The sequence below is a fragment of the Magnolia sinica genome, chromosome 15, assembly GCF_029962835.1.
Source record: "Magnolia sinica isolate HGM2019 chromosome 15, MsV1, whole genome shotgun sequence".
Taxonomy (NCBI): domain Eukaryota; kingdom Viridiplantae; phylum Streptophyta; class Magnoliopsida; order Magnoliales; family Magnoliaceae; genus Magnolia; species Magnolia sinica.
Genome location: NC_080587.1, coordinates 65,670,820 through 65,742,908, shown reverse-complemented (window position 1 = coordinate 65,742,908; position 72,089 = coordinate 65,670,820). Strand labels below are relative to the sequence as shown.

The following is a 72,089-nucleotide window of genomic DNA, read 5'->3' as shown; positions in this document are numbered from 1 at the left end:
AAGTGACATTTGGTACCAATGTCCCGCGGTTTATGTACCAGGTGAAACATCTAAATTCATGCAACACTTGTGTTTATGTACCATGTGAAACATCCAATTTTCCAACCTACCATATTTTGAAGGCAAAGGCCCATTTGTTTGATCAAGTTTCTTGGTAATATAAATATTTTACCATGGTTAAATAAAATATGAGAATGGTCTGTCAAATGCAAATGTATTCATCAAATAAGATAAGAGAAAACAAATAATCGATAAGTGATATGTAACTATTATACTTTTTTATTTAATAAAATTAATTTATTTTGATGATGATTTAACAGTGAGAGAATGTAAAATTACCATAGTTAGGGTTTTACTAGAGATAATGTTAGTGTACTTATTTGTGCACTTTTCTTTTCTTCTTTTTTTTTCCAGAGCGTAAGAATAGACCTTTTAAGGACATTGTTAATGCAGAAATATGGACGTCTTCCTTAGACCACTTGAAACCTGCAAGAGAAGACAAAGATGGAGACCCTAACTGCAACAGGGGACCCTCCGATGATAAAGTCAAACAAGCAAGTTAGGTTTAGTGGAACGTAGGGTTCTTAGGTGTAACTTGTGCATAGTTTTCATCATTGGGATGCTCTTATTGATAGCTGAAAGGGGTGGTGGTGTAAGTGAAAATCTCCATATTTAGTAGGTGCGTATTGTAGAGGGATTTGTATCCCAAACGTGTTACGGTGATCTTCTGAGATCTTCAGCAAGGATCTCTTCGATAAGATCTCTGAGAAATCGGAATCAAAATAAACATGTAGTAGGAGGCCAAAGTCGAACATCCGAGGTGACCTACATAGCTGTCCCAAGGAGCAATTTGCCGACCTGGATCCTCCAAAGAGTCGTGGTTGAGTTTTCACTCAACATTAAGCAGATCATCAACCTGTCGACCTGCCCTGGACGTCGTATTTGAGCATTGAGACCGATCTCCCTTCCTTAGTAGAATATAGATGAACTCACGGATGACCATCCTCTTCATCTTATCGCATGGTGCAGGGCTTCTCTGAGTGTAGCAGCTCAGCATCTTACCTCATACTGAATCATACCTCGGAGGCTCTTACTAAGGGGTGATCCGAGCAATAGCTCGAATATGGATAAGACTGTGGAAGAGCTCGGTGTTTAATGAAAAGGAGACATTTCATCTCTTAATGGTCGAGCTCAAGGAATAGACGGGTTTTCCAGCAGTGGATTACTACTTTCTGGCCGTTGAGGAGCTCCTTGGTCATGACTAATGCTGGCCGATCACGTGACGAGCATAGATATTTGAGCCGACCTCACACTTCTGACTAGCTCATTTTTACCCATATTAGAGATAATGAATGATATATTAAATAGTTTAGGCTTACTCTCAAATATATAAGGAAAAACAATTATGTCAACTTGTTATATTCTAAATAATATTTTTTTTAAGTCTTCTGAGCGAACACCATACGAACTTTGGAAGAACTATGTTCTTAGTTATAAATATCTTAAAGTATGGGGGTGTCTTACTAAAATAGAACTACCTAAAACTAATAAAAGAAAATTAAATCCTAAAATGATTAACTGTGTATTTATAAGATCATAAAAAACAATGTAACTAGGTTTCTCGTTTTAAAGACTAAGGATAATATTCTACATACTAATATAATTATAGAAGTCAGGGATGCAGAGTTCAGTGAGAACATATTTCCTACGAAAATCCAAGTCTATAATAATAGAGGAAAGTATCTCAAATGTCGCATCTACTAGTAAAGGTGTTGATGAGAAAGTAGTAGAATAACTAGAAATAAGAAGAAGCACTGGAGTTAGAAAAGAAACTAACGTATAAGGTAATTTTTTCATATTCTTAGTAGAAAATGATACTACAATTTATACAAGTGTAATTAACTCTTCAAATGCAACCTTTGAAAATGAAGCAATAAATGACTAATTAGAATCTATTATATCCAATAATATTTGAAAACTTGTATATTTACTACCCGAAAACAAGCCAATAAGTTATAAATCGATCTTTAGGAGAAAAGTAAAACTAAATGGAACTATTGATAAGTTCAAGGTTAGTGTAACACCCTGAATATTCGCTATTTTGAATTATCAAAAATCCTTAATTTTTTTATTTTATTTTATAACTAGCCACATCATCACTTACTGACCCCTGACACTCGAGATGGACTTATACATGGCTGGTACCAATAAAAACCGTATAAACAAAATTGATCGACCATAGAAGACCAATGAATCCAACCGATCACCTAAACATCGAGTTCAGCCCATGATTTGTTCACATAGGGCTTAAATCTAACCGACCTACCACCGACTAATCAAACTACCGTAACTTAATTAGAGATCTACCCAAACCTGAGCCAGCTATGGGTCGAATCTTAATTAATGGACCAAATCAACCCAGTTACTCTTTTAGCCTAAAACCGATGATTTAGAGTGATCATGACCGAATCACCATTTTCTCTAATTTCGAGTATGCCATACCATGAACTTAATTTATCCATGCCTCAACCACTGCTCCCAAGAAGTCTCCCTAACCAATTTATTCCAGAAGTGCCCCGATTACCCGAACAGGCTCTAGACCGCTCGTTAGTGGATCACTAGTACAAAAATTATAGAGTAATGCTCGTTTCACTGGGTTTGTGGTCCGTCGCAGACGATGGACTCAACGACGCCTGGAAACAGACAATTTGTGTCATCCTGTCGGCACTTGTAAAATGCAACTCTCCCAATTATTGGCCAAAAATCTGAATTTTAAAGCAAATGACACCACCACTTAGGACAATAAATTAAGACATTTCAACCGTCGAATTTCATCCAAATTTGCACCATAGGCTAGAAATATTTTCCTGCACTCGCTTGCAAAACCTGACCATTGATCGAGGATCGATGAATGTTGATCGCAAATCGGGCTATTTCAGCAAAACCCCGCATCCATTTGCGTTTAAACTTTGCCCAACCCGTCATCGGGCCATGGGGCATGTGTTCCATGAATCAGATGAGTTAGGGCGCCATCAGGGCAGCCCCAATAACCAGAATGGGCCCCACAGGGCCATTGGAGGCAATTACCAAACTGTAGGGCCAACTGATATAATTCTGGACATATAAAAGTCCAGCCCTCTCTCCCTCATTTATTGAAATTTCAGTAGCTGAAATTCTGAGAGAGAGATAGAGAGAGAGAGAGAGTGTGTGTGTGTGTGTGTGAGGAGTGGGGGTGAAAGATTGCACTTGGTGCTTAGAGATCGTAACTCCCCACACCCATCGCCCTTGCGACTCCGGAAATTTCGATCATATCACCGTAGAATCAAGCTACGTCCGATCTACGGTGAGATTCGAACTCCAATCTACCTTTCCTTAGTAACCAGCCATATGCATGCACCTTACCACAATTTCATACAATGCAGGGCCCCGGCGCGGCGAGCTTGCGGACCCGGCGCCGTTAGGACGACCTCAACGACTTCCGGTCAACAATAGGTGCGGACCATTACCTTTAGGTGGTCGATTATCGTCCCTAGCATAGGTTTAGTAAATGTGTGTGGCGCATTGTTAGCGCATTTGCTGAATTTTCATTTGGACTGCATAATTAGGATAATGGACTAGAAATTGCTGAAATTATGGAAGGGGAATAGACCCTAATACCCCAAATCCGTGACGTGTGCATCTGCATGCTCATGTAGGGTGCAAATATCTAACTTTCCCCAAATTTCTGCTAGTTGATTGTTGATTTCCTGATTTGGTGCTAACTACACTTAAACAATGAAATGAATTGCTGTAAATTGTTGATTGTTGGTTGAATTGTTGCTACATGTCAATTATGCTAGGAGTATAGGCGTGGAATATTGTCACATTGCTGATTTGTTGTAGTACTTGCTTGATTTCCTAGATATATAGCTGAACTATGTGATTTATGTTGACTCATGGAAGGCCAGCTGTTGTATATTGGTACATGGCTGCCCTTATGGTTGTATATGTTGGAACATGATGAACATGACCGGTATGGGTTAGCGAAACTTGATATATTGTTATCCATGTACTTAAATTGCTGATTTATCCCTGCTATGGGTGAACTATCTCTAAATTTGATAATACATGTTGTGTATTATTGCATAAACCCTTATAGATGGGCCGATTACCAGGAATTACTTGGGCGACCCCTTTCATTGAACCTGCCCGCGAGTAATCTGGCCCGAATAGTTGAACTATAGGTTGTTAGCCATTGTTGGACTAAACGAGACAGTGTTTGCAAGCCGATTAGCTACGGTTCAGCCAATCGGGGCATATTGACTCTTAAGTTGACCATCCTTGTACGTTAACCATGTTTGATGACGCCTGTATGAGCCCGAAGTACCCTAAGACCATTGCGCCCACTATTAGCTATAATTTACGGCCCACTAAGACTCACGAGCCGGGGATGGTGGTATGAGGCATTATGCCTGTGCGTCGGCCTACACTAGGGTGACGAGCCTCCCTATAGTATTCAGTGAGCACTTAAACTTGTGAGCCGATAATGGTAGTATGAGACACTGTGCCCGTGCTGGGGTGACGACCACCCTATAGTGACCGCGAGTAGGACATTTAAGTCCCAATTATGTTTCGTCTAAGATTATGGTTTTCAGGATTGACGATCCCATATAGGACTAAGGATCACAAGAGTCGTATGACCACGACCCTTGACCTGCGCGATCGGGTTAGGGCAACAACTTCACTAAGGGTATTCTGGTTTTCCCAATCTGCTGGACGAATGAATCTAATTAATCAACCGGACAAACATATTTCATGACATTTGCATTATTATTGTGGCGATTAGGCAATTAAGGTCGCAATTTGATGGAGTGTTGGTCATTGCGAACGTCAAACGTCGTCGCTTGAGGCAAAGTTGGTTGTGAGGGGCATGCATCATATCATTGAGCCATGCATTTGCATTAACCACAATATTTAGGATTCTATGTTGTTTGCTATTCATTAAATGTATTCTATTTATAATAATTTATGTGACATTACCACTGAGTTAGTTACTCATTCCCACTTTGGGACGGTGTTCCAAAACACTAACCAGAATTCAGTATATATGCAAGTACCTTGGAGCGGGACGTGCTAGACGATGTCGATGGAGACGACAAGGAGGAGGAGCGGACGCACTCCAAGACTTTGGCGGTTTCTTCTAGTTTATGGTTGGATGGTCGCGAGACTTGGCCTAAGGCCCTAGTCATTTTGGGATATTTATCTGGGTGAGGCTAGTTTCCGGTTGGATTTTCTTGGTACTATATTCTGGATATCTTACCTGTTTAGCAGCATGTATTTACATTTTATGATATTCACATGCTTATAATTTGTTAAACCCATTATTTCTTATAAATAAATCCAAATACATTGAAATCTAGAGCCCATTAGGGCATACGTGGCACCCGAAAATTCGGGAGCCGAGTTTCTACTCCGCCCCTGAAAATTCGGAGTGTTACAGCTAGGTTGGTAACCAAAGGCTTTAAACAAAAGGAATTAATAAATTATTTTGATACGTATTCTCTTATAACTAGAATTACAACTATCAGTAGCATAATAATGATAACTTATATATATATATATATACATATATATATAAGCTTGTGGTACACCAGATGGACGTTAAAATGACCTTTCTAAATCGAAACATATAAGAGGAAATATATATCGAGCAACCTGAGTGTTATAAGATAGCAGCAGGTAAATAAAATCAATATGCAAACTAATTAAGCCACTATATGGTCTAAAATAGGCTCATAAACAATGGCACGAAATTTTTATAATGTTTTGAAATTAAATAGTTATCTTATAAATGATACAGATAGATGTATATATAGTAAAATTTTTAAAAATGATGGTGTTATTATCTGCATTTATGTTGACAATATTCTTATCTTTGGAACTAATATTAAATTAGTTAATGCGGCTAAAAAAATTGTTATCTAAGTTTGACATAAAATACTTAAGAATGACTAATGTAATATTAGATATTAAATTAACTAGGAAAGATGACAGTCTTGTATTATCATAATTTAATTACGTTAAGAAACTGTTGAAAATGTTTGACAATTTTAACTGTTTACCTGTTAGTGCAACTTATAATTACAGTGTGACCCTCATAAAAAATACATGTACTAATATATCTCAATAAGAATATTTCAAGATAATTGGTAGCTTCATGTATCTTATGAACTGCAGTAGATCATGTCTAGCTTTTGAAGTAAGAAGGGTAAGTAGATATACACACAACCTTTGAAAAGAGTATTAGAATGCCTTGTATAGGATTTTTAGATACCTAAAAGGAACTATGGTTTATAGTTTACATTATAGTGGTTATCCTACCTATTAGAAGGATACGATGATGTTACGCCTCAAAAACCTACACCTGAGTACGAAGACTTTGATCTCGAGTTCTCGAGTATGAACCTAGTAAAAATACACATGGACGAGTTCCCATGTGCCTACGCAGTTCGGTTAACATTCACCAATTAGAATAGTTTTAAATCAGCGGCACCAAAAATTAAGCTGAGATAACTAAGTACACAAATAAATGCCTAATATTCAAAATGTATAATTTCAAAAATGGTATATACCCAGATATGGATTATACAAGCCACAATATATATACTTAAAATGATTAAGGTGTAAAGTTTTTATTTTTAGCCAAATCATCCAAAACATAACGACAGTGGTGCAATCCAATCTAAGCCTACCCGTTTGAGATCTTAATGGTACCTACATCGATAATATCGTATGATTAGTATTTTAAAACATCATTGTAGGTGAGAGTGAGTAATTAACTTAGTGGTTCTATTAGTTATAAGTTACACATGTTATCGACTCAATTAGTATAAGTAATGATAAAATTACAAAACAAATAATTTATAAGTTAATTATTTAAATGCATAGATGACATGATGATATGCGCAATGGTTGGCCGGTAGCACAACCCAACATTTATTTAGTATGATGAATGCATGGGATTGACGATACCAATATGAAACTACATCAACGTTATTACTAGTAAGGACATCAACATGTGTGCAATGGTTAGCTCATAACACCACCCAACAATGTAGTGATATACATGATTAGATAAGTAGTTATTATTTTCAGTTCATGAAGCTAGGATACCGTTATTCTATTAATAACTATTAAACGGATTTACGTAACTCATGACGGCACGTAGCGGCCCCTCATCAATGTCCCTTGATAAAAAATTGATTTCATTACCAAATAGTCCATACAACTCAATCGGGTTAATATTAGGGCTTGTCGCCCAATGATGATCACAAATAGGGCGAAAGTCATCACTCACACCTTGAATGTGGAGAAGGCATGCTACCTAAACCATTAGCAACATGGTAAGGTCGCAACATTCATCGGTGTTAGGTGGTCACCACGGGGATTCTTGTCACCCATTGTTTTACAAATTAGTGGGCTCATCACTTAATTTTTTGCCTGTGTGGCAGGCATGTCACCCCAATATAAGCCAACAGTTCGAACATATTATCCCGTACCACTATACCAGGCTCATGAGTCTTTGTACGATCATAACGCATTAATGGTTATGAGTTGACTTATCCATTAGAAATATGGTATCTTAGATTCAATTTGGTCGTGTTATATATTATAAACATACATAATCAATCACCTGTTAGAACAATTTGAATGACCTGTGAGAAAATCAGCGCAATCGGCATTGGGTACAAGCATCCCATGTAATCCAGCTACTGTTGGTCATCCGTATTCACCTCGGGTCGATTAAAAAAGCGTAGGGTGGCTAACCTAACTTGGGTCACTCATTGGTTTGGGCAATTTACTAACTGAACCAACATCGTACGCAGTCATAAACATCATTACGGACTAACAATTCATCATACAATTATAACGAGATTTGATATGAAGTATAAATTCAATGACAATACTAAGGCATTTTATTAAATATGTGAGCATCAATAGAAATAAAATCATCACTTGAGCATTTCATCAAATATGTGAGCATCAATAAAACTATACATTCACCTAAACATTCCATAAAAAATGAGAGCATCAATAGAACAACGAATTCAATCACTCGAACATTTTATCAAACATGTAAGCATTCATAAATAAACAATAACACATGTTGTGATCAAATTGAAATGTGAACATGTTAGCATACACTAAATTATATACAAACAATACATTATTAATTGAGACCCTCAAAGGTCGATAAATGGAAACTTAAGAATAATGGTCCATATCTTTAAGTGAGAATTTCTAATTTCAAGCTCATAAAGTTAGAGATTTGGGGAAAATTGATTTATACACCAATTTCGAAGCAATTAGTTGAGATTCGTGCAATTTAACCTATAAAAACCTAGGTTAGGAAGTAGGGTTCGTTTTTTACCTCTCGATTGAGAGTGGGATGGATTCGACGAAGAAGAACAGTCGAGGATAGGGCTCGATTGAAGGGAATCCATCAAAAATGCTCCAAGATTTTCCTTATAAGATCTCTATCCTCTCTTTCTCTCTATCTCTCTTTCTTTATATGGAAAAATTTCAATAGGAGCAGAGGTTGCCGCCAAGTGCTCTATTTATAACACAAAATATGGTGCAAATAGCCTTAAGGGCTAGATTTTCATTATACTAGCCCTACAGGAGGGTGCTTCTAACATCTGGAGGTCTACTATGGGGCATAGGGGTCAATATCCACAGTAAGATAGTTAGCCCTGGTGAGGATATACATATAAATGTGTCGATACATGAGTATTATCAAAAGTCAGGTAATGCTTACTAGATCACTGATTTAGATGAAACAAAATTTACTAGCAAATATGTCTTCACTTTAGGTGGATGAGCAATCTCTTAAAAGTCTATCAAGTTTATGTGTATCTCTCGGCCAACTATGAAATTTGAATTTATTGTCTTAGAGAAGACTAGTAAGCCAAGTGGCTTAGAAATCTATTGATTGATGTAGTGTTGTAACTAAAGCTTGTATCGACTGCATCTATTCATTGTGATTATCAAACAGTTATAACAAAAGCAAATAGTAAAATATATAATACAAATAGTATGCATATTAAACTTAGATGTAACATAATGAAACATGTGTTGCATGATGAAATCATATCTATTGACTTTATGAGGTCAAAAAAAAACATGGAAGATCCTCTTAATAAAAGACTATCTAAATTATTAGTGAATGATACATCCAAGGGAATGGGGCTGGGCCTAATATATGAGTTGTCAATGTCAACAATTCAATCTATACAAGTGTAGATCTCATGAGATAGGTTCAATGAGTAAACAACAAAATACAAGGTAGATGATTGCACTGATATAAGTGAACCCCTTCTATAGTGTAATGGTGTGAACAACAACATAAAAGGATGAATTTTTGAAACTCTTAATGAATCCATAGCCATATATTTAGTAGTGTATATAGTTATTGCGTATACTTAATGGAATTCACCTATATAGTGTATGGAGGTGGATGCCGCTTCCCATGAGAATCTAGGTGAATTTTTTATAGTAGTCATAAAATTCAGGTAATGGTGTATGACCGAAAAGCATCAAATCGTTAAATCACTTGCCCAAAAAGAGTTGTGTGAGTAGCATGTACTTACTATTTACACAAAAAGAATTCAGATTCAAGACTATAGTGTCACATGATTCCTGTAAACTTGTCTTGTTCACTCTAATGTCAGTTCAATTTTATTGTCACATTTTAACTCAGTGTAATTTGGAAGGTTTTTTCTTTTGAAACATGTGAGAATTATTATATTTTATTCTTTAAAAATCAAATCTTGTTTGTTTCCCTACAAAATTTGAAAATTGGTTTGCTTTTTTTGTTGTGTGTTTAGTCCCACATCGGATTTACCCAAGAAAATATTCATGTACATAAGATAGGCTTCTTTTTTTTTTGCCTTAGACTTGAGCCGCATTCAGAGATCATGCAAATTTAGTCCAGTGGGAGGCTATGCCATTAATTATAGTCTATGTAGTAGGCCATGCGCACGCGTGCAGAGTCCGAGTCCGTGTCTGTGTGCTCGTGCGTGTGCGTGTCGTGATGACCCATGGCCATGGGTGTAGGTACAAGCACGGGTGCAAGTGTACTTGTGTGACTGTTTGTGTATGGGTACTTGTGATAATTTATTTTGTGCGAGAGTGTGTGCGCACTTGTGCCTTTTTGTTTTGAAATAAAGAAATGTGTCTGGTCAGTTGGTCGCACCTGTTAGGTTTAAACCCAATGGACCAAACCCTTTCGAAAGGGTGTTTAATGCACAACTTCAGAGTTTATATAAGGACTTCCATTCCATTTTGCAAATGATGAAAAATCATTTTTCATCTCATTTGAAAAAATTCTCTATGTTTTTTTTTTAGGAAGCTTTCGTTGCTAAGTCCATCGCTAAGTTAATTTGACACTTTCGGGTTAAACTGCAAGTGATTTGAACTTGTGTATAGTGAGTGTGCCGCTAGAACTGTGTCATAATCATTGTATTCTGAAGGTCAATTGCTCTGAAAACCTATTACACTTGGAACGTTGTCCAAGGGGAGCAAATTCAATTTCAAGCCGAGTGACTCACATCATATGTCAACTTAATTTTATAAGTCTTTTATCTTAATTCTTTTTTATTTTTCCTTTTGTTTTCGATTTTAATAGTCTATTTAATTCAACCAAATAATCTAACAACTTAGTTTTACATATCTACTGCCTAGCAGCTCCCGCCACAGTATCTTAGGAATATAAGTAAATTTCTGCAACCTTAAGTTGCAGGATCATGATTATTTAAGTTTCGATTTAACTGATCACACCTATCTCGATTGTCTGTTCCATTAGGTGCATTAGTTATTTATCATTTCTCTTTTGTTTATTCACTCGATTGTCTCGCAACTTTTTTATTGTAATGAGCATTATTTTCAAATATTAACGAAATCGACAACAATTTGCCTTATTTAATTTGAATATGTATCCTTATTCATTTGAGAAGTATATTAAACTTAAAGTGTTGGTAAAAGAACAAATTCTTAAGTTTGTAAATTCACATTTACTATGACAAGGCAAAAAGAACTCATTCAAAAGGGCTAACCCCTACCTTTCACAAATCGCCTAAACGGAAGCACAAATATTCATGGTTGAGAGGACTTTGGATCTTTAATCCCAGTCTCCAATCTGTTTAGCTAAATGCGGGAGAACACCAACGATTGGTCTAGTTAAACTTTGAGGTGAGCAGACTTTGACATGCCCACATATTTTACTCACACACGAAAACCCAATTTAGACCCTCAACCACACAATTGGTCCAGTTTGATTGAATCAACAACAACATATGAAAAGACGGGTGAGAGTAGGACACGACTCAGGTGGTGTGGAGCACCCAGCCTTAAATGTGGTGTGTTTACCTAGTGAAATTTGATTGGTTATGCTACATGATGGAATGGGAAGCAGTTTGCGAACATAGATTGAGTACTACCCTCACTCGTCTCGAGCTCGGAATGAGCAAGGGCTATGAGGGGCCACCCTGATGTATGGGTTTTATCCACACCATCCATCCATTCCACCACATCATTTCATGGAATAAGCCTAAAAATCAGGTTGATCCAAGTCTCAAGTGGACTACACTGTAGAAAGCAACAATGATCTATTCATAAGGCCAGGAAAGCCATGAATGGAGGTAAAAAAAATAAAAAAAAATCCAAGACTCATGTGGCCCAAGGAAGTTTACACCATAAGTGTTTAGTTTCATCATGTGGTCCACTTAAGTCCTCGATCTATCTAATTTTTGGGCTTAGATCCTAAAATAATAAATGGATGGACAATATAGTTAAAATGCACACACCACGGCTCGCCAAAACCCTTGCCTATTCCAATCTTGGAAGGGGGGTGGTAGTACCTAATCCACAATCCTCGATTGCATACTAAGTAACCCAACCTTAATGTATCTATTTATTCATGTTGTTCATCCTTTCTCTCGTATCATTTTAAGGTATGTGCACAAAAACGAGGTAAATTCAACGTTCAAGTGGACCACACTAAATAATAAGCTTGGTTGCATTAAATACAAAAAGTATTAAATGTAAGAGTCATTTGCGATGTGAGTGTGGATAAACAGATACATCATGGTGGTCCCACCCACTTAACTGCTATTAGTGGCTGGAAAGGGCATAAGTACCATGGAATCAACATTGTGTCTTGCTCCGGTGGTAGACTCTCAGGAGTTTCAACACTCGGTCAAGGGTTCGAGTATCCATAGGTGGTGAAATCCCACTATGGCGTGAGTGCTGGGGGTGTGTGTACGCATGTAAAAAAAACAAAAAAAAAAACTGGACAACAAATAAACATCATTGTGTGCCTTAGGAATATTTCTATGTTTTAGGAGTTGAGCTCAAAATTAAAGGTTGTCCAAAGCTCAAGTGGACCTCACCGTGGGTAATACTAGGAATAATGATTTCCACAGTTTAAACCTTTTTAGAGCTTACAATAATATTTATGTCATCAAACCTGTTCATAGGATTTTTTTTTTTTTTTAACACATGGATGGAAAACACAAATGTTAGCTTGATCCAAAACTTTTGTGGGCCTGAAGAATTTTCTAACTGTAGACTTTCAATTCACACTGTTTCCTGTGTTGTGGCCCACTTAACTTTGTATTGCTTTATTTTTGGGCTCAAGCCCTAAAATTATCTAGTAAAATAGATGGGTTGAGTTGATAAAATGCATGAATTAAGGTGGACCCCACAGAGTTTATTCCGTATAAAATCGGCTTTATTTTAAGGCAGTCTTGAAAATGAAGCATATATAAATCTCAAATGGGCCATAGATTGAATCCCCACCTAGAGTTGGGCATCGGACTGAGTCGAATCGGATTGGGTCCAACTTGACTCGGTTCGAAATCTACATGGCCTGACCCGAACTTGATCCGATCCGGGACTGAGTCCGGGTCATCTGACTTGAACCGATCCGAACCACCGCTGGCCTGATCTGATCCGAGTCCGACTCGGTTAGGAAAACCGAGTCGGATCGAATTCGGCAAGGTTCAGATTCATTTTCAATGAAAATCATTATCCTCGCTGCTATTTTTGGTGTGGTCCATTTGAGCTTTAGATATGATTCATTTTTCTTTTCAAATGCTCTAAAATGATCACGAAAAATGGATAAGCGGTATAGATATAATAAATACATCATTGTGGGGCCCATGTTATCTTGATCTCATTTGAGCCGTTCGTACAACTCGTAGCTCGAGTCACGTCTCTAATTGTCTTTGCACGACACGTTACTGTGTTGACGTACTGTGCACAAAACTACATGGTGTGTGGGCGCGGATTATATACTAACAAGGTCAGTACCAAATTGCTAACATCACTAAGCTCTGAGGACCCCACCATGATGCGTTTGTTGTATTCATATCGTCTAACCATTTGTAGAGATGGTTTTATAGCATGAGAAAAAAATGGGATAGATCTAAAGTTCAAGTGGACCCACCACAAAAAACTGTGGGATCAGTCACACCCTCCACTGAAACATTTATAGGGCCCACCATGATGTATTTTTTAAATCCAACCTATTCATAAGTTAACATAGAGATAGATGAAGTGAAAACAAAAATATAAGCTTGATCAGAAACTTCGGTGGCACCTAAAAAGTTTTGAACGGTGGATGTCACTGTCCCCGCTGTTTTCTATGGTGGGGTCCACTTGAACTTTAGATCTATATCATTATTTTTCTCATGCCATAAAACGATCTCTCCAAATGGATGGATGGTATGGATACAACACATGCATCATGGTGGGGTCCACAAAACTTGATGACGTCACTACTGACTTTGTCAGTATCTAATCCGCACGACACATACCTACATGTTAAGGTTACAGGCTACAGCGTCAGTAGCGGTGAGGGAAACCATGGAAAGCAGGAAAGAAACTAATGAGATGCCTGTTATTTATAGCTTAGATTAGACCCATGTTAGTTTTACACCATTAAGAAAATGGTGGTGATTATCTACAGCTTAGCCAAGTGAACACGCTTGTGCAACAAAGCTCACCCCATATGTGCTGGCATGGCATGATAACTCTAAGATCCAGTCCATTCATCAGAAAGGTACTGCTATATTAATGCCCTGGCTTAAGAATCAGCCTGATCCAATCATCAGGTGGGCCACGGATTGCAAAACAAAGATTTGACTATGAAAATTAACCCATTGGCCTGTTTCCAATATTGGGCCCTCAAGTTGAGTATCTAGATTTATTTTTTTTGTGAAAACATGTACAAGGTTGTACAGATTGGATCTTGGTGCCATGCTGGCACACATGTGGCATCTAGTACATGCCTGTACACCTAGCAAAACTAGACTATCCAACGGTACACATGGCACCGTTGTGAGGTAATCCAGACAATCTAAATGAAACTGTTGTGGAGGGAGCATAATTGAATATTTGAGACGAAGGTAATGTCAACCATCAATTTGATAGATGTTAATTGGATGGTTAAGATAGCTTAATCGATGTGACTTCATAGATATGATGGGACCCACAATTTGGACGGTGGGGATAGCTGTGCATCAGTGCTACATGATATGAGATGAGTCACCATCACTTTTTAAATAGTGCAAAACTAGCATTGGAGTATTTCAAAACTAGTAGAAGTATGCGAATTGTCTTTCACTGGTGTCCTGATGCTGATGGAATGAGATGGGACTGGGAGGACTCAGTGCTTGTCTTCGCACGACACGTACTTACAAGCTACAACAGCTATATTATATAGCTGGTGTGTGGTACACCAGCCAATTTGTACTGACTAAACTCTGTTGGGGCCCACCGTGAATGCATGTGGTTTATCCACGCCGTTTATTCATTTTTCTAGATCATTTTAGTGGCTGAACACAAAATTGATGCTTATCCAAAGCTCAGGTGGACCATACCACAAGAAAAAGTAGAAGTACTGATAAGAATCACTCCTGATCGGGTCAGTCTGGATTGATCACAACCCGATCTCGATCCAAAAAACTATCAGATCTGAATGACCCTACTCAATCCGCACTGATTCAGGCCATTGGTTCGGTTCGGAACGGGTCGGATCGGGTCTGATCCATCGGATCCAATCAGACATGCCCACTTTATCCCCACCATTAAAAACTTATCAGAGCATTGGATCATGATGATATTTGTGTTTTCTATTTATCCATGTCTGTGTGATCTTATTAACCACTTTGGTTGTGAAATAAACATTGAGGTAAGCATTAGGAAGTTTTTAATGGTGGGTATTAAGTGATCATAGTTTCCCATGTTGTGGTCTCCCAAGGATCTAAATCTACTTCATTTTTTGGACCATGCCTTAAAATGAGCAGTAAAAACTGATGGACGGCGTGGATATGAAACATATACATCAGGGTGGCCCAGGGTAAGGGAAACACCACTGACCTGTTATTGGTAACGTCTCATTCGCTCCCCCTTCAGGATATTCTGCGAGTCCGTACTCGGTCTATCTCTTTTTAACAAATGGCTCCACCGATCAAAAATCACCACGTCATCACTCCGCACAATCAAAGTTTCGAAATATCGCACTCGTGCTACATAACCTTTTATTAACGCTAGAAGGGCCTTTTACATTAGCCATCCATTTGACCATCTCAACCGTCAATTTTCACCATATAAGGATTTCAACCGCATTAAACGGTCACGATCGCATTGGCATACCCCATCAGACGTGGATTTCAATTTTGAGGTAGTTGGTATTATTAGTTCTGTCCACGTCAAAATGCTCTGGACTCTGGCGTTCGATGTCATTATTGAAGAATGCTGGCTCCAGATGACTCGTTTTCAAGCGCAAAATAAGGACGCAACACACGTGTCAACGTAGCACGTGTGTTATGATCTGAGACATTAAATAGATGCTAGCTCAGTGAATCTTTCTTGTTCTAAAAATTCAGAATAGCTTACTCATTAGTTAGGCAACATTTGCAGGTTGAAAGTTGACCTCTGGATAGTATTCCCTGACCGTTCATTTCTTTATATTTGAATGGCCCATGTACTAAACGGACTGGATAAGATTCTGGGACGAGTAACATCCACTCCAGCAACATAGAATGAAATTCAAAAGCCGTGATTTGCTCGTCATGCTCCTCGTTGGTGCGTTTGTTTCTGGCGCTTGAAGATGGCGCGTTTGGAATTAGTACTTCTTTTTCTGTAAGAAGGAATCTTACTTAGAGTACAGCGCGTCATTTTCACATTTGGTGTGTTGCATGTAAATCGGACACGTGGCATAGAAGCCAATGTTTTGGACCATTCATCAGATTGCCGTGTCTCTGTTGATGAGCAAATCCCATCGAAAACATAAACTGCAGTTCTTTTTGGTTATATCAACTCTTGCAGTACCGACCACTATCAGCATTCTCTTCTACCGTCTATTTTTATGGTCACATATTGAATGGCTGAGATAGTGAAATCAGTGAAATTTTCACTTAAACTCTCTTAGATGATGGGACCACGAGACGAAGGGTTTGGATCACATATCATTATGCCTCATGTCAAAAAAAAAAATGAACTGACGGTGAGGATCATACTCGCATGGTACACCGGATAATGAATTAAGATGAGAAACGGGTTGCCTAGTCGCAAGTGATGGAACTTGGCACGTGCCTTGACGATCTGTCTACTTCATCTTGTTGGACACGTGTGTGCTCTATATCTCAAAAATCAGATCAATCCGGACGGCAGCTGGGCCGTAAAACAAAAAATTGACAGGTGCTCCGCAGCTGATGGTTAAATAACCGTCATTTTATACCCATGACACGTAACAATTCGGTCCCATTTAATGAAGGGTCAGTATCTATCACAGTATGACACCTTGGCCCGTCTCCAAGATTCTATCACTGCCTGCTCGGGCAAAGATCAGGTGAGGGCAGGGTAACAACGAAGGTCGAGGCCCGTCGTTGTGGGGCTCACCTGGGATGTATGTGGTGTATATCCACGCCTTCCGTCTCGGGCTCTCGACGCCCTCCTGGGGTTGCTCTTGGCCCGGATTTTGAACTGTTTTTGCCCAGCTGTGGGAATAGGCTATACAAAACTCGTAGACCTGAGCCTGGCCCATTGAAACGCCACTTCAATTTATTTTTTTATAATCATTTTAAGGCATGGGCGCAAGAATAAAGTGTGGTGACCGGCTATTAAACTTTCCGCTGCTCATGCATTTGACACAAGTTTTTTATAAAGCTAATCTTGATGTTTTCCCTTCATTCAAGTCAATGTGACCTCTTTTTTTTTTTTAATCCATGCACACAAACACCCCCACACACTCACGCTAGTGGAATTTCACCACTACCCTTGACCGGGTGTTGAAACTCTCGAGAGTCTGCCACCCGGGCAAGAGTAAGGACCCCAAGTCAATGTGACTTTGTCAACAAGTTCAATGGCAAATAAATATTGTAATTGATGCTAAGAAGCTTTTAATGGTGGGTGTTCAATCACTACTAATTCTCATTCTGTGGTATTAGACCCAGTGGCTAATCCTAAACCAAAAACCTCTAAGAAACTTGCAACCCAACAGTCTAATTAAATCTCGTCTACTCGACACTTGGTTACTTAGAGAGTAAGCATGAGTGTGAGAATGAGAGAGTGAGAATAGCTTGAGTGGGATGAGAGTGAGAAGAAAGAGTGTGGGAAGAGCTCAGAAAGCTCATCCATCCAAGCCACTCGTCCATCCACAACAAAGTCTCTACAAGTGTCCCAGCCATCTAGGTGGTTCAACTTTATCAAAGTAGAATCGGGACATGAGATTTATAATAATCTTCTCTCAAGAGGAGTGTAATAGCTCTCTTCGCCTCTTTCCACATCTCCACATGCACGGTGATAATCCAATTATCAATTTCATTTTATTTTCATAATGTACATATTTCTTCCCGTACATCCTCTTGCTTGAGTCTCAAGTGACTCTTAATTACACGCCCTACACATTGTCGAACCCTTGCACGCTCATGTATCAAAAATTAACCGGTACTTGATTTAACTCTTTAATTTATTTACTTGCTAATTCAATATTTATTTGCACTTTTTGTATATTATTTTTTCAAGGTTAAAACAATATTGTGATATCCAAGGTAGTAGCATTGAGTAGAGTGGTGGCTCTCTAGTCAATTTCTAATGTTGTTTACAGTCAACTTGTTGGATAAGATCATTCAAAACTTCGAAAATATTCAAAAATTTTGAAATAATCAAAAATGAAAATTATATAAGAGTGTAAGTGAAAAAAAATATATAATCTATTCATTTTCTATCACCAAAGTTCTTACTCAGAATTTATCGTAAGGAGTCTTATGAAGAATCTATTAAATGTATCTTTTTAAGCCAATGCCATGTTATTCCAAAAATCAAAGTTACTCATGACCTGAAATGAGCTACAAAAAATGTTGGATGATATACCACGCATGCATCAAGGTGGGCCCCACACAGGGGCCTCACCCACTAAGGGCCTGTTTGGCCAGATGGATCCCATGGGATTAGGAGGGGTGAGATGGATTTTAAGGTAATGATGGTGGTGTTGGTGGATTGGTTTAAGATCCATGGGATTGCTATATCCAGGGACAAGTTCATCAAGCCTGTTTGGCACGCCCAGCATATCCTGAGATTTTACCTTCGAATCCCTTCCAATCCATTTAACCAAACACGCCCTAGGCACGATTGAACAAGATTAGAAGGGATGAGATCAATTTTAGGGGGTGTTTGGCGCATGGTATTAGGAAGGATTAGGTTGGATGTGATTAAAAAAATGTAATTATTACATATGGTAGGAATTGTCGCTTGTTACGATGGTATAAGCTTAATTCCATGATATGTTTGTAATACGTTGGTACATTGTATGGATATACCCATCATCATTTGAAACTATTGAGAATAACACATATGTGTTATATCCAAATCGTTCATCTGTTTTGTAACCTCATTTTATGACGTGGGCCTAAAAATGAGACAGTTCCAAAACATGTGGCCCCAAAGAAGTTTTCAACGGTAAGTATTTAATCCCTGCTACTTTATATGGTGGGGTCCACTTGAGCTTTAGATCTACCTGATTTTTTGGCCCATAGTCTAAAATGATCTTGAAAAATTGGTGGATGGTGTGGATATTGCCCACACATCATGGTGGGACTTACACAACTTGCTAACATTGAGTGGAATTGGCACGTGACCCAATGCAATTCCATGTAATCTAATCCCAAGCTTTTCCATTCTTCTCAAAAGAGAGTAGAATTGACACATACCAAATGCAATTCCATCCCATCTAATCCCATCTAATACCATGCCTCAAACGCCCCTTTAGGTAATGATGGTGATGTCATTGGATTGGTTTAAAATCCATGGGTTTGCTATATCCTACAATAAGTTTATTGGGTCTGTTTAGCTCGTTTGACATATCCCAGAATTTTACCATCCCATCCCATCTCTCTTAATCCCTCTTAATCTGGCTGGCCAAACAGACCCCTGAGCTTTTATCCGCTCACCTACTCCACGACCCGGCTGCTATCCTAGATAACCAACATTCCTTTAAAAATATAATGAAACATCGAGTATCACGTCCACACAAATTTTCAAACGGGGCAATGTTTCCGTTTGGAAAACCGCTGCAAGTATTTCATCCTACCTTTCATTTGTCATATGTGCTGACAAATGAACGCTTTAAAGAGGAAAATTTTAGCGGCAGTCCACGTTCAGCTAAAACAGGTCCAAATATTAAAGGCTAGGATCCTCCGGTTGAAAATAATCTTAGGTCATAGTACATCAACGGTGTTTCAATAGGATAAGGGTCTTATTACTCAAACATGGCCCCCATCTGTCCTGACTTAAAAAGCGCGTCTAAAGAAGGCAAAAAGTCAAAAATGGTAGTTATTCGATACTCTGGCAGATCATGCCAATTAATACACAGGCACGGAATTCTAGACGTGGAAAACATTAACTAATTTAAGCGGATTACATTGTAAAACCCACCGTTGATAAGTCACAATCCAAAAATTGGATTGATCGATAAATTCTAACCTTTGATTTATGGACACTTGTTTATTTAAATAGGACCGTTAGATTTTTTCAGTTTTAGACGTGCCATAGACGTCCATCAGTATAAATATTCAGGCAATAGAATAATCACCATTTTGGGTCATGATACATTCAAAGTGGGACCATTTTGGACAACTTAATTTGAATTACTTGCACTCCACGGATGCATTTCTAAGTGCCTGTGTATCATCTGTCACGCCCTCTTGGAGCATAAAAAGATCTTCTCCTTTTAATAAAAATGGAAAAAGGCAGGTAGTTCACGCATTACTATGAAATCCAAATCCTACAGCTGGGTCATGTGCATCAGTGTCATTAATATCTTAGGACGTAGGTTCCATCTTCCATTGGTCATGGACGGTCCTCTTTTGCCCCTCTGAAAGACGATATATACATTTGAAAATGGATTTAATGTAAACCATTGAATGACCAAGATTTCATCCGGAAACATATTGAAAAATTTGGAACTTTTTCTATCAAAATATTAATTTTTTAGACATATTCACCGTAGATCCTACATCTTGAACGGTTCAGATCATCCCAATGCGTGGATCAACTGACGCTGTGGCAATTTCCTTTAGTGGTCCGTAGACTACAAACTGCGCCTCTTACAAAATATCCCAGACTTCTGCGACGACTACCCAAACTTAACGGAGTTCGTACAGAGTAACGCCTTCCGTTAATATCTCCGTTACGTCGGATACCATACAAATCGATGTATGGAGGCCAATGTAGCTTTTTAACAAAATCCATACCGTCCATCACGTGTTTTATCTCGTATTATACTTTTATACCAAAAATAAAATCTATAAAAATCTCGTATGGCGAACAACATATTAAACCATCCCCAACGCCTCTAAAATCACTCGTTATGGCCCACTCCGGTTTTGAAACGGTATGATTTTTCTGAGTAGTTTCATATACATTATATTCATCTTCTTAGTGGATTAGATAGAATACAAAAACAAAATTGGGCCCCACATACAATCTGGTAGGTTATTAATGTTGGGCGTCCCATCAAAACGTTCATATTGTGTCTCTCACAGGTATTGAATAGTTCTAAATTTTGGAATGCAGGGATTAAAATATAGGAAAAAAGTGATGAACGGATGAGATCTAATTAAAAAGTCATGGTGGATCCCATCACATTGATTTGTTTATTAAGATTAAAATAGAAACGTTTGTACCGGATCCAGCCTCCTCCTCCTTTTACGCTCCTTCTCTCTCTCTCTCTCTCTCTCTCTCTGCAACTCCCAAGCTGCCATCAGACCCCAAAGCCACAGCGTCTTTACTGTCGGCCCGCACTCCTACCAAAGCGCTATAACCCGCACTTCCAGTTCGATAAATGCCCCTCACCTTCTCATTAATTTCCTCGCGAGCCGTACCCTCGTTCCCTTCTCCACACGAACCCTAGCTCCTTCGACCGTGCCCAAAAATGTCCAGTGCCGAGACGGAAAGCGAGAGGTCATGGGAATCGGCGCTCCGCAAGATGCTCCCTCCCGGTGCTCCTCTCCCAGACCAGGACCACCTCGACTACTCCATAGCTCTCGAGTACGACGGTCCACCAATCCCTTACGAAGTCCCCAAGGTATCTCTCGCGGGACCACCGAAATCTGAGGAAGATGAGAGGTCATGGGAATCGGTGCTCCGCAGCATGCTCCCTCCCGGCGCTCCGATGCCGGACGACGAGAGCCTCGACTATTCCATCGCCATCGAATACGATGGACCACCGGTCCCCCACGACGTCCCCAAAGTCGACCCATTGATCATGGAGTCCGCCCCGGGACTACCGATTCCCAAGCTCCCGCGGTTCATCCGCGCCTCCAGCAGTGGCGGGGAATTCCGTGGCATGGTGGCGAGCGCGAGGAATTCGTCGTCATCGTCGTCGGTCTCGAAGGCGGTTCCGGAAACGGAATTGCAGCAGGACAGTTCGTCGCTGGAGCCGGTGGGCCCGATCTGGGATCGGAAGGCTGCTGCGGAGGGCCGGCGGGCTGCGGTCGTGACCTTCCACACGGCTGCGTCAGAGGAATGGGAGAAAGAGGAAGAGGAGGTGGAATTCTCCTCGTTCCGGTCGAGCATCCCCAATTCGGCGCCGGTAGTGTCGCCGGGGCTCAGGGCGATACCCCTTGCAGCACGGGCCCCGAGGAAGCGGGGGATCTGCAGCCGGTGTGGGAAGAAGAGCCGGCTGCGGGAGAAGGAGGCGTGCTTGGTGTGTGATGCAAGGTACTGCAGCAATTGCGTATTGAAAGCAATGGGGTCGATGCCCGAGGGGCGGAAGTGTGTGAGCTGCATCCACCATCCGATTGATGAGTCTAAGCGGGCTGGCCTTGGGAAGTGCTCGCGGATGCTGAGCCGGTTGTTGAGTCCGATGGAAGTCCGGCAGATTATGAAGGCAGAGCAGGAGTGCGAGGCGAACCAGCTGAGGCCAGAGCAGTTAGTTGTAAATGGGCGGCCGTTGAGGCAGGAAGAGCTGGCGGAGATTTTGGGTTGTCCGCTACCGCCTCAGAAGCTGCGGCCCGGAAGGTATTGGTATGATAAGGATTCCGGGCTTTGGGGAAAGGTGAATGCTGATTTTATTTCTAAGGAATGCTTACTTGCAGATGCCTCTCTGTAGATGGCATAAAAAAGAGAAGAAGAAGCCACATATGCGATTGTGGCGAGTGAGTTCATCAGGTGGGCCAAATAGCAGTTGGATCCACTCGTCAGGTGGGCCAAAAGGATCAGTTGGGTCCAGTCATCAGGTGGGATTACATGTATGTTGAAGATTTACAGTGGGTGATCATGTTCCGATAGTCCATTAATTGTAACGGTATGGCCTGCCTGACGAGGGGAGCTGCCTGAGTTTTGGGCTGGAGCACATGCAGTGTGGGGCTTGCACGATGAATGGCCTTGATCTCAAATAAGTGTGCCCATTGTAATTGCAGGGCACCTGCCCTTGACAATTGCAGAAGCGCGTTGTAAAGGAGCATTCCTTTTTCTTTGTTGAAGAGTTTTTTTTTTGAAAACTTGTTTTTGTGTTGTTGATTGTATTGTGGAAAACATCTGCAGGAGGGTGAGAAACCCGATAGGATTATAAGTTCGAAATTGAATGTTGGGGGGAAGCTAAAGATGGAAGCTAGCAATGGGAACACACAGGTGTACATTAATGGGCGGGAGATAACGAGGATAGAGCTCAGGATGTTGAAGGTGAGAATTTGGTATCTTTTGAGCTTGTTCTTGGACTGAGTGAATGGTTGTCTTCAATTACTCGTGCTTGTGGAATTGTTGCTATTTTCCTCAATTTGCCTTGGTCAATGATTTATAGTTATGTTGGGAACCGTTACATGTTACGGGTCGATACAGTTTTTTTTTTTTCCCCTTTAAAAAAACTGTTATGGCCACCGTTACTATCATTGAATACCTTGACCAGCTCTCATGAAATGGGTTATGGATAATGTGGTTGCATATGCCCCACTTGCCTGTGTATATGAGAAGATCTCGTGCCTACAATATCATTTGAAGTTCTACAATCTTAGGGCCTGTTTGGCCGGGCGAATCCCATGGGATTAGGAGGGATGGGATGGCTTTTAAGGTAATGATGGTGGTGTTAGTGGATTGGAAAAAGATCCATGGGATTGCTATATCCCGGGACAAGTTCACTGGGTCTATTTGGCACGCCCGGCATATCCCGGGATTTTACCTTCCAATCTGTCCAACCAAGGGATGGGATCAATTTTAAGGTAATGATGGTGATGTTAGTGGATTGTTTTAAGATCTATGGGATTGCTTATATCCCGGGACAAGTTCACCAGGTCTGTTTGGCTATCCCGGGATATCGTGATCCCATCCCTCCTAATACTGTGGGATCGGTCCGGCCAAACAAGCCTGTAGGTTCCTTTGGGATTCTTGATTGAGTTGAATTATGGGAAGGTGTGTGATCAAGGGGAAATGACAAAGATAATTGTTAGAGCACACAAATCTTGATGTGGATGAGAGCACTATAAGGAGGCGTTGAGCATGCTTTAGAGTGGTACATCAGAGTTTCATACTTTATTTGGATTAAGATGTATACTAGAGATTACTATCAATGTTAGATTAGGATTATTCATGAGTTATCTTTGATTTATAAAATGGTTGTAAATAAAGCATTAGAGAAGAGATGAAATTCATCAAGTCCTTGTCCTTCTCTCTCTCTCTCTCTCTCTCTCTCTCTCTCTTTCTCTCTCTCCTGCTTCTCTAGTCTTCTTGAAATATGTTTCCTGTATTCAAAATGAGAAGGATACCCTCAAATTGTAGTTATGTTCTCTTGATTCTAACTACAAAGCTACATGATCATTTTCAGAGCTTCAATTGTCAATGGGAATCTAGATGAAGGGGGGTATGGTTTGGTTATTTCCACTTCATTGGATTACTATTGCAATTGAATTTGTTGGAGCATACAGATGCACCCTTAGATTTATGTGATTATAGAAGCTTTGTCATGGGATTGTTCAAAACCACATCCTAGAATATTTTTAATAGGTAACCTAAGTGACTAGGATGTTGAAACGCAAACAGTCTACCACTGAGCTATAGGCTTGAACTTAACCCTCTCATAGAATAGAATATTCTTGGAAAAAATATTATAGAATGATCAGCATGGGTTATAGGGGTCCTAAATGAAGTTCTATATTTGGTCATATACTCCTATTGTCTTGTTGTGCTTGGGTTGGTGCATGTGGTCCTTTTGTTTGGGAGAATTGTTTATTGAGGGAAGGTTTGGAGAGAGAGAGAGAGAGAGAGAGAGAGAGAGAGAGAGAGAGAGAGGTATTGGTTTCACCAGGACACTCCCTGGTGCAACCCGGTTATCAAGTCAATGAGATCTTGATACCCAAATTGCAAATAATTATGAAAGTATACCTATAAGAACAATGGAGTAGAGAGTGAGGGAGATAACTTTATTAATATCAACATTCTTTTCTTACACCACTACCGTTTTTATTGAACATAAATGAATCTTTAATTAAAATCTCACAAATAAAAGATTGATTTCAAATCAATCACAATTTATTTCAAGCTAATCTTATCTTCCTTAATATGGTAAAAGCATAATAATAAAAAAACAAACATAGAAAACAATTATATCTCGAAATCAACTCTATATCATCAATCATATCAATTAATTCTTCAATCACATATTTAAATCAGCCCCCATATCTCCAAAAGATAGTAAATTGCAATCCTTGATTGAGGCTCCCAAATGTATAAATAAATAGTCCAAAAATCAGCAGATGGTGGGCCTTATGGTGGGCTATGTGGCTACATCATTGTTGGGCCCAACAGTGGGCCTAGGTGGGCTGTGGCCTGCATCAATTCTCCCATGCTTTGAAAGACTTCGTCCTCGAGTTGGAAACCAATCTTAACATTTGGACTTGTACTAGTATGACTAATATTCTTCTTCTTTTGTGGAAGATGGTGGTATAACCCTAAGTGTCAGTCCGGCACAACCTTTGTTGGAGTCCACTGTAGATGATGTCTCTTTCACTTGTGCTTTTATGGTTGCCAACTTGTTTGTTGTAACTTTAAAGTTCTTCATGGATCCTACAATATTTGCTCTTTTTTTTTCATGCCACTGTCATCTTTCGCAAAGGTGCTTTAATTTGAGGGTTGAGACCTATTGGCATGTCTATCAATGTGACCACCGCTATTAGTGGATCCATCAATTGATCCATTGATGAATTCAAGCGTTGGTCCAATGTCAATGCATCATCACTTCATACATAAACTTTTCCTTTGACTCCATGGATGTCTTCGTTGTTTCAATAATTTCTACTTCAATTCCGGGCTCTCTATCACATTGCAACAATAAAAGGATTCGATCATTGGTGTCTTCATAAGCCCGGGCAACCTGTTGTTGGGTTAGGACTTTGGTAGGGGCCTTCCCCTACATGTCTACGTGCTCCAACTTTGGTCTCTAGATTCCCTCCATACTAGAGCTCTCCCACTTGATTAGTGAGATTGCCTACCGCATGTGTGAGTTGATCCACCTGCTTTGTGTGTGCACAAATCAATTGAGTTATGTGCATGAACTCTTCCTATGTCATCCTTTTGGATGCCATTAGGATGATACAGAGTCAAAAAATCCCCAAAGACGATCCACTCTGATACTAAAATGGTGCAACTTGGGTTATCGAGTCAATGAGATCTCGATACCCAAATTGCAAGAAATTATAAAAGTATAACCCACACGAACAATGGAGTGAGAGGGAGAGAACTTTATTGATATTCACCTTCCCTTTTTACAAAAAAAAAAAGGGAGAAAACTTTAAGAAAACTCACACTTGGAGAATATTCGAATGACCAATTCCGACACCACCCACTTTTATAGATCATTAATGAATCTTTAATTAAAACCCCTCAACTAAAAGATTGGCTTTTTTTTTTTTTTCCTTTTCTTTTTAACCAAATCAGATGCATTGTGTTGGGGGCCGTTGCACAAAACCTTAGGATCTAGCCTCCTAAATACACTAGAATTATGGGATAATAAAATAATGAAATAAATCAAAGCACAAATCACACGACACAAGGAATTTTTACGTGGAAAACCCTCAAAGAGGTAAAAACCACGGGACCTAGTCCAGAGCAACAATCCACTATGAAGTAGAATGTTACAACCGATCACAAGCACACATCGCTTGGATCAAACCTTTTTCACTCACGCATGAGTGGATAAACAATAAGAGAACAAAAGAAAAACGGAGAGATCTCACCGATCACGAGGACGTAGTAGCGCTGAGACATGGACTGCGAAGTAGATCACCTCTACGAGCAGAATCTCCCTTCCACAAGCTTCCTCTCTCTATCTTTCTCTCTCTCTCTCACACACACTTTTGATAGCCCTAAACCCTTTTAGAGTACCTTTAGGTAACCTTAGAATACCCTAGGATACACCCCAATCCCGCATACACCCCTTTATATAGATTTAGAAAGAAGTAGAATCGGAATAGGAAACAAAAATCGCAGAATCTGCGTTTCCGCAAACGAATCTGCGTAAACCTTCGATGACAACCTTCGATGTCATCTAAGGTCCTTCGATGATATTGAAAACGGACCAAAATTGTCCAACGACCAGGGGTGAAAATTTTCGAAAATACTCGATGACACTGTCAGGCTTCAATGTCATCGAACTAGCTTCGATGTCATTGAAGCTGGTTTGATATCATCGAACCATGACTGCAATGAGGAGAAAATCCCCATCAAATCTCCCCCTTTTCGAGTTAGGAGGAATTCGCCTTCTTCTAGCCAACCAGGTTTCTACAAACCTCAAACTTGCTCTTGAGCAATGCTTTGGTCATCATGTCTGACCCGTTATCGTCCGTGTAGACCTTCTCAAGTTGTAACACCTTCTGTTCCAAAGTATCCCTTATCCAGTGATACCGAATCTCTATGTGCTTTGACTTGGAGTGTTGACTTGGATTCTTGCTCAAGTGTATAGCACTTTGGCTATCATAATAGACTACATGCTGCTCCTGCTTCAGGCTAAGTTTTTGTAGGAACCTCTTCATCCAAAGCATCTCTTTACATGCCTCTATGACCGCAATGTACTTGGCCTTTGTCGTCGACAATGCTACGACCTTCTGTAGCTTGCTCTGCCAAGAGACCGCTCCCCCTGCAAACATGAACATGAACCCCGATGTAGACTTCTTGGATTCTATGTCACCTGCCATATCTGCATCTGTGTAGCCCTCTAACACAGGTTTTCCGTCACCATAGCATAGGCTCAACTGGATGAGCCTCTTAGATACTGTAGTATTCACTTCACCGCTACCCAATGCTCTTTGCCAGGATTGGCAAGATACCGGATGACAACACCAACCGCATATGCTATGTCTCGGCGCATACACACCATAGATACATCAAACTTTCTACTTAACGCTTAGGGTATCTTTTGCATCTCTTCCACCTTTGCCTTCGTCTTGGGATACTGCCTAATTAGAGTATTGACCGGCTTTGCTGCATTCATATTGAACCGCTCTTGGACTTTCTCAATATATTGCTCTTGTGACAGCCAAAGCTTCCTGCTGCTTCTGTCACGGGTTATCTTCATTCCTAGGATCTGCTTAGCTGGGCCCAAGTCTTTCATCGCGAATGACTTGCCCAACTCCTGTTTTAGCCCATCGATCTTCTTGATGTCTTTTCCCATGATGAGCATGTCATCAACGTATAATAGCAGAACTAAGAAATCACCATCTGAGAACTTGCGCGTGAACACACAGTGGTTCGACTCCATTCTGTCATACCCATGCTTTAACATAAACGAGTCGAACTTCTTGTACCATTGCGTTAGAGCTTGTTTTAGCCCATACAAGCTCTTCCTCAGCCTACACACCACATGCTCTTTGCCTTTAATTTCGAACCCCTCTTGTTGGTGCATGTAGATCTCTTCTTCCAGGTTACCATGGAGAAAGGCAGTTTTAACATCTAACTGCTCTATCTTCAGATCCATGCTAGTCGCCAACCCAAGCAACACCTGTATGGATGTCATCTTCATCACTGGTGAGAATATCTCTTCGAAGTCTATACCTTTTCTCTGATCGAACCCTTTCACCACAAGTCTGGCCTTGAACCTCGTTTGTGAATTATTCTGCTCAATCTTCTTTCTGAACACCCCACTTGTTGCTCAGAGCTTTCTTACCCTTGGGCAGTTTCACCGTGTCATAGGTGTGGTTCTTGTGCAAGGATTCCATCTTCTCTTGCATAGCTTTCAATCACTCCCCTTTATGCTCGTTGGCTAGAGCCTTAGAATAATCTTCTGGCTCTCCCCCATCGGCGAACATAATGTACTCATGTGGCGAGTACCTCTTGGACGACTGTCTGTCCCTAGATGACCTCCTCACCTGTGGCTCAACAAGTGGATCAAGTGGAGGCTGCTCCCTCGGTCCATCTTTTGTAGGAACTCCCTTGTCCTCTACACCTTGCTATATTTCCCTGTTATCAGGCACTACGGGAGGAATAACCAGATTCATGTCCTCTAGCTTACCTGAACTAGGCTGGTTCTTCTCTGGCTTACCAATGTCTTCTATACGCTGATCTTCAAAGAAAACCACATTTCTGCTCTTGACGAGCTTCTTCTCGGTCGGATCCCATAATCTGTAACCGAACTTTTCATCACCATACCCCAAGAACACAGACTGCCTGATCTTCATATCGAGCTTGGACCTCTTGTCCTTTGGTATGTGAACGGATGCCCTGCATTCAAACACCCTGAGATGATTGTATGATGGATCCTGTCCAGTTTACACTTTCTCAGATACTTCTCCATTCAAGGGGGCTGATGGAGACCTGTTTATCAAATACACTGCCGTGTGTGTTACTTCTCCCTAGAACATCTTGGGCAACTTTGCATGGGATAACATGCATCTATTTTTTTCTACAATGGTGTGATTCATTCGCTCAGCCACACATTATGCTGGGGGTTTTGGGAACCATCTGTTCATGCCGTATACCCAGGGATTTACAATACTCATGGAAGTCATCGATGTATTCACCGCCATTATCAGTGCGGATGCACTTTAATGTTCTGCTTATCTCTCTCTCGACCATAGCATGAAACAATTTAAACACACCAAAGACTTCGTCCTTGGATTTCAAAGCATAAACCCAAACCCTCCTAGATGCATCATCTATAAAATTGACAAAATACAATGCCCCACCCAAGGTTTTTGTCCTCATAGGACCACAAACATCAAAATAAACCAAATCTAATGCATGCACTTTATTAATATGAGAAACAGTTTTAACAAATGAAACTCTATGCTGTTTCCCTGATAAACAATCAATACAAGTTTTGAGAGGTATACCCGTCACGTCTGGAAGGAGCCACTTCCTCGCTAGTACTTGAAGCCCTTTTTCACTCGTGTGGCCTAGACGCCTGTGTCACATGTCAATAGCTGAATCTTCTGCTGCGTTCAACCTACCCTTGCACATACTGACATTTGCCTTGTAAGGGGTGTAACACTTCTTTTCTCTGGCCGCGATTAATGAACCCTTGATGAGCTTCCAGCGCCCACCAACAAATCGACTTTCATAGCTATCATCATTCAACCTTCCCCGTCAATATTAAGTTGAGGTGAAGGTCTAGGATATGCCTCACATCCCTGAGAACCAATGTGCAGCTTACATCGGTCTTCGCACAAATATCACCGACCCCTACGATCTTCGATACGCCAGAATTTTCCATCTTCACGGTCCCAAAGTCACCTGACTTGTAGCTTGTGAAGAAGTCCCTGCGTGGAGTTGCGTGAAATGAGGCTTCCAAGTCTATCACCCAGTCGGTGTCTTGACTCGTAGCCGTGAGACAAACATTATGATCTGTAGAAAGAATAACTAGGCGTAACGGACCGTAACGGCGCAATTTTTTTTTTTTTGCCAAAAAAATATGAAAAAATATGGATTAAATCCATAATATTCTAAGCATTCCAAATATGCATTCATTTATAAATTGGAACATGTTTATGGTGGTGTAACGGTCCACTCTTTGGTGAGAAGTTGTATCGGACTGTCTAATGAATTTATGAACCAGATAACCTGAATTTGACTACAAAATTTATATATTTAATTTTCTAAATATTTAATTTATATACTTAACAACTTGATATCATTTCTCCCAATAGTTCTTTAAAAAAATGAAATTAAATTCAGGTAGATGGCGTTGCCAATTTGGGGCTGACTTGGAGGACCAATCTATACACCAAATTAGCCTCAAATTCATGCAATTTATTGTCATTATCCCACTTATGAATTGGTGGACATTTATTGGATAGTGAATCATGAAAAAAATCAAAAGACCCTATTTTAAAAAATAAAAGTCCACAAATTAACAATTAAAACTATTCAAACAATTTGATTTTGGCATTGTGAGTTAGCAATTGCAGTTCATAATTTAATTGCTAAATTTTAAGTTAATATATGTCTCGTGTACAATTTTTTAAGGCTCGAATTAGGCGGGACTCGGATTGTGAAGTGTAGCACACGTGTCAAAGTTTTTTGGGCCCCACCCGTGATGAATGTGTTATATCCACACCGTCCATCCATTTTGCCAAATAATTTTAGGGCATGAGCCCAAAAATGAGGCACATCCAAAGCTCAAGTGAACTGCACCATAAGAAACAAGACTAATTAAACGTTCATCATTAAAAATTTATTGGGGGCTACAAAAGTTTTAGACCAAGCTGACATGTGTGTTTTCTCTTCATCCACGTCGTGACCCAATTAATAGGTTAGATTGAAAATAAACATTACAATGGATCTTAAGAAAATTTTAATGGTGAGCATTCTATAACCACTGCTTTCCTATGGTGTGGTCCACATGAGATTTGGATATTATTAATTTTTAGAATCTGATGTAAAATGACGTGGCAAAATGGATGGACGACATGGATTAAATATACACATCATGGTGGGGCCCACTCGGGTCTTATCAATCGATTGGATGGAAAATAAACGTTACCATGGGCCCTACGAATTGTTTTACGGTGAAAATATTATCTCTGCCTGCTATTTTTGGTGCGGTCCAGATGATCTTTGGATATAATTCATTTTTGGGTAGTGCTCTAAAATGATCTCTGGAAATAGATGAACGGGTAGATGTAATAAATACATCACTATGAATCCCATATAACTTTGATCTCATTTGAACCGTTCAGTATAACTCTGAGCTCGAGGAGTGTCCGGGCCATTGCTTGCGTGACACGTACCCTAGCCGATGCGCGACGCCCGAAAAAAAAAAAACAGAGAGAGGGAAACCGAAAAGAAAAGAGGGAAAGAAGAGAAGAAAAAGAGGGAAAAAGGGAAAGAAGAGAGAGAGAGAGAAGAAGAAGAAGAAGAAGAAGAAGAGGAAGAAGGAGGGGGCCGTAGAAGAAGAAGAAGAAGAAGAAGACGAGCAAGAAGAAGAAGAAGAAAGACAAGAAGAAGAAGAAAAGAAAGGCAAACAGGTATTTTTATTTTTATTTTTTATTTTTTGAAGGCCCGTAACAGCCGTTACGTGTATAGAATATGGACTCGGCCGATACGACCCCGAAAACTTGTAGCTTGTGAAGAAGTCCCTGCGTGGAGTTGCGTGAAATGAGGCTTCCAAGTCTATCACCCAGTCGGTGTCCTGACTCGTAGCCGTGAGACAAACATCATGATCTGCAAAAATAATAACTACAACGTCGCCATCTGAAGCGACCGCAGTATTATCTGATTCATCTTCCTCTCCTTTCATTTTCCTCTCTTGTCGTTCTTATTCTTGCGATATTCATGCTTATAGTGGCATTTCTTGCCACAATTCCAGCATTCAACATCCTTCCTGGTACTTGACTTGCCTCTTGATTTCTCTCGGGCATTCCCGTCCTTTCTGTACGTTCCTTTCCTTTGTTCTTGTGTCACAAGGGCCTCTTGCTGAGTAGACCCCTGAGACTTCCTCCTTGTCTCCTCATTGAAGAGACAACTAGTTACCTGTTCCATGGATACCTTTCCGTCTGGCGCGGAGTTACTTAGAGACACCACCAATGTCTCCCAACTATCAGGCAATGAGCTAAGCAATAGTAAAACCTATAATTCATCATCCAGGACTATCTTCATAGCGGAGAGCTGGTTCAATATGTTGCCGACCTCATTCATGTGCTTAGCCACAGAACCACCATATTTGAACTTGAGATTTACAAGTCGTCTTATCAGAAAAATCTTATTGCTGGCTGTCTTCCTCTCATACAACCCTTGCAATTTTAACTATAGGCTAGCGGCTGAGGCCTCCGTAGACACATGGCGGAATACGGAATCGTCCAACCATTGTCTAATAAACTCCACCGCCTTCCGGTCCAATTTCTTCCAATCATCATCTATCATATCCTTTGACTTTGCTGATATGCCTAAGTCCTTGCAATAAAGAAAATCCTCCATCTTAGCCTTCCATATAGTCCAGTTAGAACCATTGAGACTGATCATCCTTGATGAGCCACATTCCATAATTCAGAACCGATCCCACCCCGTTCAACCAACCTGAACTCTCTGATACTACTTTGTTGGGGGCCGTTGCACAAAACCTTAGGATCTAGCCTTCCAAATACACCAGAATTATGGGATAATAAAGCAATGAAATAAATCAAAGCACAAACCACACGACATAAGGAATTTTTACGTGGAAAACCCTCAAAGAGGTAAAAACCACGGGACATGGTCCAGAACAACAATCCACTATGAAGTAGAATGTTACAACCGATCACAAGCACACACCGCTTGGATCAAACCTTCTTCACTCACGCAGGAGTGGATAAACAATAAGAGAACAAAAGAAAAACGGAGACATCTCACCAATCACGAGGACGTAGAAGCGCTAAGACGTGGACTGCGAAGTAGATTACCTCTACGAGCAGAATCTCCCTTCCACGAGCTTCCTCTCTCTCTCACTCTCATACACACACACACACTTTTGATAGCCTTAAACCCTTTTAGAGTACCTTTAGGTAACCCTAGAATACCCTAGAATACACCCCAATCCCGCATACACCCCTTTATATAGATTTAGAAAGAAGTAGAATCGGAATAGGAAACAAAAATCGCAGAATCTGCGTTTCCGCAAACGAATCTGCGTAAACCTTCGATGTCATCGAAGGCCTTCAATGACAACCTTCGATGTCATCTAAGGTCCTTCGATGATATCGAAAACGGACCGAAACTGTCCAACGACCAGGGGTGAAAAATCCTGAAAATACTCGATGACATTGTCAGGCTTTGATGTCATCTAAGCTGGTTCGATATCGTCGAATCATGACTGCAATGAGGAGAAAATCCCCATCGCATTGTTAGTCCTACAATCAAGCTTAACTTAGACAAATAATGAAGTTGTCAATCCTACAATCAAAATTTAATTTTGAGAAATGGTGAACTTTCTAATCAAAGCTAAAACCAAAATAAGCTACTGGAGGAACTAAGGATTTCTCTCCCTGGCACAAACCAGCCCGTGTTAGACTACCTCTAAATAGAGAAAATAGCAAGGTCCTTGATGTTATATAACTTAGAATTTCACAATCCTGCATTCACACATTCAGAAGCTGTAGGAGACCTGGTGGTATGAAAACTAGAACAACTGCCTACCTTTGATGTTGTTTGCGATGCTTCACAAGCGGGACTAGTGACTGCTCCGCGTCTGCTGTTAGTGGCCTATAATCTGCTTCCGCTTGTATGCACATTGCTGCGATGGCTGCCACCTGAATAACGTCCTTCATCGAATACTGACCTTCCAATGATGGATCCATGATTTGTACAAACCTTTGTCTATCTGTAAGCCAAGGCAATGCCCATGATACAAGAACGCCTTCCCCAGGGGCCCTCTTCATGTCAACCAGAACCCTGCCTGTGAGCATCTCCAAGAGCACAACCCCATCGCTGTGCACATCTGATTTGGTGATCAAATGTCCAGTTAACACATATTCGGGAGTGACGTAGCCTTGGGTGCTCAATACATGGGTGGAGAAATGCCCTCCAGCTTTCTCAGATCCAAGCTTGGCCAAGTCAAACTCTGAAACATTGGCATGTAAGTTCTTGTCCAAGAGGATGGTGTTGCTCTTGAAATCTCTGTGAATCACTGGGGGGCTGATATGTTTGTGTAGGTATTCCAGACCTCTGGTAGCTTCCAGAGCTATTCTCATTCGAGTCAAATGGTCCAACTTCAAAACACCACCATGGGAACAACTCTCAGGATAAAGGTGCTATTGCAGACCTCCATTTGACATATACTTATAAACCAACAATTTATGGTCATTATCTGTACAGTACCCAAGCAACGCCAGCAGATATGGAGAAAGAAGACGGCTAAGCAACTCCACCTCCATTTTGAACTCCTCTTCTTCCTGCTTTCTAGCTCGATCCATTAGCTTAACGGCGATCTTCCTCCCATCAGGAAGGACACCCCTGTAGATCGAGCCAAAACCGCCATGCCCAATAACATTAGCCTTGCTGAATCCACCAGTCGCAGCATGAAGCTGCTTGAAATTGAAGACCTGAACTCCTTTCTCTGTAACAACTTGCATCTTTTAGGTACTATCTCTATTGCTGTTCTTGGAATGGTTAGTCTTCAAGCGCCTGGAGACCTTGTTCCTGATGAAGCAGTATAGCTGAAGGCAACGAACAAAGAAACCAAAGCCAAGGCAGTGGCCACAACGATCACCACGAGAACAATAACCTCCTTCTCATCTCTACCAACTCCTTCCATTCTATATATCAGAAGTTGAACTTCCAAACCCTAGCCCTAGGAAATGAAGGAGATGGCAGAGAGGAAGGAGATGTCATTTCTCTCTACTGAACTTGAACTTAAAGATTGATTTCAATTTAATAACAATTTATTTCAAACCAATCTAATCATCCTTAATATGGTAAAAGCCTAATAATACAAACAAGCATTGAAAGTAATTATATTTCTAAATCAGCCACATATTTTCAATCATATCAATCACATCTTTAAATCAGCCCCCACATTTTCCAAAGATAGTAAATTGCAATTCTTGATTTAGGTTCCCAAATTTGTAAATAAAAAGTCCAAAAATCAGCACATGTTGGGCCCTATGGTGGGCTATAGGCCCACATCGTTGTTGAGCCCAACAGTGGGCCTAGGTGGGCCATGGCATGCATCACTCCCACAACCAAGCATAGAATGAGATTAGATAGCATGCATTGACCTTTTATCTTGTAAGTTGTAACTAGATCGCATAGGTGTTGTTTCGAACTTCCTCTTGACTTGGTGATGGTGTGGACCAATTTCTTAGACTTTACTTTGTCATAAGTTTTGTTTTGTTTTTGTTCTTTAAAACTAATGATTCCATTAAAAACTTGAAAAAATGGTGCCAAATACCAGTAGGTAACCTTCTCATCACCCTGCAAAAGTGTTCCCACCAAAAAAGAGAAGAAAGAGAAAGTAGGAGCACCAGATCTAGAGATCTAGAAACTGGAGCTCCCTCTACAGAATCCAAAATGAGAACAATTTCGAAACAACTGATTCCCAATCTCTGATCAACCCTACATACGATACATGGCGAACTTTGGCAAGACTAGAGCCCATTCCATAGCCAAAGAGAAGATATTCCGCTTGATGGACTCCAATGAAGCCCGTTTACTTCAAATGTTCTAGAATTTCTCTCCAAATACCCCATAAAATGGCAAAAGGCAGCATTTTCCAGATGATTTTTCCTTGATTCAAGAATGGGCCAGCATGCCACCTCACAATAAGCTTAAAAAATTGAACTAGGCTGCAACCAATGTACCAAAGAGCTTCTTGGCAGATTCTTAGACTGAGTGTGCAGTCGCACAGTGCAATAATAGGTGATCGCTTAACTCCTCAACCCTCCTACATATTGAACACATTTGGGATAGCAATGCCCTTTGCTGAGGCTGTCCAAGCAAAAGCCTGCACTCTAGGTGGAATGGAACTTTCCACGCATACGCACATGCATGAATGCCATCACCAGAATCACAAAGCTTATCCATAACTTAGAGTAGAAGACTCCCCCTAATGATGATTTCCACGCATACGCACATGGATTGTGTGTTCAAGATACAGTGGTTGAAGAGATAAATGGGGGTGATTGCTTTGGCCCCAACAAAGGATGTGGTGGGCCCCTCTATGATTTTCTTAATTCCTCCTGTTTCATCTTTTGTGATCATCACCGTCCCATGATAGGATGGTTGGTCAAACTTGGTCCAACATGGTAGCCATTTACTCATGAGGTTATGGAACTCGGCCATCTCTTGAAGTGGGAAGTTGCAAATCACATCGCTGTTCAAGAGGAAGAACGAACTGCCATTTGCAGGATCCTCTTTAACATCGACATACACCAGTCATGGCCTGGTCTAAGAAGAGCTTGCTTAAAAGCAGAAGGGATTACTTAGGGTGAGACGAGCTAGCCCTTTATCTAATCTGCTTCAGCAAAAGGGTACTATGGGCATCCACCTACTCTATTCTCTTCTCTATTATCAACTTTGAAAGAAGAAAGACTAGATTATCAAACAAATTAATAAAAGTGCTTATTTAATATTATTGAATGGCTATTGGTGTGCTCGTGACGGAGAGCTTTAGAAGTCTCTCGATGCATGGTTGGACTCTTCAACCTAGTCCAACTATGCCTCTTCGGTCGCCTAATGTAGGAGGTGATGTATTAGAATTTTCCTTTTCGTTCGTTGGTTGCAAGGGTTTATGAAGAGATTTGGGTAGTTAAATATGGCTTCATATTTTAAATGCTCCGCCATATGTCTACAAAGATATTATTATGGAGTACCAAATCTGAGCCTCCCACTTCTTTTCCCCGTTAGTTTGACTATGTGTGGATTACCACAATGCATTCTTTCGTGTCATAGATCTATGATCGGAAGGAGGGATAATAAAGCTGACACTTTGGTGAGATTTTCTCTTGAAATCTTCTTTGTTGCGAAGTGAATATTATCAAGTAATCAAACTCACTTCCAATATGAGACGGTTGTCTCTTTACTCTTTACCATAAACTCATCCTGTTGAGCTCTTGGTGAGCTTTAAGGATAGTTGCATCTCTTGAAAGGTATATCCCGTATGCCTTTGAGATAGCATTATCTCTAGGTTTGCGTTGGTTGCCTCATGGACTTCGTCATCTGTATCCACGTGAGGGAATCAGCTTATTGGCTGGCCTGACTGAGTGACACCTTTTCATAGAATGATTTGGGATATCTTCTTAGTCCCCTCTATGGGATAAGATGACAATCCTTGGGCCAACATGGGATAAATCTCCTCGTGGCCGCCATATGAATATGCTGCCTTTTTGGAAAGAGAACCTTCACTAGTAGGGTATGTAATGCCCCTTTTTTGTTACTTCTTCTCTAAGAGGGAGGTCTATCCTATGAAAGGACAAGACGACCCTGATAGCAATAATTTCCCATGGTTTATGCTTGTACAGATAACCTGGAATCAATACTGGTGTATGTATATTGTATACTCTATCCAAGCTGTCCATAGCAAAGGTTGTTATCCAATAAATTACACTTAGCAGATGAAAATGGATGCCCGGCTTTGGAGGCCATCAAATGCATAGACGAAATGAAAAGGGAGTGAATCCAATGAACATCTGTTTTATTTTATTTACTTAGTAGGTGCTTAGGATCATGAAAGCAGTTCGAAGTTAGGTGTATGCCCCATTTAAGTGGACCCTACTATTTTGACAGTTTTGGTTTGAGTTTAATATATGCCACCATTACAATGGTAGTGTGTTGTGTATCAGTGTATCTGGACGGTGTTATGATAAATGTCCCGGTCGGATGCTTTGGGCTTGTAAAAATTGTTGGTGGAGCCCACTCACAAATGTTGATAGATCATGTCCCAAACATTTATGAGTTTTGAAGATCCTGGCCTCTAATATTGGGACTATTTTTGGTTGAAGGAAATAAATTTCTGTTTTTTTTTTTCCCTTGACCCTCCATTTGTAGTTCCTGAACGGAACTGTTAGGATCATCCTCTCGAGGAGTTCTTTTGGTCCTGAATCATCTACTCTGCGGCACAAGAAGCCAATGGTCAAGATTAAGAACAATGGGTTCTGCTTGTTGGAATTGAAAACCCAACTATACTTTGCCTCCCTGAATTGAAGATTATATATTGGAAGGTTTGGATCGTTTTACATCATTAGGGGTGTCAACGGGCCGGGTTAGGCTTGGGCTAAGCTCTATCCAAGCTATGAAGAGTGATTATTTTTTAAATTTATTTTTAATGTTGTTAATTGTATTGTGGAAAACATCAGGAGGGTGAGAAACCCAATAAGATTGTAAGTTTGAAATTGTATTTTGGGGGGAATTGCCTGAGTTTTTGGCTGGAGCACATGCACTATGGGGCATGCGTGATGAATAGCCTTGATCTCACATAAGTGTGCCCATTGTAATTGCAGGGCACTTGCCCTGGACAATTACAGATGTGCGTTGTAAAGGAGCATTCCCTTCTCTATGTTGAAGATATATATATATATATATATATATATATTTGAAAATATATTTTTATGCTGTTGGTTGTATTGCGGAAAACATCGGCAGGAGGGTGAGAAACCCAATTGGATTATAAGTTCGAAATTGAATGTTTGGGGGAAGCTAAAGATGGAAGCTGGTAATGGGAACACGTAGGTGTACATTAATGGGCGGGAGATCGTGGGGATCAAGCTCAGGATGTTGAGGTTGAGGTTTTGGTCTCTTTTGAACTTGTTCTTGGACTAATTGAAGGGTCATCTTCAATTACTTGTGCTTGTGGAATTGCTGCTATTTTTCCCAATTTGCATCAATCAATGATTTATCTGCGCTAAGGTATTTAAAAGCAGTTACTTAACTAACATTAATGGTGGGAACCGTTATGCATTATAGGGTCGCTACAAATTTATTTGTTTTTCCCTTAAAAAAACAATTATAGCCACTGTTACCATTGTTGAATACTTTGATCAGCTCTGATGAAATGGGTTATGGACAATATGGTTACATATGCCCACTTGCATGTATATCTGAGACGATACCATGCCTGCAATATCATTTGAAGTTTCACAATCTTAGGTTCCTTTTGGATTCTTAATTGGGGTGAATTATGGAAATTGTATGCGATCAAGGGGAAATCACAAAAGATAATTGTTAAGAATACACAAATCTTGGTGCACATGAGAGCACTATAAGGAGGCATTGAGCGCACTAAAAGAGGCATTAAGCATACTTCAGAGTGTTATCTCAGAGCACCATACTTTATTTGGATTAAGATGTATCCTAGAGATTATAGTCAAATCTCGGGTTAGGATTATTCGAGTTATCTTTGTATTGTAAAGTGGTTGTAAATAAAGCATCAGAGAGGAGAGGAAATTCATTAGATCCTCGTCCTTCACTTTCTCTACTATACAATCTCCTTCTTCCGCTTCTCTGTTCTTCTTCAAATATGTTTCCTATATTAAAATTAGGTTACCCTCAAATTACAGTGGTCTTTTGTTTGATTCCAACTACAAAGCTACATGATCGCTTTCCGAGCTTGGATTGTCAATATGAATCTGGATGAAGGAGGCTACGGTTTGATTATTTCTACTTTACTAGACCATTGCAATTCAATTTGACAAAGCATGCAGATGCACCCTTAGATTTATGTGATTATAGATGCTTTCTCGTGGGATTGTTCAAAACCATATCATAGAATATTTTTGGTGGGTAGCCTGGGAGACCTGGATGTTGAAACACATGCTGTCTAACATTGAGCTACAGACTCGAACCCAACCCTTGCATAGAATATTCTTAGAAAAATCCTTATGGAGTAATCACCATGGGTTGTAGGGGTCTTAAATGAAGCTTTGTATTGGTCCTATTGGATATTCAATTGATTTCGGGTCCTGTTGTGCTTGAGTTAGTGCATGTGGTCTATTAGTTTGGAAAGATTGTTTATTGAAGGAAGGCTTGCTGATCAACGAGAGAAGAGAACAAAAGAAGTCTTGGTTTCACCATGACGCTCCCACAACCAGGCCTAGAAGGAGACTGCATGGACTTTTTATCTTGTAAATTGATCTCATAAGTGTTGTTTCCCAACTACCTCTTGACTCGGCGTTGACCAATTTCCTAGACTTTTCCTTATTGTAAGTTTTGTTTTGTTTTTTGAAAATTGAAGATTCCACTTAAAACTCCAGAAAACGTGCCGAATAGCAGTAGGTAACCCTCTAGTCACCCCACAAATGGAAATCTTGTATTTGTTAGACAACGGTCAGGGAATCCAAATTATGAAAAATTGTCATGATTGTTTTGTGGAATCTTCCCTTTTCTTTGCTATCCAAACATCTCAGACTGTCATAGTAACAAGAAAAGCTTTTACATTTCATTGATTTCGATGGACTTGGAGATATCCAAACATTCCTTTTCTGCTTTTTTGACTTTCTGAAACTTGAAAATAGCACTCACCCTTTTTGCAACCAAGTCTATGATGAAGCAAGCTATACCCAAAGAAGGATACCTAGTTTTTGTTGGGCATGCTGTTTGAGATTGACTGTACAATGTGCTCTGGAGTTTGAATGTGACTATGTTCTAAACAGTTGTATTGACCCGTAAAAACTTTTGTTTATTCTTTTCTATTGGAGCAGTTTCATTTCTATCCTAATCTTGACAATGCATTCAATTACTTATCTAGGACAAAATTTACTTATTCTTTCCTTACATGTAGAGTTGGGCATCGAGTCGAGTCGGACCGAGTTAGGGCTGACTCGACTCGATCCGGTTTTGAAATAGGCCAGACCCAAACTTGATCCGACTCGATACGGAGTCCAGCATGCCTAACTCGATCTGAGTCCTGTCTGGCCTGGACTGATCCAAACCGAGTCCGATCCAGTCAGAAGTACCGAATCGGGTTGAGTTGGCACCGAGTCGGATCGAGAGATGAGGGAGAGAGAGACCAAGAGAGTGGAGAGGAGAGGGGGGAGGAAGAGGAGGGTGATGGTGGTGGGTGGTTGCCGGGCTTGGAAGATGAGGATGATGAGGGAGGGAGAGAGAGAGATAGAGAGGCCGGGCTTGGAAGATGAGGAGGATGAGGGAGAGATTTTAGGACCAGGTCGGGATAGGGTGCGGCGGGTAGGGTTAGAGAGTCAGGTTTTGGATCTAGTTAGGTCTAACCGGATCGAGTTTTGGGTCGAGTCGGGTCAAGTTACTAGGTAACTCGAACTTGACTCGGTTTGAGTTCGGATTGGGCAAAGCCCTACTCGGTTCAGACTGACTCACCCCTTCTGTTTGGGTCGAGTTGGATGAGTCAAGTTAGCCGGATCGAGTCGTCCGGTGCCTAGCTCTACTTACATGTACATCAGGCACTAGACATCTTTCATGCTTCCTTGGCATCATGCAGTCTTTATAACAACACCCTTTAAACAGCGAATGGTATGCAATTCTCAAAAAAGAAAAGAAAAGAAAAGAAAAACAGTGCATGGTATGCTTTTGATCTGCCGATAATGTGTTGTGTTGTCGATTATATTTCTTCCTTCATTGTGCTCCTTCAAGCATCTCTATCATTGTTCAAGTCATATCTTTTATTTAGTCAAATGGTCTGTGTGACTATTGTTATATGGTTTTAGGAGCTTGAATGATCGTTATTTGTTTTTCAAATGCACTGTTCAAAATTTTCTCCATACTGCTACCCCAAATAGCTCGTCTTTTATGCACATCCATCTTCCATTGCATCTACTTTGGTCCTGCTTGCTGCTTTTTTTGTTCTTTGACTGAAAATTTGAAATCCATAGGGTTGTCTATTCAGCCATATATAACTAAAAAAGCGTTGATGGCTGACTTTCAATTTCAGCTGGCCAAGGTGCAGTGCCCTCGGGACACTCACTTTTGGGTGTACGATGATGGGTCGTATGAGGAAGAAGGTCAGAATAACATAAAAGGAAACATATGGGGAAAGGTATTTGTCCACCTTCTGTTGACATTATTATAATCAGTTTGACAATTTTCCATAATCATATCTCAGGCTGGTAGGTCAGGTGGGCGACGCCTACATGTAATACGTCCAATGTGGACAATTGCTAATTGCTGCTGATGGTTCATTTTCTTTTATATGCATGTGTGGCCCACCTGATGAATGCCCTGGATATTTCAGACATGTGAAATTGGCACAAGGATCATCTTATAGATTTAGATTGATTTTTTAAGCAGTTGATATGTGGTCATTGCTAGGCAGGCATCAACACGTCTGATCTGTTCTTTATTCTCATTGCCCATACTTCCTGGAAACATTCCTGAACCAAAAGAATATTCAACCACGCCTTCCAGTAGATCTGTGCCAGAGTATTTAGAACCTAGAAAAGTCCAGAAACTTCTGTTATTGGGATTGGAAGGCTCCGGAACGAGCACTATCTTCAAGCAGGTATGCCCAATCTTACATTGTTTTATGTTAGATTTGGAATTCTAGTTTTTTAACTATGCATCCATCAACTGAAGCTGCACATAGATATCTTATTGGTGCGGTTCCTTTGTTGCTAGTATTATCCTAATAATCATAAATAGGATCATCTTATTCTACCGTTTGATAGGATTCTGGTAGTCCTGGTAGTGTATTCATATGTTACATGTAGAAGTGATTGTTACTCACAGGAGAGTATTTCTGTTTTATTTTGGTGCTCCCTCAGGACACCATACCTTTGTACATTCTTTTATTAATAAAAGAGATTAGAGAGGCCATTTTCTCCATAATACATTATTCTCCCAAAATTCCTTTCTCTACAAAGTAGTATAGAGATAGGGTTTTAAATGCAACCTTAGTTCTTCTTCCTTTTCTCTTCTTCGTTTCTTGTCTTCTCCCTTTTCCTTTCTTCTTTTGTCTTTTTACCTTTCTCCTTTCCTCCCTCTCTCCTCTTGTCTCTATCAGTAATGAATTCAAATTATTCTAGCCTCTATTCGAAAATCTTTAAAATTTGTCATATTATATGTTGGGGGACCGTGGAAGCACACGGAGGCGGATCTAGGATGGCAACCCAATGGGACCAAGCAAAAGGGAGAATTACACAAAGATTTTAATGTGGAAAAACCCTTTCGGGAAAAAACCATGGTATAAAGCGACAGATGAACACCATGAAAGCAAAATTACAAAGAGAAAGAGCTTACCCGATTCGAACAACCTCGAATATCACCCTTGCTACACCCTTTGAGCCCTTTGGATGAATTTGAAAACCCCTATGAATATTTTCTAATCCTGTTTACACCCATATATATAGCCTTGGGAAGAATCCCAAACGGAAAAGGAAACTGGGAAGAATCCCATCCCAAACGGAAAAGGAAACATAAAACTTGATTAAAGACATCAAATACACCATTATACAATGAGGAATGATCACATACAACCATAGAATGCTTAACATGCTGCACCGTTTACCCACCAATGTGTCAGATACGGAGGACATACATACCATGCAAAGGTGGGGCCACCACGAAGATCACGTGGTGCATAAATCAGGCAGCTACACTCTTCATGCGGATCACATCACCGGGGATGGATGATGATCTGACCCAACGCATAGGTGTTTCCATGATTTAGCGCCAGTCGATAGGCCGCTTGCACAATTTGGATGGATGTCCTCCCTGTATGACACATTGATGGGAAATAAAAGGTGTATCATAGTAAGTCGAGGATGCCATGGTTGTTTGTGATTGTTCCTTATTACAATAAAAGACATTATTTTGTTGTAGAAGGTAAACTGTGTGATGTACCCTACAATTGTGCATAAAGTACTCTGCTACATCAAGAGTATTTTAAGCTTTCATTTTCCGGTATATGGTGATGAATTGCAGGATCCTGATTCTTCAGGACATGTACACTGTCCAGATTTGTTGCATATGCCCAGTCTATCCAAGGGGAAACATAGTTTGGCGATCTAGACTGTTGATTCGATGGGCCCTGCTGTGGATGTAGAAAGATCCTAATGTTTGATCACTAGGATAGAAGTAGATGGTTAAAGAAAAAGAAAAAGAAATTACAGCAATACCAACGGATGAGAATGGCCAAGGATTGGATACTTTGATCTTTCAATCTGGAAGGCTTTTGGAGGCATCTCCCATCAGCGATGCGGCGAAGCAGATCAACATTCTAGATCACTGAACTATGGAGCCTGCTTGGATGAACTGGGTGGATTAGGAACTTGCCCTAATGTAACATGACACTATGATTTCTTTGTATTGATTGACAGCTATAAGTTATAACCACATTCAGGTTTTCATATATACTGTTAGTTTTCAGTAGGAAATTCCAGCAGGTTCCTTTTAAATCTCATTTTTACAATAGATAACATGCAAATAGTATGCAGTCAGTTTCCTCTATTTTGTAGCAACAATATTTTTTATTTTACATAAAAAACATTATTTTTACTTTTACCCTTAAAAGGAAAAGAAAAGAAAAACACCTTTTTTACTTTGATGCCCCAGATTTCAAATCTTTAACCCCAGAGCTCAATTTGTTCCTCAAAAATTTACTTTTTCCTTAGTTTGGAGAAAGAAGACTTTCCAACAACTTATCATTTTTTCCTTTTTGTTAAATAGGCAAAATATCTATATGGGAACAAATTCTCTCCCGAAGAGTTGCAGGATATGAAGCTCATGATTCAAAGCAACATGTACAAATATCTTAGTACGTTGCTCGAGGGACGAGAGCGTTTCGAAGAGGAGGCTTTGGAGGGAATGGAAACTTCTGTTCCACATGCTGAGTCGTCTGACACAGGTATAGATAATACCCTTTTATGTTAGTGTATTTCCGGCAAGATTTCAAGCTCTCTAGGAAACTTGGTACTGGGCCTGGACCCAAAGAGACTCATCGAGTCGACTCGACATGACTCGATCCAAGTCACTTGCCTAAGTGTTGATTTTTATATTAAAAATAATTATGTTGGGAGACCCGCCACATCAACTAAAGGAGGCAATGGCCTTAACCAATGAAGTATTTGGTTATGCAGTTACTCTGAGTTATGTTTCATATTACTTATACAAGATTTATTTATTTATTTTTAATCTCTCTTATCATTCCAAATATTTTCAATTCATAATACTTATATGCTTTTATTTTTTTTATAATAGAAAAACTACCTAATTAATACTAAATTTGCATTCTGGTACCTTTTTCAAAAAGGTTTTCAAAAGGTTATCTCATTAATCTAAGTATTATCATTTGTCGACCTTTCCGCTAGATTACCTAACGCCTATTAGGTGGACTGTACGAACATATGGTCGGCGGTTGAGTGGGCCCTACCATGATTCTTATGTGAAATCCACACCAACCACAAGGTGCGCCAATCTATGTTACTGGACCATGTAATTGGAAAAAAAGTACAAGGCATTGCTCGCCTTCGAAACTGTTTCCCTTGGTGTGGTCCACTTGAATCACGGATGGGCCTGATTTTTAGGCCTCATGTCTAAATTATGGTGTGGCATCTAATGATTGGAGTGGATTTCATAGAATCATCACAATGGTCCCTGTAAAAAATCAACAATGGACGTCTCTTCCAACTCTTTCCTTTGGTGCGGCCCACCTGAATCACAGGTCAGCCTGATTTTTGGTTTCTTGGCTTAACGTTGGATTATGTATTTAATGGGTGGGTTGGATCTTACATATACATCAATGTGGGCCCTATCAAAATCACAAGTGGGCACCCCTTTTTAAGGTCTACTGTCCAGCCGATTGGCCATAGTTTACAGTCTACTGAGTGGATAACTTTCAACCTGGTAAGTCCCTGTGACATCTAATCCTCCTAATAGGTTGGCCACCTCATGATGATCATTTGGTGAAAACATTAGCCCTATCCATTCATCAATTGAGCTACACCATAGAAAATAGTGTATAGCCATTGATAAATAAGAAAATACAACTATGGTCCACTTGATGAGTGGATAGGGCTGGCTTATTGCACAAAGTGTTCTGCATGGTGGGTCTAATTTATTGAATGTGTTGGATGCCCCATGCACTTAATAAGTTAGAAATTATCCTCTGGGTGGGACCATAACCTCTGTTCCAACCTGTTGGACCTGAGGCGTTCTCTTTTTTAAATGTATCAATCGATTGGTTGTGAACAGTTTGAATACGGAAGGTGCCACTTGATTTTGGCGGGGCCCACTGTGATGTTTATTTGAAACATACCCCGGCTATTAGATGTAGAATCCCACTTTAGGCCTAAGGCCAACATATTAGGCTGACTTGTGATTCAGATGGGTCACACCAAAGAAATAGTTTAGAGAGATGTCTACCCTTGATTTTTACAAGGCCCACCGTGGTGATTATATAAAATCCACTCCAACCATTAGATGACACACCATAATTTATGCCTAGGGCCTAGAAGTCAGGTCCATCCGTGATAGAAGTGGGCCACACCAAGAGTAGTGTGGAGGGTGAGTGTTTCTTTGTACTCTGTTTCCAATCATGTGGTCCACCTAAATCCAGATGGGTCTGATTTTTGGGCCCTAGGCCTAACATGGGTGACAAGCCTGGCGATTGGCGTGGTTTTCACATAAGCATCACGGTGGGGCCCACTCAAGCTGCCAACCATTTGCTAGCAGCTGAACCCAACTTGGCAGTTAATAAAGCTAACGGAAGGTAGTGGAATAATATACTTGGTTAAATGAGGTATCTTTTTTAAGAAGGTACAGGAATGTAATTTCCATATTAACTAGGTAGTTTTGTGTTAAATTCTCTACTTTAATATCGAGTCAGGTTGAGTTTTCAAGTCAACCCCACCTGGATGTACGTCGAGTCGAGTTTTCGGGTTTTTAAACTGTGTTGTGGAGATTGAGATTTAGACAGAAGATTGGCCTTTGCAGCATGTGTCCCAACACATTCACGTTTGAGATCTGAGCTATTCCATTGGTGGAGCTTACTGTGAACATGCCCTGGCCTAAAATCAAGTTGGTTGTCTCATCAGATGGCCACACATACAGGTTGATGAATGATGGATTGTTTGCCTGAGTTTTATTTGGATGATGGCCTGTTCACGGTGGGCCCTAGTGATGAATGGCCCGATCTTGCATACTTGTGCTACATTGTCAAGTGGCCTTTTCAACCCCTTGCACACATCTCTTGTGTTTACCTCTAGTATATTTTTTGAATTGATTACAAGCATTTCTCACCAAAATAATCAAATGAGAATCTCTGCCCGAGCTTCTCTTTTAATGGGAGAAACTTGGATGTTGCAGAATCAATGCCCAAGATATATCTTTCTATTTCCATGTTTTCTTTTTCTTTTTCTTTCTTTTTAAATTTTCTTGCGCAGCAACAACCTCAACTCAACAAACCCTTGCATTCTCTCTCTCTCTCTCTCTCTCTCTCTCTCTCTCTCTCTCTCTCTTTTCCTGTCATTCAATTCTTTACATCTCATCCATTTGGTACTCAATTCTTTTGTTGTCTTTCTTGTCAATGTGCCCCACAATGTTTTACAAGTTGTCGTTTGTACACGAGCTTTGCTAAGCCCACACGTGTTCAATAAAGCTCATGTACACACTAAACATGTGCCAGCATGGCACGACAGGTCCGAGATCCAATCCATCCATTAGAACGGCACCACTATATTGATTCCACAGCCCAAGAATCAGATTGCTCCACTGGTCAGGTGTGCCACATTTTGCAAAACAAATGTATGCCTCTGAAAAACTTGGCTGGACTTTTCTAACCCATCCATTGGTTTCCAATATTGGGCCCATGGACCATATTTTATTTTTGGGACAACAGGAACATGGTCGGACCAAACTGATGGATGGATTAGATCTTATTCAATGGGGCCATGCTTGCACATGTGTGGCGTGTAGACTAGCATTATTGCACATGCATGTGTGCTTAGCAAAGCTCTGTATATGAACTCTACTAATATCATTACGGCTGGCAGCATTGTCATGCTGCTCTATACTTTTCCAAGCCATAAATTTTCATTTGATTTAGTTCTTTTGCAGGACCCAATTACAACAAGCACACATATTTTCAAGTTCTATGTCATCAATGTATATTTATATATATGTGTGTATATATATATGTATATATCATTTTCTTTCAGTAATCTCCCATTTCTGCACACATTTTTCTAGCTATATATTTACTGAGTCACTTGGAAAAATCTGAAACAACTTCTACAACTATTGAGTTAAAATCTTAAGATAACGGTTGGGTGATCCTCCATGTCATGGTTCGTAGGGAATCCCAAGTGCCATCGAATGATTGTTGTTGCCCGGGAACACTGAGTGGACCAGTGTTTCTGCTTTCTGCTAGGGATGCTGCTCGGGCAGGTCGGGTCAGGTTGAGGGTCAACCCAAGCTTGCTCTAACCTCAAGAGGACCCAACCCGCAACCTGACCCGACCTGAATTCCAACCCGAGGTGCCCAACCAAAATTCCTCTATACTTGACCCTACCCGATCCTACTTGACCCAACCCAATGTTTCAAATAGCGCCCGTAGCGTACGCTACGTAGCGTATCGTGGCCGTAGCGCCACGTAGCGTCCCAAATAGTGTAAATCCCTTGTAGCCATAGCGTACGCTACAGCTACGTAGCGCGTAGCATCTGTAGCATGAGCTACAATGTATTTTTTTTTACTATTTTAGTTTTTTATTTTTTATTTAGGTTATCTTTGTTTCTAATGTTGAGAAATGTGACACTTGTATTGTACTTTATACTTTTAACCTATGGGATTTTTATTTCTTTTCATAATTGTGACTTGTGGTTTCAATTAGACATTATTAATTAAAGTGGTTTGCTTATAAAGTTGTTGATGTGATAATTATTTGATTTGACTTATATATGTGGATTGGCTTTTGATAAATGATAACTAATAGCTTTTTTGAACATGCTTATAATTGATAAAATGAATAATCTTTTAGGCATTTTTATATTTTTTTTCCTTTTTTTTTTCACTATTTATTATATTTGTCCTATTTAAAAATTAAAAAATAGAAGTATTGTGTAGCTTACACTCCACGCTACGTATTTATGCTACACACTATAGAGGGTTGAGTGCTACGCATCACGCTACCACTATTTAAAACACTGACCCAACCTGATCCTACTTGACCCAAACCAATCCAGATACATGTAATTATTTCCAACCCGAACTAACCAGAACTGAATTTGCTTAACATGAACCCAACCTGATTTTGGATCGGGTTGGCCTTTTCAAACCCGAACCTGACCTGTGGACCTTGACAGCCCAACCCGACTTGAGCTTGGGTTGGGTCAATTGGGTTTGGGTTGACCTGAACCCAAGTTGCAGCCCTACTTTCTGCTTGAATAGACTACCTTCTTATCTGTCCATGATTTAACATGAGCTCGAACACCCTTCTAAGTTATATCTTTGATTGTGAACACCCTTCTAAGTTATATCTTTGATTGATTGTGAAATGAAATCAGGGGAAAATGGAGTCGAGGAAGGGAAACAGTGTATCTATTCTATCAACCAAAGGTTGAAGCATTTTTCTGACTGGCTCTTAGAGATTATGGCCATGGGAGACTTGGATGCCTTCTTCCCTGCTGCAACACGTGAGTATGCCCCTGTCGTGGATGAGGTTTGGAGGGATCCTGCCATTCAGGAAACGTACAAGAGAAAAGCCGAGTTGCACTTTCTTCCAGATGTTGCAGACTATTTCTTGGATCGGGTATAATTAAGTGATTTTTTACTTTGCATATGTGCATCCATTTTAGTTTAGAATCTTCTGTTGCTTCCCATATCTAAAGCTTTGTTTTTCTTGCATTTCGTGGGTCTATGACTATCTTACATCTTTCAAAAGTTGTACTCGAAATTTTTTAATAACCATTTCGTAGGATTACAAGTAGGATGGACCATGAGTCTTTGCGTTCATCTAAAAGGTCTCATCATACATGGGGAACAAGACAAAAACCTCATTGATCAGAGATCCTCGTGATCCAAACAAAGGTGAGGTGGCAAAGTGCTTCTTGACCATTGTTTCTACCTCACCTTTTCTGTGGAGAATGGGATCTAGGATGAGAAAAACCTCACTCATCAGAGATCCTCACCATCCAAACAAAAGTGAGGTGGCAAATTGCTTCTTGACCATTGTTTCTACCTCACCTTTGCTGTGGACAATGGAGTCTGGGATGAGTGTTTTTTTTTTTTTGTTCCTCCCTTCTTCTTTGCCATTTGGGCCATCTTCAGCGATAACTTATAGACAAACAGTCTGGATCATCACATGGTGCTCTGGAAGGTTAGCTTCCCCGCTAGCTATTTCTCTCTCTCTCTCTCTCTCTCTCTCTCTCTCTCTGGTTCAACTCAAAGGTGACGACGATCCAAGAACTTTGTGATACGGACAATATGAGGGTAGAAGAACTGGTTGGTTCTTTACAGACTTATGAATTATCTTTTAAAGCTCCTAAAGGAAAATCAATTGCCCTTAAATCTTCTAAAAATGTTTCTCAAGAAAATAATAATTCTGATTTAGAAAATTCCGAAGATGATATGACCCTTTTAGCTAAAAAGTTTTACAAAATTTTCAAAAGTAAAAAGAGGGTTGATTTTCAAAAATCTAATGATAAGAAAAGATCCAAATCTAAAACTTGGAAGTCTTTAAAAGATAGTCAATGTTACAACTGCCAAGAATATGGGCATTTAGCAAACAAGTGTCCTAAAAAGGACAAACCTAAAAGGAAGGTATGCTGGCTACTTGGGATGAATCTTCTGGCTCTGAAGCCTCTTCTGAATCAGAAGATTCTGAAACCGAGTCGAGTAATAATAATCTCTCTCTCTCTCTCTCTCTCTCTCTCTCTCTCTTTATTGTTCAAAAGCTTCCATTTGACATTAAAAAAATTCTTTTTATTTGGTTAACCATATGGACTACTGAGCTTTCACACCCACAGAGACCCATGCCAAAGAAATTTTTTCTCTAAAAAAAACCAATTCTAGAACAGTCATTTTGAAGATTAAAATCTCTCTCTCTCTCTCTCTCTCTCTCTCTCTCTCATGGAAATGTAATCTTTTAGGCATTATTGTGCTTTAATGCATGTTTGCATTCGGAAATTTGATATTGCATGCTTTGTATGCATTTGTAATCAGTATGGGTGTAGTTTTACTCAGCTTACTTAAAGTGGACATGATAGTTTGCAGGAAAGAATGTGTCAGTGTTTTTCGCATTGCGACTATAAATAGGACTTATGGAGTGTGCATATAAATGCATGCACACAGATTGCATCCTTGCAGTGCTTTTGCATTACAACCATCAAATTTTAATTTTTAAAATTTTAAATTTTTTTGAAGGTTACAACTGGTTGCTTGGCTTTTGGTATGCAGGCTATTGAGATTTCAAGCAACGAGTATAAACCCTCTGAGAAAGACATTTTATACGCTGAAGGAGTCACCCAGAGCAATGGTCTTGCCTTCATTGAATTCTCATTGGACGACCGCAATCCAATGTCCGATGCGTACTCTGAAAATTTCGAATGCCCGCCTCCCCTTGCAAAGTAAACACACTTTCCATACCTTCTCCAATTTTCTATTTGTTACTAACAAGGTTAGTGGGATTGAAAGAAACAGATTTCTTTTGTCAGACTCTGCAATGGTACAGGTGGGCCACACCTCATGGTCCTGTTCATCTGGGAGGAGGGAGGCCCCATCATTGGTTAGGCCAGGATCTAGTATCTTACCTATCAGATGAGCCTAGTCATTCGCCAATTGATGGCTTCCAGATGGCAATTACATCCAAATGGGCTGCACTAGTGGGGGCCAGTTGGATGGTCAGGATAATCTGATGGGGGAGTTTGGGGTGTCTCCCATTCACTACTGTCCCCTATGATGTTTTCTCTAGGAGCGTATGCAATAATAAGGCTCTCATACTTGCAACACATGCCATCATGGCACGCTAGGTCTGAGAGTCCAATCCATCCATCAGAAAGGCACCACTATGTTGATGCCCCAGCACAAGAATCAGGTTGATCCACTAGTCAGGTGGGCCACAGTTTGCAAAACAAGTGTACAGCTATGAAATATCTGGCTGAAGTTTTCTAACCCACCCACCTGTTTCCAATATTGGGGCCCACATGCTGAGTGGATCGGATGTATTTTTGGTAAAACATGTAGAAGGTCAGACCAACCTGATAGATGGATTGGATCTCGCACATGTGCCATGTTGGCACGTGCCGGCATGTCCACAAGCTTCATTGCACTCGCATGTGGGCTTAGCAAAGCTCTCTTTAGATCCTTCCATAAATTCTTATTGCTATCCATAAGAGGAAAGGTGGGCCATACATGTACACTTTGTCAGTCCAAGCAAATGCTCGACTGGCCGTTCATTACTGAAACCCCATCAATGGATTCACTGATTCCTCCCTGCTACAACAGATACCAACTGATACGAGTGAATGCCAAAGGACTGAATGAAGGTTGCAAATGGCTTGAAATGTTCGAAGATGTGCGGGCCGTGGTGTTCTGCATCTCCCTCAGCGACTACGATCAGGTGTGCACCCAAGCTGGGGGCCTCCTGTCCAACAAGATGCTGGTGAGCAGGGACATGTTCGAGAGCGTCGTGAGGCACCCTTCCTTCAGAGACACCCCGTTCGTGCTCCTCCTCAACAAGTACGATGCCTTTGAAGAGAAGATCAACCGGGTTCCACTGACAGTCTGTGACTGGTTTGATGATTTCAGCCCCGTGAAGCCCCACAACAGCAACCAGTCACTGGCCCACCAGGCTTACTACTACGTGGGGGTGAAGTTCAAGGACCTCTATGCCTCCATCAGCAACAGGAAGCTGTTTGTGTGGCAGACTCGGGCCTGGGAGCGGAGCACCGTTGATGAGGCATTCAAGTACATCCGGGAGGTCCTCAAGTGGGACGATGAGAAGGATGACAATTTTTATGGGATGGCAGATGAATCGTTCTACAGCACGGACATGAGCTCATCGCCTTACATCAGGCGGGAGTGATCTCATCCCTCGGCCAGTGGGCCTTCGTGACCGTTGGCGGTATGTAAAAAAAGATTATTTGAAGGGCCCCCAAGACAATTTTGATTCTTTGATATCTTGATAATTGATAGGTTCGTGCGGTTGAAGCCGACGGGTGCAAGCAGGCCCCGCTGTGTGGCCACATTGTGATGGATCAACGGTTAGGATGATTTGAGAGCAGTATCTTGGAAGAGGCTAATTGGGGGGTTAGAGGTTTGTATTATTGGGGATGGATTGTGTGTCTGTATATTCTAACGTTTTATTGCGTTTTCTTGCACTCTTTTGTCAAAAATAAAATGTTCCTTTCTAGGGTCTTATGATACTCTGGAAGAGTGTGATGCGTGATACATGGGCAGTAACAAATTGCACGCTTTAAATGGAAACCTCCGAATAGTGGGCCCATGTGATTTCTTAACTAGCAGATTGTTGGACGTTTAATGGACGGTTGAAATGGGAAATAATCAACGGTCACAAAGACAAGTTTTCGATTAATCGCAGGCTAGGATCGTACGGTCCATATGATTTTTAGCTGATGACCTACTACAGGTTTGTCTCGTAATCTGGAAGATTTATTTTTAGTTTATGGGCAACATGTATGATATCTGACTGCCTGATGCCAACGTCCTGGATGTCTAGCTCCTGCCAAACCCTTGCTAGGTAGGGCCCACCGTGATGTTTGTGAGAAATCCACCCGGTCCATCCGTTTTAGCCCAAAAATGAGGCAGATCCAAAACTAGAGTATGCTGTTTCTACAGGAAAAAGTGGATACAAGCCTCCCTAGGGTCCACCGTGATGTTTATATGCCATCCAAACCCTTCTTAAGGTCATTCCTACTGGGATGAACTGAAAACACAAATATTAGCTTGATCCAAAAATTCTGTTGCCCCACCAATGTTTTAACGGTGGATGTTCAATCATCACTATTTGCTGTCGCGCGGCCCATTTGAATTTTGGATCTATCTCATTGTTGGGCTCATGTTCTAACATAATCTGTCAAAACAGATGGACGGGGTGGATTTCTCACAAACATCACGGTGGGTCCTGCCTAACTTCAGTGATCCTATGTTGTGTGGCCCACCGGGATGTCCGTGTGACATCCACTCCGTACATACGCAGCCAATGGGCCAAGTTGGCAAGTCCAACCCTGATCTATAGCCAGGTGGGGCTCGCTAAGTTGCATATGGCCTAGATCAGCCTACCCAAGTTGCATATCTCGATGTGGGTCCACCACCTATTTGAGCCGTTCAAAGTGCATGCCGGGACCATTTCCTTGCAAGCGATGCATGATTTGCATTTTCTAACACAATTAATAATCTATATTAGGCATAGATTGTCCGCTTAATAAAATTCTTTAAAATTTCTGGGCTGTTATTAAGTCTTTGTGTACCGTCCATCTGGTGGACCGTAGATCGCATCCAATGGGGTGATTCCAACAGCTTGATCAGTGGACTGCAGTGGGTTGTATTTGAACTCCCTGATTACAAACGTTAATGGTTAGATAGGATCATCCAGGTAATATTGGCTTGGATGGCCCATTTATGGTGGGCCCACTAGATAGCCAGTCTACAGTCACCGTACCCACCATAGACGCAATTACAATGCATCCTTTTTTAAAATCAATTTTTATTACTTCCCTCTCCACGTGAAATGCACATGCCAGGGAGGAAAATATGGTAGTCCGTGGGATCATGATTCTTTACTCCTCAGGCTCTCCACCGTACATTTAATCCACTGTGGATGGCTGGAACCATTCTACCAGGCTGATCCATGCAGTGATATTTATACGGATCAGATGATCCGGTGTGTTTTAGTGGCTTGACAACGAATGGCTAAACTTCATGGAGAGTCCTTTCACCAGATAGACAGGATCATCCAATACGGTAAGATTTTTACACCTTGGACTATCTTCAATGGGGCTTATCAGATGAATGGTTTCAAACGGCAGTGGTTAGCCCATGTCCAGCGGTGGGACATGCGGACCACAATTTGAAGTGGTCCATAGAGTACTAAACTATTAATTTTCTTCTTATTCTAATTTTCCGCTTCCTTTCCTAACAATGAGAAAGGACGCCGTACGGCGCACTGATACTCAGTGCACACGCCATGCACCAAAACGTTGAAACAAGTGAAATTGGGTATAGGTCCATGATCGACGTGCTTCCATGCCTTATAGCTACACACACACACACACACACACACACACACACACACACATATATATATATATATACTATTATTGTTAAATATTCTGTAGAAAACTAAACCACTGGAGGATTCAGCTCTTTCAAGGCTGTTTGGATTCGTTGGAATATAAATCAATTAAACGTCATTTTCGAAATTATATTTATGATATATATATTTTAAATATTTCAGATTTCATTTGTTTCCTATATATATATATATATATATTTCATTTGTTTCCTATATATATATATATATATTTCATTTCCTTGTGTAGGCTTAAAAAAGCATCATTTTCAAACAAGCTAGCTGAGAAAAATGAGAGAAAATCACTTTTGTTTCTTGTAAGTGCTCTACGAGGTGAATATATGTGTCCACTACCTATCTTTTATGTGTCACTGTCCATCTTCAAGTGCTCCGCATGTGATAGTGTAATACATGTGACACCATTCATCCTAAAGTGCTGCACATATACTGTTATATCACATATGCAACATGTGCCATCACCCATCTTTTAGTGATCTAGTTTTAACGTGGCACACACTTCAATGTGTCATGTACAACATGTGCTATCTTCATCTTCAAATGCTCTTCCTAAGACTTGATTTCACCTGTCAAATCAAGCAGTTTAGATGATGCCATGTGGTAGTGATATTTAAAAATATAACAAACGAGGGATCTTGATTGCATTAACGGCTAAATTTGACAAGAATCCTAAATGTCATTAGAAACCCTAAAAGGGTAAATCTAGTTAGCTAATGCAATAATACAAATGCTTTATGCCCGGGATGCATGACAAAGTTGATTACCCACTTTAGTTGTTTCACGACCGATATCTATAAGTTGTTTCACGACTGATATCTATAACGGCTGAAGATAACGATAAAATTTGGTCGATGCTCACATGGCACAAAAGACACTACATGACTGAAATTATTGGCAAAGAAAGCCATAAGAGTAAGGATGGATAAGTTCGCTGATTTTCGATACAAACAGCGTACGTCTAGGTGAAAGAGAGGATAACAAACATTCAAATGTGGCCGTGTGAGAGGGTCTAACATACATAGTATCATGAAGATGTGCGCACAATAGGTGGCTAACCAGCAACAAATGTGCAGTACACATGATGAGTCATGATGGGCTGTGACCGTTTATGACCCAGGTGGTTATTCTACTTAGTAAATATGGAAAGTGATAACATAGATCACTCTCTAGCAACCACTGAAAAATTTTATAAATAGGAGGAAGATCAAAGAGCTCCAGGCCATCACCAAAACAACCAAAACGATAGTGTAAATTAAGCTGCCTATCTTATTTTAGGGCAACCTTGCTAGATGGACAGCTTGCATACCATCATGCACCATGGTGGGTCCCACACTCAGCATTTGCACAAAAGTCTCATTTACAACTAGTAGCTTGTGAGACATTATCATAAAAGGAAGGATGATCACACGCACTTTTGCATTATTGTACCCTCCTACAATGGTTTCACTTAATACATCCCTACCTATATATTGTAATAAGATACATTGAGACTAGCTGTGGGATTTGGGTTTCAAAGGATTTGAAAGTAAAAGAGCCAAATTATCAGAAGGTTGAGATAATCTAACTGAAAATAAAAGAGTTAAATTATCAAAGGGTCGAAATAATCCAATTGAAAGCTTTAATTTATGTTGACATTCCATCAAACAAACTCATCATATAAATGGTTTGGATGATAGGAAAATAACCCATATTCAAAGGCTAAAGTGCCGATGCATTATATTGCAATACATTGCGATGTTTTCAAGCAACCCTCTTCTATATAATATAAACTCAAGGGTGGTTGCACTTTCTTTCTCTTCAAAAAATAAACTCATTATAACCATTGATGCCCAAGGAGACTTGGAAAACACAAATTTTCTCACACATTTTCTCCTTGGATGTGCCATGGCCATCACCGACTGGGCCACTTTCCGACGCTCAGCAGCCGTCGCTGCGTTAGTTGCGCATTTGTTTGGTGTGGTCGCAGTCATTCTCATGCTCGTATGGGTGTTTCATTTCCGTGGGGGCGTCGATCTTAATTCCGACAACGAACAACATATTTTCAATGTAAGTTAGTTTCTACCTTCATTTAAAAACTCAGTGACTCGACTGTCTTGTTCGTTTCTGAGTCAAGTCATAACTTGCCCAGGTGGAGGCTCGTGGTATTGAACCAGTCGGACTAGTCCGAGTCTGAGTCAACTCATCCGAGTCACATGATTCGTCAGACTCTTAAAATGACGGTTCCCACACCCAGTTCAAAAATATCAATACACACACACAACCTTATTATATTCCGATATAAAAATCGCAATAAATTCATCCGATCAATGCGGTATGATCGGTTGTTTCATGATATGAGTATGTGTAAAATAGTACTGTTTGTATCAGTTCGCACCGTTATTACATTCTTATACAAAGATTATGCGTTATGTGATGTTACTGTATTTTTAAAACTCGAAAAAGTTCATCTTGTCTAGCATGAGTCAGCTCAACTCGACTAGATGTCACCAAGACTCTGAGAAAAATTCAATCTGGTCATGACTCTGTCAAAATTTGAGAAAACCCCAACTCGATTCGGTAAAACACGGGAAAAAACCGATAAAACTCTTTTTTTATTTTTTTTTAATTTTTAATTTTATTTTTTAACACACGTACAAACACCACCACACACTCACACGTAGTGGGATTTCACCACCTATGGGTACTCGAACCCTCAACCCGGTGTTGAAACTCTTAAGAGTCTACCACCGGAGTAAGAGTAAGGACCCAACCAACAAAACTCTAATCGAGTTGTGAGTCAGAGTTTCTGAGTCGACTCAACTCGGGTTTCGAGTTGAAAGATTTCTCGTGTTTCTCGTGTTTTTAAACTATGGTCGATACGTTCAGTCCACTTCGTATTATTTTATACTGAAATTGAATATTGGTCCACACGGGTGTACAAGTCAGCTAATACACTAGTCACCACACATGCCACGGTGGCACACATGTGAAATATCCAAGCCATCCATCATGTAGATCTCACTGTGAAGATGCTACTGCCTAAAGATAAAGTGGTCCACTGAGTAGATGTGCGAACTTCAATCGATTTTTTAACAACCGTATATATGTTCAAATAATTGTGGCCCACCTTACTAGTGGATCGAAATGATTCTTGGGATATTGAATCTACATAGCGGTACCCTTCTGATCAATGGCTTGGATATTACACGTGTTACCACGTTGGCATATACATGATCTGACTTGTAAACGCGTGTGAGCTTGGCAACGCTCTCAATGATTTTACATGGTGTGGACGAAACTGGACTTGGATTGGCCTATTTGTTTTGCATTTCTATGATAAATGAGGGGCCCCACATAATGGACGGATTGGATTTAGTTAAAACATCAGAGTGGGCCCCACAGAGCTTATTGTAGGTTAAGTTCTAACTTACAAAGCTTTTTAGTGGATCCGGCCTTTTAAACTGATCCGGTGCGAGAGCTAAACACCGTTCTTCGGTGTATACACATTCATCCATTGTCATCCAAATCACAAGATTGTTTTGGAAGGAACGGTGGATGATTGGCCATTTTCTGAGAAAAGGGTGTAAAGTCTATAAACTCGAGAATTCTCTAGAAACAACGTGCTCATGTTACTTATGGTTTTTCTTTAGCTCGTTGAAGGAGGGCCGTTCATTAAGCAATTGAAAGCATTGTTATCATGGGCCCCACTTTGTGCACCAAAAATACACTAGATGGGGGCAGATCGTTACCCTTTAATTAGTGAAAAAAAAAAACAACGGTCCACATTTGATTGTGAAAAGCCAAGGGACCGAGGACTAAAAATATTTCAACCAGAGGGATTTTTGGCACGTGGGGCATCCACGGTGGGGTTCATCATATCAACGGTTAGGATCACTGAAAAATTGGTAGGATGTTGTGTGATACCTGAAAATGTGGATTGACACTTTCCTGCAGGTGCACCCGTTTCTTGTACATATTGGGTTTACTATCGTCGCGGGAGAAGGTATGAAATCCACTGTGGCGCGCACCTATGGTACCGTAAATGTGGGACCCACATGATGTATGAATAAAATCCAATCCGTCAATCAGATGCATCAGAGAATATTACGGTCATTATTAGAAAATCAGAACGGTTTGTAAATCTTGTGGACCACACAACGCAGTAATAAGTTAGGAGGGAACACCTACCCTTGATTTGCGTGCATAACCGCAATGTTGTATATATGAAATCTAGGCCGTTTGCACACTTCATCTATCCTCGATGGAGGGTCAAGACATAAATCATGGAGCTTTTCAGTTCAGGTGGGCCCCTGTTAATATCAAAGGTAGTCGTTCTCTCTCACATTGTTCCATGTTGTCGCCCACAAGAATTTCTGATCGGCCAGATTTTTCTGCAACTGAAATTAGTATGAAGTGACGCGTATGATGGACGGATTGGATGGCCTGCATATATCATGTGGGCTCCACATCTTCCCCGTACCAATGGAGCGCCACCCACACCAAAAAACGCAGCATTAACACACCATGAGAAAGTCTATTAGTATTCACCGAATCATCCCTTGTTTTAATTTTGAAAAAATTAGTACTGCAGACGCTTACCTTTAATACTATTTATTTATAATGAAAGGCCGAAAGTTTATATCATGAAAGTAGATTTTTTGGATATGAAAAGAAAATTTTGAATGAAAATACCTAGATTCTAAGGTAAAGTAGATGGAAATGTAGGGGTATTTTCATTTTTATGGTTCCTCTGCGTGGGTAGAAATATATATTGGGAAGTAGGTTTTGTTCGGTTAAAATAAAAAAAAGGTGGACGGTCGGTCGCGTCTATCGTAAAAAATTAATACAACATATTTGGTAGTCTGTAGGACCATCCAAAAAGTTAGCAATTGTGGGTCCCGTCACTATACATGGATGCCACCCGTTCGTGATCAGAACCATCCATCTTGTGGTACATGTCACATTTCTCATGTTGTAAGAATCGCAAGCTCCTGCATATCAGGCAGTTAGGCTTGTTTTCAAAACGTGGACAGCCGGCCTTTCAAATTTCCACTCTTAATTTCAGGCCATGGGCTAGACGGATTTGTTCTTATAAGTGAGACATACAAGATGAACGGTTCAGATCATTGACATGATTGCACCTTGTAGAGTACACGCCTGAGGTCTACAATTTCATATCCTCCTATGAACTACTGATCATTTTAATTTTTTCAATTATTTTTCACATATACCCTACTACGGTCCTTCGAGTTGGATCGTCTTTTGCATGTTTTGCACCTGATTACGGTGCAAATTAATTCTATTGAATACATGGACAGTCCAATTATCGATCTGGACGGACTGCTCAGTCGGCCCTACTCTATGATGCACCAATCTAAAATTATTCTTACTGAATAATACTAACCATCCGATCAAGGCCCACAAAATGGACGATCCAGATACGTGATTATGGAAGAGGTCCAACCATGAAAGTAGCTGTCCATCCAGTAAATACAACTCTGGATTGCTATTGTCTCTCTAGAATTGCTTTGATCTGACAATCACAACCATCTGATCCGTCTTGCAAAGCAGGCAAACATGGGCATTATCCAATGGTTAGGATCAACTGATCAGTGTGCTTTTAGCATCAAGGTCAAGATGAATTTTAGCTAGACTTAATGAACGGTCCAAACTGTTCCGAACTCTCCACAAGTTGAAAATGACGCGTTTGCACCGCAATAGGGTGCAACCTAGTTGCATTGGATCATTCACCATACATTAATTAGAAAATGCATGCATGGTGAATCATACAATACGTGCGGAGTTGATTTTATGATCGATCTGTGACCAAACTGGCCCACTGATCCAACGGTGCTGATGGAAGTTGGTTTTGTGAGCAGCGATCATGGCCTACAAGATCATTCCATTAAAGCATCCTCTGCAAAAGCTGGCCCACATGGCTATTACTCTGATCGCCTTCGTCATGGGAATCGTTGGGATCTACGCCGTATTTAAATATCACCATGATATCCACGTGCTACAAATGTACAGCTTACATTCGTGGACAGGCATGGGCACCATCTGCTTATTTGGCTTCCAGGTAATTCCTTACTATATCAGGACCGTTCATTGAGCATGTATGATAGATCCATTATGTTCCTATGGTGTGGATGGGCCATACCTAAAGGATTGCGTCGATCAGATGGCTCTAAACAGCAGATTGGTGATTTATAGATGGTTGGTTGAAAAGAAAAGAGGGAACTGATTCACATATCCGAAGTAGAAGTCTACTGATTGGATGGTTAGGATCATCAGATGGGTTGAATCTTTGGGTTATGGACCATTCACCGTGATCTTACCGTTCAAATTGGATCAGTGGCCGTACACGTGTTAGGGCTGTCAAAAAGCCAGGCCTGGGGTTAGCTTGGGCCCGATTATTAACTTTTCGGGTCCATCAGGCCAAGCCTGGGCCACCGACAGCAGCAACACGTGTGCCAAATACTATTTTAATGTAGAAATGCGACTTTTAATAAGACACGTGCATCTGGGCTCACGTGTCAACATAGCACATATGTGTGAGATCCTGACTATACGAGGTGGGCCCCACTGCATATGCAAAAAAATTGGAGTGGACTACACGTTTGCAAGAGAGATGGACGTGTGTTCAAGTTCCTCTTAATCATGCAGGCCACCTAGTGAGTGAAATAGCCTAACGTTTCAATCGGACGACATTCAGACCGGGGCCCACCTAACAAAAGGGTTGGATCTCACACATGTGCCTCATTGACACCCGTGTGGCAAATCCAGATGCACGAATGCCTTTGACATTTCTCTTGGAGTAGTGTGAAAGTTCACATCCATCCGCGCATTCCAACTTTTGACCACATAACAACGCGTTCTTACCCAACATCTTCTCACTCGTGCAGAACATCTGAACCATGAAAATGGTGGCCCGAGACATATAGATAACCTAGGGATAATATTGGGCTAATCCATTCATTATATGGACCACTCAGATACATTGATTCAGACCATCAGATGCCCATTGATTTCGACGGTGTAACCCCCCTGATATGTGGGCCATCATGGTTTTCGATTTTCAGAAAATATGATATTCATGCAGAGGTCCACCTTTTTCACGGTTCGGATATTCTATAGAAATTACAAATTGACGGCAAATGATAATTGTTCGTGAAAGATCACTTTGTTGCTGTTATTACAACTTCCATTACCTGGGCTAGATTAGCGTAAGCTATAACACTTTGGGGACCACTGTGAGGTGTAAATAAAATCCAATCCGTCCATCATGTTCATTATCTCATGTTCATCATGTAGCCAAAAAATCACGCGGATTCAAATCTCAGATGGGCCACACCATTCAAAATCATGCTTATGACTTCAAAAGTCATATGGTGTAGCCTGCATAAATTTTGGTATGGCCTAATTTTTGTGGGGTCCATTCATACAAATGCCTTTGTAATGATGCGATGGCATAAACAAAACACGGTGGGCCTGGCACATTATCTGGAATGTTTTAATGGTACGCATTCCCATCCCAACTGTTCCCTGCGGTGTGTCCCACCTGAATCTTGGGTCAGCCTTAATTTCTAATCCTAATCAGAACATGATGGGGCAAAAATGATGGACGGAATGGATTTCATGTACACATCACGGTGGGTCCCACACATTGTATTGAAAGTTAATGAGGATTAAGGGCTCATTACTACTAACCTATTTCTTGATTGTTTTTGCTGTAGTGGCTGTTTGGGTTCCTCACTTTCATGTACCCAAGAGCTTCAGGCCAAACAAGGGCCTGGATCATTCGGTGGCATGCCTCCAGCGGCCTCATAATCTTCCTCTTGGCCATCTGCAACATCCAATCGGGGTTGTCGGAGCAGTTACTCTTCTTAGGGTTAATGCGGGATAAACAAGCCCGTGTGATGAATTTCACTGGACTAATGACCATCCTCTACGGTATTGCTGTCGCACTTACAGTACTTCTCCCGCAGTGAGGTTGATGGATTTTCATCGTAGCTGTTTCATTATAATAGATGGATTATCTGGTGTATGTGTGTAGGTTGAAAAAGTCATTATAATTGAATTTGTCACTTGTTAATTTAATTAACCTTGATAATAATAATTAGAGTTGTATTGAATCGTGTGGATGGTCGTAAACACTAATCTGCACCGTCCATCAAATCTGGTCATGGGCCTTCATGTTTGTTTTGCATGATTTGATTGGATGAGTTTTGGGTTTAGGGTTTAAAGTTCAAGGTGTACATGACAAGATGAATGGCCAGAGATGGGTTATGTATTTAAATGTGCCGAGGTGAATGCTGTATGGCTCTCAAGACATATGGCCAACATGATTTATGGGTCCCAAGAATGACTTGACTCACTGAAAAAAAAGATTTATGGAGTGGGTCTAAGTCCAAAGGCTCAATGAATGTGATTATTAAAATGTTTTGCCCTATAACTTGTCAAAATTAAATTGAGCCAATGTGACCCGCACTTAGCTAACTTGTGAATAAGTTCATCTGCATCACTGTGAAACCAACCTGACCTAGGCTTAAAAAAAGTATTTCATCACCAATGGGTACTCAATCCTTGACATGGTGTTGAAACTCCTGTGAGTCTACCACCGGGGTAAGAGTAAGGACACTAAAACAAAGGAGTCAATCACTACAAGTTTGGGAAAAATGAGAGAGAAAAATGTCACTAATTTAATGTTACGGTGTGTAGAGGAAAGGGAAGATGTTAGGAGAAGGATTCTTCTCGACCACACACACAACAATAGAAAAATTAAAAAGAAAATAGAGAAAAGATGTAAACCATAACACATAGATTTACATGGTTCACTTTCGGTACGTCCACAGATTCACACAGATCTACTATGCTCAAAGCAAAAAAATAAAAAAGAAACTCTCAATATAATAATGTGTTGTTGTCGGATGTCTTAAATCTGATTGTCATGGGTCGATGACATTGAGTATTTTTTGAATTTTTTAGTTTTGGTCGCTGGACAGATGTGGTCATTCTTCGATGACATCGAAGGGTGCTCGATGAAATCAAAAGTTTTGTGAAAATGTAGATTTTGTAAAATTTCCTTCCGATTTTGTTTAGGATTCTTTCTAAAATTATATATATGAGTGAAAATGGGATTGAGAGGTATTCTAAGGCTTCTTAAATTATTCCAAAGGGTTTCTAATAGTTCTAGGGTTTCAAAGGGTGTAGTAAGGGTGAGATTTGAAGATTGCTCAACTCGGGTAAGTCTTCTCTTTTTATAATCTTTGTTATCATAGTGGATTTCTGTCGCTTTGTGCCGTGATTTTTTCCCGAGAGAGTTTTCCACGTTAAATTGCTACGTTCTCTTTGTGTTTGCTTGGTGCTTTTGGATTGTAATCCTAGATTCATTTCTGTATGATTCCACTGTTTTTTCTCAACAAGTGGTATTAGAGAAATCGTTGAGGCGCAGGCTTGAATCTGCAGGATTAGCAATAATGGGAAACACTAGGTAGGATATTGAGAAGTATTCAGGTAAAAATAACTTTGAGTTATGGAAGATCAAAATGATTAGTTCCTTAACCAAGCAAGGTGAAGATGGTGTTTTCGAAGAGCGAAAGTCGACTATGAGTGATGATGATTGGAATACGCTTGATAAAAAGGCCTTATCCTCGATCTGTTTGTGTCTCACAAATGAGGTTTTTTATAATGTTTTGAGGGAGAAAACTGCAGCTGGTTTATGGGTGAAGTTAGAGGATATTTATGCAAAAAAATCTATTGAAAATCTCCTACACTTGAAGCTATAGTTGTTCACCTTCAAGATGACAGAATGTAGAGATGTGGAGGCCCACATCAGTTACTTTAATAAATCGATTTGCAAGTTACTGGATATGGAGGAAGTTGTCAAAGATAAAGATCAGGCATGCATGTTGTTGAATTCTCTTTCGGCATCATATGTGTTATTTAGGAACTCATTGTGTACAATAAATAAATCTCTAAGTGTGGACACCGTTATCTCAGCCCTTCAAGGGAAGGCCATGAGAAAGATAAACGTTGGCGTAGGGACATCTTCTGATGCGCTGTTTATGAGAGGTAGGAAAATTGAGCGAAGTACAGGATCTTCAAAACCTAGATCCAAATCAAAAGGAAATGGCAAATGCAATTATTAAAGTGCTGGAACAGTGGGATGACTGAACACATGAAGAAGGATTATGCAAATCGTAAAGCGAAGAAAGAAAAGTCAGAGGCTTTATCCAAGGAGGCCAATGTTGTCACATTTGATGAGGAGACAAATGGAGGTGATGTTCCGTCTGTGTCCATGATTGGACAGTTGCACGACAATCATAGAGATGAGTGGATCCTTGACACAGGAGCATCATATAACATGACTCCTCATCGGAGTTAGTTCGCTAGTTATAGAGAGAATGCGATAGTGAACAGGTCTTTATGAGAATGACAATGCCTGTAATGTTGTGGCTATTGGTACGGTGAGCATCAAGATGTTTGATGGGACGGAGCGTACCTTGACTGATGTCAGGCACGTTCTTGATATGAAGAAAAGTCTTATTTCTCTCGGCGCACTCGAGGCTATAGGGTGCAAGTTCACTAGTCTTAATGGTGTCCTTAAAGTTTCAAAAGGGCACTCGTGGTTATGAGAGCGCAAAGCCACAAAAACCTTTGCACGTTGATTGGAAGCACTTCAGCAGGTGGAGTGGCAGCGGCTGTTGCAAATTCCACGTCTGCGCATATGTGGCATGCCTGTCTGGGCTACATGAGCGAGCGGGGCATGAAGGTACTATCTTATCGTTGTTTGATTCCAACTTTTAAGAATTTTGATTTAGATATAGGCGAGCATTATATATATGGTAAACAATTTAGATTATCTTTTAAATCTGAAAAACATGTAAGGGAGTGCTTGATTATGTGCACTCTGACGTATGTGGGTCATCGTCAGAAGTTTCCATAGGGGGTCGTCATGGTTTGTTTAATTCATTGACGACTACTCCTAAAAAGTTCGGGTTTACTTCATGAAACGTAAATCTGAAGTTTTCACCATATTCAAACAATGGAAGACAATTGTGAAAAAATAGTCAGGGCAAAAAATAAATGTTTTAAGGGCTGACAATGATTAAGAATTTTCTTCCATTGAGTTTAATGAATATTGTAAGGATGAATGGATCATTAGGCACAACACAGTGCGCCACATGTCCGAACAAAACGGTGTGCCTGAGCGTATGAATCAAACTCTCTTGGAGAGGGCCAGATGTATGTTAAATAATGCTGTGTTAGGCAAGGACCTATGGACAGAGGCCGTTAACACGGCTTGCTATTTGGTAAATCGGTCTCTTTCTATGACAATTAAATGTAAAATCTCAAAGGAAGTTGTAACGACCTGAAAATTGGGGGTCATGCATACGCTCGACTCCCAAGTTCCCGAGTATCACTTATATCCAATTTCACTGTGTTACGTTTAATCATGTTTAAATGCACAACATGGAATCACTTGAATCATGAATCACAATTTACAACTAGTCTACTGGTATGGAAAATGACAAAAATATACAAGTCCAAAAGAATATAACCATGGATCGCACGAGGCGTTGCCCAACAAAATCACAAAAATATGTCCAAAAGAATGATGGGCTGGGTCCAACACCCAGTGATCCAAGATCCGACTACTAGGCCGATGGAGAACCCCCCCATCAGCTGGAAGTAGGAAAGCTCGTCCTCCTCATTAAGACTCGCGCCGCCAGGCTCCGCGTCACCTGTATCTATGGGAGAGTCTGGTTAGTGTTTTAAAACATCGTCTGAGAGTGAGAGTGAGTGATTAACTCAGTGGGTGCTATTAATCTTAAGTTACATCAGACATCGATTATCTTATGAATTTAATGAAAGGAAAACGTTCATAAATTATTCACTAATCTTGTTAATGCATATGCATGATAAATGATATGATGCATGACCTCACCACAACACTCCCTCGAGCGACTCCATCTAATGATCGCACATGACCAGCACTCCCTCATTGCGACTTCAACTACCGAGTCGCCAAATCTTAGCTAACCGAGTATTTAGTTAATTCCGTTCATCCGGCAGATTGAGGAATCTGGTACACCCCATGATATCAATGCCCTTAACTAGTTGCGAGGCTAAGGCCCCTCAATGCGCGATGCCAAGACCCCGCGATCCTTGATCCCATCGAGTTCTTCATCCTCGATTTCAAGCACATGTGGAGTGCTGGGAAAGGGATCGCTCACGGTCACTACGGGGAGGCTCGTCACCTCAGCGTAGGCCGATAACTCGGACACAGTGTCTCATTCCACCATGTCCGGTTCTTGAGAGAATGAATCAGTTTCCAATAGTTATCAATGGGTTTCAGTCGGCGAAGGGTGTCCCAGGTTCTGTTCAGGCGTGAGCAGACATGGTTAACAAACATGGTTGGTCAGTAAGTAGACTAGACCGCACGAGTTCAGGTGAGCACGTGACAGACGACATTGGGTATGAGCGACACATGTAGTCTAACTACTATCGCCCACACCCACCCACCCAAATTCACGGGTTTAGTCTCAGGATAGTCCTACCGACGGGACTATCTTCACCCTCCTCATATTCTTGACCAACCCAAGGGTCCTGGTGGTAATCTGTAACATGCCAACAATCAGGGTTATCAACTAGCATATGTAATATCATGCATTCATACTTCTCAACATAAAACTCAGATTTTTCTACCAAACAAAGCTAACAATGTTATGAAATAACGGTGCATGTGTGTTGTGTGGGTTAGTGAGGAAGCTAAGCATTTCATATGTATGTCTTAGGAACAAATGTACAAGGTTAATGAATCATACAAGCTATAATGTAACATCATACACGAATCAACAAGTCATGAACATGTAAACATCACATTTATGCCCAATCATGTGAGAGACAACAACATTCCATAACTATTCTATGTTAAATGAGAGGATATACGAATCAAACAAAACATGGACATACAATCAACAATTCATACCCATTCATGTGAGCAACAATAAGCATTCCCTAACTATTCCATGTTGATTGAAAGGATCAAGGTAAGGTCTTTCCTAGGTTCTCTCTAAATCCTCCAAATACATCATCCAAGCAATCAAAATCATTAGACTCATACTAAAATTGGTGCTAGGCCACCTAAGGATAATAGTTCGCACCTTATGACGTTTCGCCTAACTCATGACGCTCCTTAGATTAGAAAATTGGGGAAAATGATTCCTATACCAATTTAGAAGTAATTAGGTAAGATTTATGCAATTTATTTTAGAAAAACCTAGTTTGGGGAGTAGGTTTTATTTCTTACTTTCCAATCGCGAATGAGGCGGATTCGGCGGAAGAAAATGATCGACGTTAGGGCTTGATTGGAGGAGACTGATGAAGAGGAGCACTAAAGTCTCCCCCACCCTACTCTCTCTTCTTCTCTTCCTCTCTCTCTCTTCCTCTTTCTCTCTTCCTCTTCTCTAGGGAAAAATCGTATGGGGAGAGGGGGTGTCCAAATGAGGCCCTTTTATAATGCCAGATTTGGTGTAAATGGCCCCAAGGGCTATGTTTTTACTATACTAAACCTATGAGAGGGTCTTTTTAAGCTCTAGGGCCCACTATGAGGTGTACATATTGATATACACCGTAGGATAGTTAGCCTTAATGATGATTTACGTATGTATATGATCGACCCGCCATTCGGATGCGCTGATCGACAGATATAATTAGAAGTTTGTTCAACGGTCACCGATAGTCGATCGGGGCCGCGGCTATACGAATATGAGCAGGGAAATATCCTTATTTCACGAGTAAAGTTTGGTCGTAAACTGATGGTCCGAAATCTTCAACTTTGTATAAAAGTGGACGACCCAATTCACTTAAGTTTTAGTTCATTCTTTTAGGTTATTTGCACTTCTCATGCACTCGTCCTTTAGCTCAAGTTGAGCAGTTCTGGACAGCATTCAGGTCTGACTCTCGTGATGGACGTCAAGCCTAGTAAGATGGACATTATTCTATAGTTTTGGAATTAGTGGCCCACTAACGAGCCGTCTAGGGGGCATTTCTGGAATGAATCTGATAGTGAGATTTCTTGTGGGCCATGATTAGGGTTTGGATTAACTATGTTCATAGTGTAACCTATTTATAACTAGTAAAAGTGGAGATTTGGTCATGATTACTCTAAACTATCGGTTTTAGGCTAAAAGATTAATGAGGTTGATTTAGTCTATTATTCAAGATCCGGGCCTTATCTGACTCGGCCCCTGTTAGATCTTTAATTTAGTCATGATTGTCTTGATTAGTTAGCGATGGATTGGTTAGATTTGGGTCCTATATGAGTAAATCATTGGGCCACACCTAATATTCAAGTGATCGGGCGGATTCGTTGGCTTCACACGGTTGATTAATCAGACTGGTGCGGTTCTTTATTGGTACCACCCCTGTATAAACTAGCATTGAGTGCTAATGGTCAGTAAGTGATAATATAAGTTAATTAAAAAAAATTTAAAATTTTTTAAAAATTCAAAACAGTGAAAATTCAGTATGTTACAGAAGTATGGAGTGGTCATAAGGTGAATTACTTAGATTTGCGCATATTTAGTTGTGAGACTTAATGTATCGTCAGCTGAGAGAGATAAGTTACACCATAAAGCTAAAAAATATATTTTTGTTGGCTATAGCGTTGGTGTGAAAGGTTATAAGTTATTTGACAAGGTCATTTGCAAGGTCATTACTAGCCGTGACGTCAGATTCGATGAAAGTTCCCTATTCTACAAGAATGATTAAGAGGAGCAAGAGGAACTAGAAATGTTGATCATAGACATACCGATTGACACAGATGATATTCGGACAGAGACAGATGCGCAGATAAAGGTACAAGATCAGGTGGAGTAGCCACCTGTGAGAAGAAATCCACTGCGTGATAACAAGTTACTGGCAAGATACAAGGACGACTCTAATATTGCATATGCCATCATTATATATGAGAGAGAACCGTCTATTATTCAGGGGGCTCTTAATGAGCCTGATGTAAAAAAGTGAAAGGCGGCTATGGACGATGAGATGGACTCATTGCACAAAAACCACACATGGAAGTTGGTAGAGCTTCTAGTGGGCTGAAAAGCGATCGAATGCAAGTAATTATTCAAAAGGAAATAGATATAAAGTGAGGCTGATAGCGAAGGTGTATGCTCAGAGAAAAGGAATCGACTGCACAAATATATTTGCGCTGGTAGTTAAGCAAGTATCTATCAGATTTGTATTTGCGCTGGTTGCCCAATACGATCTCGAGTTGGAATAGATGAATGTCAAGACTGCATTCCTGCATGGGAAGTTGGAAGAGCAGATATTCATGAAGCAACCAGAGGGCTACGAATTTAAATGGGTAGGGAAAAATGTTTGTAGGTTAATGAGGTCGTTGTACGACTTGAAATAGTCGCCTAGGTAGTGGTATAAAAATTTTGATTCTTTCATGTTGAGTCAGAAATTTACTCAGAGTAAATATAATCACTGTGTCTATTACAAGACACTGAGTGATGACAAATTCATCATCCTAATATTGTATGTTGATGATATGTTGATCTTTAAACTTATATATCTGAAATCAATGTACTTAAGACTCAGTTATCAGGGACATTCGAGATGAAAGATCTGGGGGCTGCAAAGAGGGTTCTCGGTATAGATATTCATAGAGACAAGGAGAGGAGTAAACTTTAGTTATCACAGGCAAAATACCTTAAAAATGTGTTGATCAAGTATGAGATGGACCAGACAAAGCCAGTGAGCATTCACCACGCGGCTGACTTCAAGCTTTTCTCAAAACAATGTCTTAAATCAAATGAGAAAAAACACGTTATTTCTCATTTGCCTTATTCGAATGTGGTTAGTAGTTTAATTTATGCTATGATCTGTATGAGACCAGATATTTTACAGGCAGTTGATGTTGTGAGTAGATATATGTCAAACCTCGGCAAACAACATTGAGAAGCGGTGAAATGATTACTTCGATACATTTGAGGTACAAAAAATTATGTCTTAACTTTTGAGAAGACATGAGTAAAGTTGATAGGGTATGTGGATTTAGACTACGCAGTTAGTGTGGATTCTAGAAAGTTAACTTCAAGATACTCATTTGTACTAGTGGGTGGAGCAATTAGTTGGATGTCGAAACTTTAGTATGTGGTGGCTCTTTTCAAAATAGAAGCAAAGTATATGGCAGTGATGAAAGCGTTTAAGGAATGTGTTTGGTTAAGAGGCATGTTAAATCAGTTGGGGCTTTAGTAGGAAGATGTGTCGGTTAATTATGATAGCGAGAGCGTTATTAACTTGGCTAAAAATTCTGTTTATTAGTCATGTACAAAACATATTGATGTTCGTCACCACTTTATTCAATAGGTTCTTGAGGAAGGAGGCATAATACTGGAGAAGATTCATACAAGTGTGAATTTGACAGACATGCTC

At 40.3% G+C, this 72,089-nt stretch overlaps 3 protein-coding genes across 4 annotated transcripts; 2 read left to right on the top strand and 1 right to left on the bottom strand.

Moving 5' to 3' along the window:
- The first annotated feature begins 21,275 nt into the window (after positions 1-21,275).
- On the top strand, positions 21,276-53,754 carry LOC131227710 (extra-large guanine nucleotide-binding protein 3-like). Of its 2 annotated transcripts, XM_058223512.1 has the most exons (8): positions 21,276-22,600; positions 23,089-23,226; positions 42,332-42,436; positions 42,713-42,898; positions 45,064-45,241; positions 49,897-50,141; positions 51,788-51,957; positions 52,835-53,754. In XM_058223512.1, the coding sequence occupies exons 1-8, from the start codon at positions 21,476-21,478 to the stop codon at positions 53,412-53,414; spliced, it is 2,727 nt and encodes a 908-aa protein (XP_058079495.1). In that variant the 5' UTR covers positions 21,276-21,475; the 3' UTR covers positions 53,415-53,754. The 2 variants fall into 2 exon arrangements, with proteins under 2 accessions (XP_058079495.1, XP_058079496.1); XM_058223513.1 differs by lacking the exons at positions 42,332-42,436; positions 42,713-42,898.
- Positions 34,223-35,088, bottom strand: LOC131227712 (probable serine/threonine-protein kinase PBL28). The gene has a single exon (XM_058223514.1). The coding sequence runs from the start codon at positions 35,067-35,069 to the stop codon at positions 34,749-34,751; it is 321 nt and encodes a 106-aa protein (XP_058079497.1). The 5' UTR covers positions 35,070-35,088; the 3' UTR covers positions 34,223-34,748.
- A 3,651-nt stretch (positions 53,755-57,405) lies between the features above and the next one.
- Positions 57,406-63,836, top strand: LOC131227163 (probable ascorbate-specific transmembrane electron transporter 1). The gene is made up of 4 exons (XM_058222899.1): positions 57,406-57,704; positions 59,592-59,640; positions 61,517-61,716; positions 63,374-63,836. Exons 1-4 carry the CDS (start codon positions 57,543-57,545, stop codon positions 63,626-63,628), a joined length of 666 nt encoding a protein of 221 aa, XP_058078882.1. The 5' UTR covers positions 57,406-57,542; the 3' UTR covers positions 63,629-63,836.
- The last annotated feature ends 8,253 nt before the right edge of the window (positions 63,837-72,089 follow it).

Coding starts and splice junctions, on each gene's coding strand:
- LOC131227163 (XM_058222899.1), top strand. CDS start 57,543: ATGGCCATCACCGACTGGGCCACTTTCCGACGCTCAGCAGCCGTCGCT. Junction 57,705..59,591: donor ACGAACAACATATTTTCAAT/GTAAGTTAGTTT, acceptor ACTTTCCTGCAG/GTGCACCCGTTTCTTGTACA. Junction 61,717..63,373: donor TCTGCTTATTTGGCTTCCAG/GTAATTCCTTAC, acceptor TTTTTGCTGTAG/TGGCTGTTTGGGTTCCTCAC.
- LOC131227710 (XM_058223512.1), top strand. CDS start 21,476: ATGTCCAGTGCCGAGACGGAAAGCGAGAGGTCATGGGAATCGGCGCTC. Junction 23,227..42,331: donor TAGAGCTCAGGATGTTGAAG/GTGAGAATTTGG, acceptor TTTCAATTTCAG/CTGGCCAAGGTGCAGTGCCC. Junction 51,958..52,834: donor TGCCCGCCTCCCCTTGCAAA/GTAAACACACTT, acceptor CTGCTACAACAG/ATACCAACTGATACGAGTGA.
- LOC131227712 (XM_058223514.1), bottom strand. CDS start 35,069: ATGCAAGTTGTTACAGAGAAAGGAGTTCAGGTCTTCAATTTCAAGCAG.